At 46.0% G+C, this 72,089-nt stretch overlaps 1 long non-coding RNA gene across 1 annotated transcript; it reads right to left on the bottom strand.

The window, feature by feature from the left end:
* Window positions 1-39,631: 39,631 nt before the first annotated feature.
* LOC115099528 lies at window positions 39,632-71,019 on the bottom strand. The gene is made up of 4 exons (XR_003858820.1): window positions 70,980-71,019; window positions 69,526-69,681; window positions 46,146-46,236; window positions 39,632-39,734 (listed from the first exon to the last, which is right to left on the bottom strand). It is a non-coding gene; the product is annotated as an uncharacterized LOC115099528 (long non-coding RNA).
* Between the last annotated feature and the right edge of the window lie 1,070 nt (window positions 71,020-72,089).

The following is a 72,089-nucleotide window of genomic DNA, read 5'->3' as shown; positions in this document are numbered from 1 at the left end:
AGTACACTACATCTACTGGTTCACCTTTATCCACATGTTTATTAACTCCTTCAAAAAAGTGAAGCAGATTTGTGAGGCAAGACTTGCCCTGGGTAAAGCCATGCTGACTTTGTTCCATTAAACCATGTCTTTCTATATGTTCTGTGGCACTATATTTTTACTGGCACTGAAGTCAGGCTAACCGGTCTGTAGTTTCCCGGATCACCCCTGGAGCCCTTTTTAAATATTGGGGTTACATTAGCTATCCTCCAGTCTTCAGGTACAATGGATGATTTTAATTATAGGTTACAAATTATTACTAATAGGTCTGAAATTTCATTTTTTAGTTCTTTCAGAATTCTGGAGTGTATACCATGTGGTCCAGGTGATTTACTACTCTTCAGTTTGTCAATCAGGTCTACCACATCTTTTAGGTTCACTGTGATTTGGTTCAGTCCATCTGAATCATTACCCATGAAAACCTTCTCCAGTATGGGTACCTCCCCAACATCCTCTTCAGTAAACACCGAAGCAAAGAAATCATTTAATCTTTCTGCGATGGCCTTATCTTCTCTAAGTGCCCCTTTAACTCCTCGATCATCTAACGGTCCAACTGACTCCCTCACAGGCTTTCTGCTTCGGATATATTTTAAAACGTTTTTACTTTGAGTTTTTGCCTCTATGGCCAATTTCTTTTCAAATTCTCTCTTAGCCTGTCTTATCAATGTCTTACATTTAACTTGCCAACGTTTATACTTTATCCTATTTTCTTCCTTTGGATACTTCTTCCAATTGTTGAATGAAGATCTTTTGGCTAAAATAGCTTCTTTCACCTCCCCTTTTAACCATGCTGGTAATTGTTTTGCCTTCTTTCCACCTTTCTTAATGTGTGGAATACATCTAGACTGTGCTTCTAGGATGGTATTTTTTAACAATAACCACGCTTCTTGCACACTTTTAGTTTTGTAGCTGCTCCTTTCGTTTTCTTCTATTTTTCTCATTTTATCAAAGTTTCCCTTTTGAAAGTTTAGCATGAGAGCCGTGGATTTGCTTACTGTCCCCCTTCCAGTCATTAATTCAAATTTGATCATATTATAATCAATATTGCCAAGTGGCCTCACCACCATTACCTCTCTCACCAAATCCTGTTCTCCACTGAGAAATAGAGCTAAAATTGCTCCCTCTCTCGTCGGTTCCTGAACCAATTGCTCCATAAAGCTATTATTTATTCCATCCAGGAATTGTATCTCTCTAGCATGTCCTGATGATACATTTACCCAGTCAATATAGGGGTAATTGAAGTCTCCCATTATTACTGTGCTACCAATTTGGTTAGCTTCCCTAATTTTTCTTACCATTTCACTGTCAGTCTCACCATCTTGACCAGGTGGACGGTAGTATACTCCTATCACTATAGCCTTCTCCGACACACAAGGGATTTTTACCCATAAAGATTCAATTGTGCATTTAGTCTCATGCAGGATCTTTATCCTTTTGGACTCTATGCCATCCCGGACATAAAGCACCACACCGACTCCCGGGTGCTCCTCTCTGCCATTGCGATATTATTTGTATCCCGGTATAGCACTGTCCCATTGGTTGTCCTCCTTCCACCATGTCTCTGAGATGCCAATTAAGTCTATGTCATCATTCACTGCTATACATTCTAATTCTCTCATCTTACATCTTAGACTTCTGGCATTAGCATACAAACATTTCAAAGTTTGTTTTTTGTTTGTATTTTCATTCTGCTTTTTAATTGATTGGGATAAGTTGGAATTTTTTAGCTCAGGTGAGTTTTTAGTTACAGGCACTTGGACTACTTTTCTTATTATTGGAACCTCACTGTTGGGATGCCCTAATTCTAATGCATCATTAGTATCCTTTGAAAATACCTCTCTCCGAATCATGCGCTGCTGAGCAACTGTCAGCTTTCCCCTATGTTCTAGTTTAAAAGCTGCTCTATCTCCTTTTTGAAGGTTAGCGCCAGCAGTCTGGTTCCACCCTGGTTAAGGTGGAGCCCATCCGTTTGGAAGAGACTCCCCCTTCCCCAAAAGGTTCCCCAGTTCCTAACAAAACTGAATCCCTCTTCCTTGCGCCATTGTCTCATCCACGGATTGAGACTCCGGAGCTCTGCCTGCCTCTGGTGACCTGCGTGTGGAACAGGGAGCATTTCAGAGAATGCTACCCTGGAGGTTCTGGATTTAATGTTTCTACCTAAGAGCCTAAATTTGGCTTCCAGAACCTCCCTCCCTCATTTTCCTATGTCGTTGGTGCCCACATGTACCACGACAGCCGGCTCCTCCCCAGAACTGTCTAAAATCCTCTCTCCCATTGCTCTCCTATCCTCCTCCTCCTCACTCTCCTACTAATGTTTCATTTCACCCTCCCTCTGGCCCTCCTCTCTCCTTTCACTCTCCACCCCTAGTCCCCCTCCCACTTTGGGTTCTGAGGTCATCTTTTGCGGCTGGTGGGCCTGGCAACCTTTAGCAACCCTTCTGTTGCCCAGTGCAACGCCTTCTCTCCTATGCTAGTGGAGCCTGGGAACCCCTACCAGCAATTCTGTTATTATTGTCATTTGTTGTTGGGGTTTTTTTTTAAATTATTTTTGCACTAGTGAGGCCTGGAAAACCACCACCAGCTCTTCTGCTGTGTGCACCACTGCTCTTCTTTTTTCTGGTGTGCTGGTAGGGCCCGGGAAAATGCACCAACTTTTCTGTTATGCCAGTGCCACCGCTGCACTGGCTGGCCCCGTAATGCTATCATTAGTGATCGTTCCTCGTGCCTATAGCCCCTCCTACTTCTCTGGGTAAGGTCAATAGGTCACATGTGTAGACACGACACAATGATCGCCCAGAGCCCCTAATATTTTTATAATGTAGAGAGATAAAATAGAAACTATGTATGTACTGCTTGATCCCTCCCCGAAACATCCCTAGACCGCCTCTTTTAATGTGCTGGTAAAATGTGCACACACGAAAATGAAAATGCATGTATATTGTTGATGGTTATAAAATAGCATATACGTGCTACTTATGTTGTTTGCATGGAGTCCCTTTGAAAATTTACACTTAAGTTTGTACCTGAGTTAATGAAGGATAAATGACTTACTTAAGGTCACAATGAACATCAGTAGGAGAAATGGGATTTGAAGTCTAGCTTCCCTTATTCACAGCTCACAGCTGTAACCACTAGGCTCCTACTAAATGTGCCCTGATGCAAAGACCAGACATATGTATCAGACAGTAGAAGAGCAAAAAAAATTACATAAAGCAGTTGTTTTGCCCAGGTTTGAAATGACAAATCTTTGTTTTCTTTTTTGCCTGAGCAATTAATTTCTGAAAACACCTGAAAGGAGAAATGTTTTCACACAGAAAAAGGGAATATGTGAAACTGTGGAAAAAGCACTGTTGGTTTAACTTTTACCGAAAAGTGCTAAATTTAAGAATTAGACAAAAAAGTTACCTGGGGGGGGGGGTTTGTTGTTGTTGTTTGTTATGTTTTGGGGCAAAGCCCTTTACTCAAGGTTGAAATATTTTTATGGAGGAAAACTCTTTCTGCTCTCACCAAGGATTGAGAATCTTTTGTCAATGGTTTATGAAGTTCTGACGTACAGCAATAAGGTATAAGTGACGTATCTAGGAGCAGAGGGCAAGAAATCAAATCAGAGAAAGGTTTTCAACTGGACACAGCTTCCCACAGCAGGAAATGGGAAGGCTTCTTGTGCGAACTGTCTAGAAACTAACAGCTCTTCACTTTATCTCTGGATTCTAAAATTAAGATGTGAAAAGCAAGATTGCCTAATTGGCGCTTTGTGTGTTTGTTCTATTTTGGGGTTGGTTTTTTTTCAAACCTAAATCCAGGGAGAACAGGATTTGAAACCAGCCCTCATCCAGGACTTGAGCGGTTAACCAGGGGAGTTATTATATGCCCAGAGGAGGAAATAAGCAGGTGATGAGTTGAATATATTCTGACAGCTTGAAAGTTTACCTCCAATCCATGACCTGTGGCGACATCATCCCAAAATCCACTCATTAACCTCCGCTGCAAGCTAAAAAGGTAATGCTCGGCAGGGTTTCTGTTTGCTTCAAAATGCATCGTGAAATATGGTTTTCATCCTGTGCCGGTGGCTAAGCCGTGTAGGAAACCGGTCTGGGAATGGATTTACATACTTTTAAACAGCTCTTTCAATTGCCACTGTCTCCCGGGGGGTAAATAAAGCACTCTGTGGCTTATAGTTTTAATATGTTTTGGTTAAATACTCTAGGTCTGCAAAAAACCTTATATAAATAAATGTGTATAAAGTATAGCAGACAAGTATAAAACAGCTATAGATAATTGAGGGTGTTTTCGTTTCATCAGTGGACTGGATGAACAGAAAGGAAAGGACACCCTGACGATGCCTTATGATTTCTCTGCGTCCATCAAACTGCGTGCTTTGTTGCCCAGTCCGCCGTAGCGCTTACTCTGCACCCTGCTTCAAAACGCCAGTCCCCATGGCCTTCTGCCGTCGCCTTTCTTTGTTGTCTGCAGGTAGAAAACATCACGTGCAGATTTGAAACGTTGCTCTGCACGTGCTGCCTTCTCATTCCCCCACACGTGGCAGGCGTGCTCTGCAGCACCCCCACGTGTACCATTTGCTGGATTGAGGGAGTGCATTGATTCAGATAATTTACCTGGGCAAATCATTGATTACACACGGAAACGGCTTTGAAAAATGCCCTCAGAAGTTAAAAAATAACAAAAAACCGCAATCCCCTCATGATGAAACGCTAACAAATGATAAACAGACCAGACCTTTTATAATTAGGTAATTAATGCTGCCAGGAATCGCCTACTATGGAAAGAGGTGACACAGTTGGAAGTCTGCTTTTGCTTCCCAGTTTTCTCATTCCCACTTCGAGAAATGTTATCCCTTTGTCCTTCACAGATATGAAGCTTTATCTAAGGCTTTTATTAGAATCTGCCCCTGGACTGTTAGACCATAAAAAAAAAAAGATATCCTCACCACCACAAACTGGAACTTAAAAAGAGACATGATATACAAGAAGGCAGAATTGATTTCTGGCTGTACCTCAGTAATGGCAGATGACAAGCACATGCAAAGCACCCTAACCCGGTTCAGTAGAATTTGGAATAGCAAAATCCATAAAATCATCTTTTATAATGAGACACAGCGAGGGCAGCTCAGAGAATTCATGGGATATATAGCAGATGTCTTTGGCTCCTGTACTTCACTATGTGTGAATACCTCCTCTGGTCATGTTAGGAATGTATCAAGGCTCTGCCCTCCTCACTCATCGGTCTCTGAAATATTAACTAGCAGGAGGGCAGAGATGTGATCGAGTGCTACACTTTCTGCCTCATTTTGCCCATTTGAAATTGGTTCTAATAAAAATACTATGCAGGGCCCGTGCTAAGTTTTTTGCTGCCCTGTGCAAACAATTACTGTGCTTCCCCCCCCCCCCCCCCATTCATTCATTCTCTGTCCCGGGCCCACCCAAAACGCCCAGCTCCCTTCAGTGATACAAACTAAAAACTGACACACACACACACACCCCATACCAATGGCTGGTGCAAGGGTATTAGGTGCCCAGGGAAAATCTTATAGCCTTGCACAACATGTCCCCCCCCACCCACACACACACACACACTCCATTCCACACATAGTTAAGAGTTATGCATTTATATTTTACATGAAAAATATCAAAGTACAGTATTCTGAGGTAAAAATATCATATTATATTTAGATGCACTGCTGTGATGCCAACCAGAAATCCCTGCAAAAAAGACCCTTGGTCTATTGTGATGTGTGTTGGGTGTGGGCTTGACCCTCTGAAAGCCCGAATACATTAATACACTTCCTGTAACACCTCAGTCACGCATGCAGAACATAAACAGACCCTCACCAAATACAGAATAGAGCAACCATAAAGTAGAAATATAAAAGTGCAGACAAAAACTGAACTGGAAAACACAAGAAGCCAGACACTGTATGTAGTGCAACATTGAAAAAAGAGAACCATCACCATTCTTCAAACATTAAACAATAAAATCAAGAAATAAAATAAATACATAATCACAATATTAAAACATACTAATAATATTTTTTCAAAAAAAAGCTATGAATAAAAGAGGAAAAAATTAAAAACTCATATACAAGTTTTTTTTAATTGTCCCAAGCACCAATAAAATATTTCAGAACAGCAGACACAGCAAATAACACCTGAAAAATAAAACTAAAAAGAATTTTAAAAATTCACGCTGTCCATACCTGGGAACTTAGATTTCCAGTTATCCCGAGATTGTCATGAATTAGTAGAAGAGGGATGCACAAACTTTCTCCTCTCTTTTTTATATACACACACACATACAAGCTCATAAACACATATGCTCCCTCTCAGACAAACCCACATGCATCTCCCGCTTTTCTTTGGTTGAGATCTACCAGCAGCACCAGGCCCTCATCTTCATTTCAGCTGCTGGCAGGTTGGAATCCACCCGCAGCAACCATTCTTAAACACACACAAATGCGCACAGCTCCCATTCATACACATGCACACACTGAAGGCAGACCCTCCTCTTTTTCTTTTGCCAGCAACCTTGGATCATCTCTCATTCCTCTGCTGACGCTGTTACTGCTGCCGCTTGGCTATTGGGGAGGTGCCGATCACTGCATCTGACACCGAAGCCCGTTCTGCTGCCTCCTCTGTGCAGGCTCTATGGTATTAAAAATTTGCTGGGCTTCCAGTTCCTCCATGCTGATCTCGTACATCATGAAATCGACATAGAGAAAGTGCTACTGTTAGGACTGTTGGCCGCGGCCATCCGCAGCCAACCCAACTCACCTCATGTCATGCCTGGCTTTCCATTCCTGGTGAACTTTCAACTGTGGCCAGCCGCTGCCACCGCGTTCCTCCTGGCTCTCCAGGTCCCACGTGGCGGCTGGGACACCGCCGACCAACACTCCGACTCTGGGCCTCCTTAGGTGCGCGTGCACACCACCTGTCCTCCCTTTGAAGGGCAAATGGCGGAAACTCCAGGGTTGTCCCCAGCTGATGACATCACAAGCCTGAGATATTTAAGCTCCTCCTTTGGCCTATGCTAACCGACTTGGCAACGAGTTCCCTGAGCTCCTCTGGTGCTTGTTCCTGTTCTCTGGACCTGCAGTTCCTTCCTTGGATCTCTGCTCTCTGATCGTGGACTCTGGCTCTGGGTACCGACTCCTCGGGGGCCTGCTCTGTGCTTCCATTCCTGGACTCTGTCTTCACGCTTCCCCGCTCCTCGGGGTAGCCTCAGTGCTACTACGCCAGAGATCCTGTCTCTCTGCTTCCCCGCTCCTCGGGGTAGCTTCAACATCATTATACCAGAGACCCTGTCTCCACGCCTCCCTGCTCCTCGGGGTAGCCTCAGCACTACTACTCCCAGAGACCCTGTCTACACACTTCCCTGCTCCTTGGGGCAGTCTCAGTTTTACCACTTCAGGGTCCTGTCTACACGCTCCCTGTTCCTCGGGGCCTGTCCTGCGCGCTTCTGCATTGGAGATCCTTCCTCTGGTATATCCTCTCTCCAGACCTGCCCAGCACTGCAATATCACTGAACGGACTCTCTCTGTTCCCGCTCCTCGGACACCCCGCAGTACTGCTCAGTGCAGGTGCCTGCGATCACGTGGCTGTGACTCAGGCAGTTCTTCTACACCTCTTCTCTCCTGGGCCACAGCAGTGGTCCTGTTGCCTTTGTTTCCAGTCAACCTCGCCTCCTGACGGTGGGGATCTGTGGGGCCCAACCCCTCAGGTAGCATCAACCCTCACCTCGGGCCAAGGGTCCCCGAAACCTACAAAACCTAACAGATTGCCAAGTCCATGGATCCGGCAGAGGTCTCAGATATACAGGCCATTCCTGGCCTGGCACAAAAGATCATCGAGCAACAAAAGTTCCTGGAAACACTAGCAGCTGCCATAGACAAATTGAGTATCCGTTTGGACGCCGCCATAACAGTAACCATGATGTCCCTCCTCGGCCAGCACCGCCATGCTTCTCTGGAAACCCGCTGATGTGCAGTGGTTTCCTGAACCAATGTAACATGCACTTCTGCCTGCAACCGGCTTATTTTCCAGACCTGATTACCAAGACTACTCACATCCTTTCTCTCTTGGATGGCAAGGCCTTGGCCTGAACTTCACCCCTCTGGGAGCATGCTGACCCAATCCTTCAAGACCTGCCTGGATTTTTGGCATTATTTCACTCTGTCTTTGACAACCCTGGCAGAAAATCCACTTCCAGATCCACGCTTCTCCATCTCCAACAGGGCACCAGGTCCGTGACAGATTACGTCATAGAATTCCGGACTCTGGTGTCAGAACTCCATTGGGACCCTGACTATCTTCAATCCATTTTTCTCGAGGGACTGAACTCTCAAATCAAAGATCAGTTGGCAGCCCGCGAATTGCCTGCATCTTTGGACTCCTTAATAGGTCTTGCCGGGTGGATTGACTGCCGACTCCAGGAGCATTCACAGGAGACCCGAGCTTCCAGAAGATCTATGCCAAGCTCGTCCCGCATTCAACGCTCTTCTTCCCCCAGGCTGGACTCAGTCCAAAACACGGCTGAGGAAGAATCTATGCAAATGGGTCAGAGCAAGCTTTCACCCAAGGAATGACGCCACCACCAACAATCTGGCTTCTGCTTATATTGCGGAAAATCCAGACACTCCTTAGCCACATGCCCCGTCTGGACAGGAAAGTCCCAGGTCTAGGTTCGGCAGGAGGACTGCTCCTAGGCCTAACTTCACCTTCTCCTCCACTGCCTCTGCCTGTCTCTATCAAGCTGGACAATCAAGAGTTCCATACCTTGGCTCTCGTGGATTCTGGTGCTGGTGGAAATTTTATTTTAAAACAATTGACGGAACACCTCCGGATTCCCATCATCTGCTCCCCAGTACCTCTTCTCCTTTCTTCATCCACGGTGAACCACTGCCTGGTCAGTTTACCCATACCACAGCTCCCATTCTTCTCCGCACTGGGTCCCTGCACGTGGAGTCCATCTCCTTCCATGTTCTGGACAAGGCCATATATCCTGTGGTCTTAGGGTTGCCATGGCTACAACAGCAAAAAAGGCCGCAGACGCTCTGCCTCCGCATTGTACCTACAATTGCGCAATCAACTTGTTACCCAACACTGAGCCTCCTCAGGTCAGAATTTACCCATTGTAACTCACAGAGAATCAAGCCATGTGAGAGTACATCCGTGAGAACCTGGCTAAGGGGTTCATTCGACCCTCCAAGTCTCCCGCTGGAGCAGTTTTTTATTTGTGGGGAAAAAAGATGGATCACTCCGCCCCTGCATCAACTATTGGGGTTTGAACAAGATCACCCTGAAACACTGCTATCCTCTACCTTTAATTTCTGAACTTTTTGACAGGCTCCAGGGAGCTAAAATCTTCTCCAAATTGGATCTCAGGGGAGCCTATAATTTAGTTCGAATCCGCAAAGGAGATGAATGGAAGACAGCGTTTAATACTCAAGATGGCCACTTTGAATACCTTGTGATGCCATTTTCCCTTTGCAATGCCCCAGCTGTCTTCCAGAATTTGATGAACGAGGTCTTCAAGAATATGTTATATCAATGTATTGTGGTGTATCTCGACGACATTTTAGTGTTCTCCAAAGACCTACAGAGCCACCGCCACAATGTCTCTCGCATCCTCCAGCGCCTCCGAGACAACCAGCTCTATGCCAAACTCGAAAGTGTTCTTTCAAGCAGGAGACCGTACCCTTTCTTGGCAACATAGTCTCCAGTCAAGGTTTCAGAATAGACCCTCAGAAGTTGAAAAGCATTCGAGATTGGCCTCAACTTACGGGCCTTCAGTCTTTACAAGATTCCTTGGCTTCACCAATTACTACCGGTCCTTCATCCATCATTACTCCACTCTGACCGCACCCATCATGGCCATGACTTGCAAGGAAGCTAATCCATCTCATTGGTCACCCGAGGCCATGACCGCCTTCCAGGACCTCAAGACCGCCTTTCTCCGTGAGCCCTGTCTCCGTCATCTGGATCCCAGATGCCCATTCATTATCGAGGTCGATGCCTCTGACGTGAGAGTAGGGGCAATCCTATGCCAGTACTCAACTACTCATACCCTACATCCATGCTCCTTTTTTTTCCAGATGTTTCTCCCCTACAGAGCGGAATTTCGCTATAGGGGATAAGGAACTGCTAGCTATTAAGCTAGCCTTTGAAGAATGGAGTCCCTGGATCGAGAGAGGCCAGCATCAGATCACAGTATATACCGACCACAAAAAACCTTGAGTACTTACACCAGGCTCAACATTTGAATCACTGCCAGGCCCGCTGGGCCCTCTTTTTCACTCGGTTTAACTTTCTGCTGTGCTACCGATCGGCCAACAAGAATTGCCGGACCAATGCCCTCTCCAGTTCCTTCGTTCCAGAGGATGTTCCAGATGCTCCACGGCATATAATTGACCCTGCTAAGGTCATCCTGATTGGCACCTTCCCGATCCCACCTGGGAAGACGGTGGTTCCTCGTCAGCTACGCCGGAGGGTCCTCCATTGGGCTCAAAACTCCCTTACCGCAGGACAACCTGGACAGTCCAGGACTTTGGCCACTCTTCAGCGGTTTTATTGGTGGCCTACCATGAAGAAGGATGCACAGGACTATGTGGAGTTTTGTCCCACTTGTGCACGCCACAAGCCTCCTGTGGGGACTCTTGCAACCTCTGCCGATCCCTAGTGAGCCTTGGACCCATATCACGACTGATTTTATTGTGGACCTTCCCCCCCTCCGGGGGCAACAACACCATTTGGGTCACAGTCAACCGCTTTTCCAAAAGGGCCCACTTTGTGGCTCTGCCTGGTCTTCCATCGGCATCTCAACTCACGCAATTGTTTATCCGCCATGTGTTCCAGCTCCACAGTCTTCCAAAACATATCCTTTCGGACCGCGGAGTCCAGTTTACTGCCTGATTCTGGAGGTCCCTCTGCAAAAAGTTCGTCTCTCTAGATTTTACCTCTGCTTATCACTCCCAAGCCAATGGGCAAGCAGAGAGAACTAACAGGACCCTTAAACAATTTCTTTGGGCCTTTGTTAACCTCCGGCAAAATGATTGGTCTGACCTCCTTCCCTGGGCTGAGTTCACCTTGAATTCACATCTGTCAACATCTACCGGTTCATCACATTTTCAGGTAGTCTATGGACGTCAGCCTCTTCCTCCACCAGCGGCCCAGTCGACCGCCCAGGAGTTACATCAGCTCTGGAACAGCATGAAACAATTGCTACAACAAGCAGCCCACAGGGCTAAAAGGTTCTTTGATGCTTATCACCGTGAAGCTCCCCAGTTTAAACCGGGCGATAAGGTTTGGCTCAGCACCCGGTTTATCCATCTCAAACTTCCTTCGTCGCGCATTGCATTTAAATAAAAATAAAAATAAATAGATTGCTCCCAAGTACATCGGTCCCTTTCTGGTGCTCTGCCATTTGGGTCCAGTCACCAACAAACTCCGGCTTCCCTCCTCTCTCAAGATCCACAACGCCTTCCATGTATCCTTACTAAAACTATTAGTACTGTCTGGATTCTCCAGGAAGCCACCAGATCCATAACCATTGTCATCTGAAGCGGACGTGATATACCAAGTCCAAGATGTCCTTGATGTACGGAAACGTGGAAAGAAATTGGAGTATCTCCTGTCTTGGTAAGCTTCAGACCAGAAGAAAACAGCTGGGAGCCTGCCACCAATATTCTTGATAAGGATCTCATCAAGCAATTTCATGCCACACATCCTCTGAAACCCAAACCCCCCAGGGGGGGAGGGGCGTTAGGAAGGGAAGTACTGTTATGACTGTCGGCCACGGCCATCCATGGCTGACCCAACTCACTTTATGTTATGCTTGGCTCTCAACTCCTGGTGAACTCCTGGCTGTGGCCAGCCACTACCACCGTGTTCCTCCTGGCTCTCCAGATCCCACGTGGCAGCTGGGATGCCGCCGACCAACGCTCCGACTCCGGGCCTCCTTAGGCACTTCCTCCCTTTGATAGACCAATGGTGGGAACTCCAGGGTTGGCTCCGGCTGATAACATCACAAGCCTGAGATATTTAAGCACCTCCTTTGGCCTATGCTAACCGACTTGGCAACGAGTTCCCTGAGCTCCTCTGGTGCTTGTTCCTGTTCTCTGGACCTGCAGTTCCTGCCTTGGATCTCTGCTCTCTGATAATGGACTCTGGCTCTGTGTACCTGCTCCTCAGAGGCCTGCTCTGCGCTTCCATTCCTGGACCCCGCTCCTCGGGGTAACCTTGGGGTAGCCTCGGGGTAGCCTCAGCACTACTACGCCAGAGATCCTGTCTCTACACTTCCCCGCTCCTCAGGGTAGCCTCAGCGTTACGACACCAGAGATCCGTTTCAATGCTTCCCCACTCCTTGGGGTAGCTTCAACGTCATTATACCAGAGACCCTGTCTCCACGCCTACCTGCTCCTCGGGGTAGCCTCAGCACTACTACTACTCCACCCTGTCTCCATGCTTCCCTGCTCCTCACAGCAGTCTCAGCGTTACCACTTCAGGGGTCTTGTCTACTCGCTCCCTGTTCCTCGGGGCCTGTCCTGCGCACTTCTGCATTGGAGATCCTTCCTCTGGCATATCCTCTCTCCAGACCTGCCCAGACTGTGATATCAATGAACTGACTCTCTCTGTTCCCGCTCCTCGGGACACCCCGCAGTACTGCTCAGTGCAGATGCCTGCGATCATGTGGCTGTGATGCAGGCATTTCTTCTACACCTCTTCTCTCCTGGGCCACAGCCATGGTCCTGCTGCCTTTGTTTCCAGTCAACCTCGCCTCCTGACGGTGGGGATCTGTGGGGCCCAACCCCTCAGGTAGCGTCAACCCTCACCCTGGGCCAAGGGTCCACAAAACCTACAAAACCTAACAGCTTCTCTTGCACATTCCCAAAAATAACATATGCCAATCTGTTGCATCCGTCGGTCTCAGCTTTTTCTCTGCTCTCCCCGCTAGCCTTGAGAAGATGGCTGCTGTCATGTCTGCAAGCCGCATCCTCCGGCATCCCCGGAACAGCTATGGCAAAGCCTCACGCCATATTTCTCCTAAGGGCTTCCTAGGGTGCGCGCGTGCGCACGCCACCCATGTCTTTATCCACGTCATGGCAGGAACCTCTGGGGCGTCCCCCTTGAGTGACGTCACGCCATCCGAGTATTTAGCCTATGCTTGTTTGCTAGCTCATTGAGTTAGCAAGGATTGGACTTGTCCGGTCTAAGCTACTCTGTCGCTTCCATGCTGCCTCTGGAAGCTCTCTCTGCCCTTCGGGGTATACTCTAACCTGGGTACCCGCTCTTCGGGGGCCCTCTGCTTTCTTTCAGGTGCCTTACTGGGACCAGGTATTTGCTCCTTGAGGGCTTGCTCTCCCTGCCTTGGTGCCTGTTACCTTGGACTTCTGCCTGATGAAATCATCAACCATACAGCTACCATCTAGTGAGTAATCTTAGTCTGTCTCATCTACAGCTCTGCCATGCTGGGAAACCAATTTATTTATTTATTTATTTATCTATCAAGTTTTGTATACCGTTGTTCGGTTTTGCCATCACAACGGTTTACAAAGGATTGATTTCTACAGTCGTACATTTCTACAGTAGTACTTTTTTTAACATGGCTTTTTAGACATTCTAGTATATATTCTTTCAACGAGTCATTCAGGTATAGGCTGGGCTTTTCTGGTAAAGTCTTTAGTATAGTGACATTAGGAGATTTGGTAGGCTTTTGTAAACATCCAGGTTTTTAGCTCTTTTTTGAATGTTTTTAAATTCTGTTGTGTTCTCAGTTCCATTGGGAGGGAGTTCCAAAGCTCAGGGCTTCCTAGGGATATAGTTCTCTTCCAAGTTGTGGTAAGTTTGAGATGGATTGGTGGGAATTTTAGTAGGCCTTTGTTCGCTGATCGTAGATTTCAATTTGGTGAGTGTAGTTTTATGAATGCACTGAACCAGTTTGTTTGTTTTTCATATATTATTTTGTGAATTATGGATAGTATTTTGAGGTCAATCCTGTATTTTATTGGCAGCCAGTGTAATGAAATGAGGGTTGGAGTACTATGATTGAATTTTCTTGTTCCTGTGAGAATTCTGGCGGCTGTATTTTGTAGGATTTGTAGAGGTTGGATGGTGGTGAGAGGTACGTTGAATAACAGAGAGTTGCAGTAATCCAGGTTGGAGAAAATGAGTAGTTGGAGTACTGATCTGAAGTCATTGTGTGACAGGAATGGTTTTAAGTGTCGTAGTGTTAGGAGTTTGTGATATCCGTCTTTGATTTTTGCGGATATGTGGTTCTTATCAATTATGACTCCAAGTTTGCGTGCGTGGGTGACACGCGAGATTGCTGTGCTATGATTCAATATGTTGAGCGGTGGCATGTGCGTAGGATTGTTTTTTCTGTCCATTATGATTATTTCGGTCTTATCAATGTTTAGGATGAGTCTCATGTTATTTAGCAATTGTTTTATTTTTGTGAGGTAGTTGGCTGTTTCCTTGTAGGTGTCTTCTAGAGAGTTGTGTATTGGGATAAGTATTTGGATGTCATCAGCATATATGAAGTGATTCAGTTTAAGGTTTGCGAGGAAGTGGCATATCGGGAGAAGATAAATGTTGAATAGCATCACAGATAGTACGGATCCTTGTGGAACTCCTGTGTCAAGGTTTATTTTCTTTGATAGGGTGTTGTTGATCTAAACCTGGTATGTCCTTTGAGATAGATATGATGAGAACCATTACAGTGTTTTTTCCTTTAATCCGATTTCGGCGAGGCGGTCAATCAGTATTGAATGGTTTACTGTGTCGAAGGCTGCTGACAAGTCTAGTAGGATTAGAATGTATCTGTGGCCATTATCGAAACCTTTGATGACGTGTCATTTAATGATAGGAGTAAGGATTCGGTGTTTAGTTCTTTCCTGAAGCCGAATTGCGTGGGATGTAGGATGTTGTTCCTTTCTAGGTGGTCACTGAGTTGTGATTGGATGATTTTTTCAATGATTTTGGCAATGAATGGTAAATTTGATATTGGACAGTAGTTTAGCGGATTTTTAGGATCAATGTTGGACTTTTTTAGGATGGGTTTGATAATTGCTGATTTTAGGCAGTCGGGGTAGATTTCTTCATGATAGGTTTATGATTTCTGTTAATGTTTCGGTTATTGATGGTTCAATTGCTTTGATCATTTGTATGGGTATGCTGTCGATGGCGTGCTTGGCTGGGTTCATTTTTTTTATGATGTTTTGGACTTCCAGTGATGATGCTGGGTCAAAGTTGGGCCAGCTTGATGTTTGATTGATTAGTAATTTTGGGTCTTGTGTGCTGTTGTTGAGGTTGTTGTTTATAAGGTTTTTGATTTTTTCATTAAAGAATTCTGCAAGGTCATTGCTTGATAGTTTGGAGTTTGGTGTTTTCTGTTCATTGGCGGATTTGGTTAGGCCATGTTCGATATTGAATAATATTTTTGGGTTATGTTGACATTCGTTTATTTTTTTTTGTGTAGAATTCTTTTTTTGCATTATGTATAATTTTTTTTGTAGTATGCTAAGTGTGCTCGGTATGCGTTCAGTTGTATCAATGCTTTGTTATTCCTCCAGGTTTTTTCTTTTTTTCTGAGTTTGCGTTTGGCTGATCTGATGTTTTCATTGTAGCATTGGTTTTGGTGCTTAGGGTTTCTTATTGTTTTCTTTATTGTGGGGTTTATGTTATCAGCTATTGTTTTAGTAATGTTGAGCCATAATGAGGTGGCGTTTTCTGCATTAGATAGGTCTAGGTTTGTTAGTTCTGTTTGTAGATTTTCTTGAAGTGTCTCTATGTTAAAGGGTGGTCTGTGAGAGATCACATGAGGCAGCGAAGAAGGTAGATGTAGAACTTTTTCGCTCTCTGCCCTGCCTTGACATCCAGCCTCATCCTCCGTGTTACACTCTTCAAGGAGCCACCATTTCACTATCAGGATCTTCTCCTATGTCCCTAGTATTCAATTTATTTATTTATTTATTTATTTATTTATTTGTTGAGTTTTATATACCGTCATTAGGTAGAGCCATCATAACGGTTTACAAAAATATACATTTTTCTTAGCAGTTGTGTAACAGAAAAAACAATCTGAACGTTATACATTTTCTTAGCAGTTGTGCAACAATAAAAAACAATTTGAACAATATCAGGAATAAGCATATCAAGTCCAGAGAGCATTATTAGGTTGGAAGAGGAGAGTATGCAGTTCAGGGTGAAGAGAATGTATTAAGAGGTTTATAACTGAGAGTTCAGTTGAGAGTTGGAATGATCAGACGTCTGAGAGTCAGTGTAGAATTTGCGGAATATTAGTGTTTTTAGGTCCTTTTTGAATATTTTTAGATCGTGTTGGGTTCTCAGGAATTTAGGTAGGGTGTTCCAAAGTTTAGGTGAAGCAATTGAAAAGGTTCTTTCTCTTATGGTTGCCAGATGTGCATCTTTGATAGGGGGAATGTTTAGGTAGCCTGAGTTATTAGAGCGTAGGTTTCTTGGAGGATTTTGAGGAATTATGTTTAGGGTGTTAAGACCTTGATGATCATTGTTTAGAATGTTGTGGATTATGGTCATTGATTTGTAAGCAATACGTGCAGTAATAGGGAGTCAATGAAGTGAGGTCAATATTGGTGTTATGTGTTCATTTCTTTTTGTTCCAGTTAGGACTCTGGCGGCTGAGTTCTGCAGTATTTGGAGTGGTTTGAGGGATGAAAAAGGTATTCCAATTAGTAAGGAGTTGCAATAGTCGAAGGTGGAGAAGATAAGAAGTTGAAGTACAGTTCTGAAATCATAGGGGTTGAGAAATGGTTTCAAGTGTCTTAGGGTTAGGAGTCTGTGGTATCCTTCTTTAGTTTTATTTGCTATGTGGTTCTTGAAAGAAAGTTCTTTATCAATGATAACTCCGAGGTTCCTGGTGTGGGTGGTAGGGAGTATAGTTATCATTTGTTTGACAAGTATTGTCAGGGGTGGCGGAGTTGGGTTGGGTTTTTTATCCATGAGTATTATTTCAGTTTTGTCAAAGTTGATTATGAGTTTCAGGGAATTTAGGAGATGTTTGATTGAGATAAGTAGTTCTGAGGTTTTCTTGTAGGTGTCTTCAATCGAATTTTGTATGGGAATGAGGAGCTGAATGTCATCAGCGTAGAGGAAGTGTGTGATTTCATATTCTTTTAGTAGTTTGCAAATGGGGAGAAGGTATATGTTGAAAAGGGTGGCTGATAAAGCTGATCCTTGAGGGACTCCGGTGTTGAGGTTGATTATTTTTGATAGGTTGTTGTTGATTAATACTTGGTATGTTTGATCAGATAAATAGGAAGAAAACCAACGTAAGGTATTACCAGTTAGACCAATTTGGGATAGTCGCTCCAATAGTATATTGTGGTTCACTGTGTCGAAGGTGGCTGAAAGGTCAAGAAGAATGAGCAAGTATTTTTCACCTTTGTCAAAGCCTCTTATAATAATGTCATTTAGAGAGATATTATCGGATGACTAGAGTGATTCGCAAAGAAAAGGAGAAGGAAAAAAGTAAGGGCATATAAAGACGGCAGTGGCAGCTGCAATCGGCCCAGAGCTAAAAGCAATTGCTGATAAATTATCTGAACTTACCAGTACCCTTAATGGGTATGAAAATCGATTTGTGGAAGTAGAAAACCGGATCTCGGGGGTCCAAGATGGCCTCAGCATTGCCCAGCGTGATATCACGGTTCTTCAGGCCTCGTTAGCGCAACAAGTGCAGTGGGTCTAGGACCTGGAAAACTGCTCCAGAAGATCTAGTATCCGCCTCATAGGGTTGCCGGAGACCAACTATTCGTGATTCGGATCTTGTGGCATTTCTTGAGAAATGGCTGCAGGAACAACTAGCCCTCCCAACTAACAACGGCCCTTTGCGGGTAGAGCGCGCCCACAGGCGTCTGGAAATTAAAGCTGAGAAAACCTGCGTCGGCACGGCAGATGCAGCTGGCGATTTACCTCAGTGGGTTCACTGCAGGAGGGAGCTGCCTGGAAAATTTTTTTTTTCTCTTTGCAATTGCAATTGTTGGCGTTCCGTCAGACTACTGCCACGTCTCGGCGAAAGTGTGGAGTCTCTTCTCATGCTCTGACTCTCATTAGTTTGTATTAATGGACATGATGGCTACCCATTGCTATAGTGATCACCGCCTGGGCATGGCTACTTGTTTTGTTCCCTCTCCACGGTGGAGTGGCAGACGGCTTCTTTCTGCCATTGGAAATCCCGGACTGATGGTTTTGGACGTTGCTCGTTCATTGCGGAGAGGGGGATCAACGATCATTTATGGCTCCGCACTATTTTATGGTTACATAGTGGGTGCCATTTTTTTCACAGGAGACCTGCCCACGCCTTCTGGTTAGTGGCACGATGGGGACTTTGTTTTCTTTTTTATACATCTTATATTTTTTGCTTAACCTGGTCCTTCTATACACAGCCTAATCTTCCGCCTTACGGAGCAGCTATCATCTGGAGGGTATTATATGTCCTCTGCTCTGGTTCGGGAATTGACTGGACTTTCTCGGTTCTCCTGGTTTGTTGGGCTGGGGGTTTTTTTAAAAGTTTTTTTTCCTGGCGGTGCAGCGGTTCTCTGGCTGATGTCCACTGTAATAACCATGATGGGGATCTATCTACAGATGGCCGCCGCCAGGGTTTACTGACTCTTGCCACTCTGAATTGTTTTCACTCTCCGGATTCACAGGTTAGGAGAGCCACTAACTTGGACCTGGTTTGTTTATGGTATGCAGACCTATAGCTTCTTATATAGGTTAATTTAACAGGTGGCATTGTATTGTTTTCATCCCCACCCCGCAGTTTCGGGGGGAGGGCTAAGTTTTATATGTTATATGTTAAACTTTTATAATACAATTGCTGGCTTCTCTCATTCACTTTTTTTGTTCTACATTGGCATATGGAGGTATGGGGCTGGATGGGGGGGAGGGGGGTGGGGTAGGGAAAAATTGATCTGCTCTTCCCCCGTTAAAAAAAAAAAAAAAAAGGGGGGTCAGTGATTTCGCCCCATGGCATTTTGGATGGGGTCGGGTTAATACGGGGAAAAGGATTTGGGGGGGAAGAGGGAAGGTGGGAGGGGATGATGTGGGGGTGGGGGGGAGAAAAAACTGTCCCTGAATTGTGTGTTCGATCTTTTTGGTGCACAAATGTCATTTCAGCATGTTGGCTTTTTGCCAGGTATTCTCTGTTTCAAGGGTGGGCCCCTGCTGGGAGAGCTCATGCTCGACTCTTGGTGGAACTTCTGCTTTTGTCATGGCAGGTGTTCTTTAACTTCTCAGAAGCAGACGCGTATAGTTTCCTGGAATGTGTGTGGACTCCATTCTCCCATTAAACGTTCTAAAATCTTAACCCATTTAAAAAAGATATCTACAGACGTTGGTTTCTTCCAAGAAGCTCACCTCTCTGATTCGGAACATGCTAAATTACGTAAATATTGGGTGGGTACTCATTATTATGCTTCGGCTACCTCCCGGACTGCAGGGGTGGTGATTCTATTCCACAAGAACCTACCTATACAGGTCAGAAGGGAAATCAAAGACCCAGATGGCCGGTATCTTATTCTGGTCACTGAGTTATATCACAAGACAGTGGTTTTCTGTAATCTTTATGCCCCCCAATACGTATTGCTCAGCATTTTTTCAGGCTATTTATCAGCATCTACTGCCTTATATAGCTGAAACAATTATTTTGGGGGGGGATTTTAACACAATTCAAGATCCACAGCTGGACACCTCTCAAAATCAACACAGGGAATCGGGGTTGGGAAAGGGCCCTTCTATTTTGGTAAAAACATTACACCTGGTGGATACTTGGCGCACCTTACACCCAGGGGAAAAGGAATTTACTCACATGTCGCGTGTGCATGCCACCTGTTCCCGCATTGATTATTTTCTCACCTGCAGCCGTGCTTTTACAACTGTGTATGAGGCGGGTATTGAAAATATCATGATCTCTGATCATGCCCTTGTTGGGTTGACTTGTGTTTCCAACCCTCTTCGTCGGTGGTCAGGCCTTGGCAGTTTCCTTTTTACATTGCAGAGGATCGGGACTTCCAACAATATCTAGGTGAGCGCTGGTCCGAATATGAGAAACTGAATCAAGAACATAAGACTCAGCCCACACTATTTTGGTATATGGCCAAAGCCGTTATAAGGGGTGATATAATATCATACTTGGCGCACCACCGCTGTATATTAAATAACAGAGTATTACAACTGAATTCTCAATTGCGAAAAGCCAAGACTCAACTTCTTCAGACCAATACAGGACCTGCGCATGACAATTATTTTTCAATTCAATGTGCTTTAAACACTCTGTTGCATCAGTGAGCTAAAAAGAGCCTGCTTTATTATCAGTTCCGATTATATCAATACAGTAATAAAGCTGGCAAGCTGATGTCTCAGCTGATACGATCTTCGCGCGCCCCACGTTTCATAGCTGGTCTAAAGAATACCTCGGGGCACATTGAGACAAATAGTCTATTTTGTGCCTTTTCCGTGATTATTATCTTAAACTGTATAGTCCTGAGGGCTGGTCTGAAGACGCCTGTTCCAGTTTCTGCGCTTCACTGCCACTTCCGCATCTTATAGAGGAACAAAAGCAAGCCCTGAACTCCCCAATATCGTGTGCAGAGGTTAAAGTGGCGATTCATCAATCTAAATGCTTGAAAGTCCCAGGCCCTGATGGGTACAGCGGAATTTTATAAATGCCTCCTGGACAAGGTAGCTGCTCCCTTAGCGTCCTTGTTTTCAGACCTTATTACGCGGGGCAGTTTCCCAACCCAGATGAACCATGCTCATATCTCTCTCATTCCGAAACCAGGGAAGGATCCCTTGTCTATCGATTCCTATAGGCCGATCTCCCTGCTTAATTTTGATCACAAGTTGTTGGCAAAGATTTTGGCAGATCGCTTGGCTGTTTTCCTTCCTTCCCTGGTAGGACATCATCAAGTTGGATTTGTAAGGAGGTGTTATGCCCTTTCAAATATACGGCATGTACTTGCAGCCATGGAAATGAGTCGACAAATCGCTACCCCATATCTAGCTATCAGTTTTAATGCTGAAAAAGCCTTCGATGGGGTGGAGTGGAAATTTCTGTTTTATGTGTTATGGCTGATGGGATTTGAAGGTCTCTTTTATGATGCAGTCCAATTGTTATATAAGGATCCTCTAGCGACATTAATCGCGAATGGTGAACGGTCTGAATCTTTCCCCATCCGACGTGGCACACGCCAGGGTTGTCCTTTGTCCCCTTTACTTTTTTTTTTTTTTTTTTAATTTTTAATTCATTTTTATTAATTACAAAGCATTTCAATCTTTGTTCAGTATTAAAGAAAATTTTAACTGCTAAAACCTTAAACATAGGAAATTTCAATCTTAATAATTAGCCCACAAGTTATATAAGAGGCGGAGTACAAATAATAGGAAGCATTTACATCGTCATAAAGAAAAAAGAAAAGAAACTAGCCTTAGCCAGGTATTTACTTTCCCATCTTAATTTTGGTTAAGTAATCGGACTAATCATGGGTGATAAAGTATCTATCACCCTTCTTTGGGAGCTAAGCCATGCTTTAAGATGTTCCGGCAGGAAATAAACATTTGTGGAATTATTAAACTTTACAACACATCTACATGGGTATCTAAGCTGGAAAGTCGCTCCCAGAGCTCTAATTTCCTGCCTTAATACCAAGAAACCTTTCCTGCGTTCCTGTGTGGCTTTAGCCAGATCTGGGAAGATCTGGACAAATTGCCCCATAAAGTGGGTCTCCATATTTAAGAAGTAATTTCTCATTATTGTCCCAATATCCTTCTCATAAATGAATGAAACTAATAAAGTGGCTCGTTCCACGATCTCTGTTGCCGATGATTCCAGGAAATTTGTCAGGTTGGCCATATCAAGCTGGATATTCATCCTATTTTCTCTTATTTGCCGGTATGGTAGAAAATAAACTTTATTCAATGCCGGTATTTCTTCCGATGGTATTTGTAGAACTTCTACAAAATACCTCCGTAGCGTGGTTCTTGGCAGTTCTCCTACAATCTTAAGGAAAATTTAAGAGTCTTAAGTTGAATCTTCTAAAACGATTCTCCAACATTTCTATTTTCCTATTAAGAGTGTTACAGTCAATGATTGTAGTGGATTGCACAGCTTGACACTTTTTTATCTGGTTTTCCAATACCTGAATTTTCTCCCCATGTTCTTTAATTTTCTTATCGTGGTCTAGAGCCACTAAGTCCATCCTAGAGGAAATTTGGGAAATCTGCGTCATGCAAGTCTGGAGCGCCACATTTTGTTGGGCAACTAGCTCCCAAATTGTGTCCAAGGTTATCACAGGCGGCTTCAATGGGGGCACTATCTTAGATTGCGGTTCTTGAGCACCAACAGGTTTAGAAGTGTCTATTGTTGAAACAGGAATGAAAGTTATCTTACCGCTTTCAAATCCTTCCATCCCCTGTGCTCCCGCCTCTCTCCAAGCAGTGCTACCACTTAGCCCCGATGTCTCACTCTCCGCCTCCACCGTCGCAGCTGCGCCCTCCATGGTGTTCTCCGGGCGCAGTCCGCTCAAGTCCTCCAACACAGCCGCAGACGGCATCGAGGACGAAATTGCCTGTGGAACCCTTAACTCCGGAGGGCTGAGCGTTATTTCCCCAGACGAAGTAGTGGCTTCCTTCGCGTCCCCGTCAGCAGGGATCAGCGTCTCTCCTTTTGGGTAAAGTTGCGCCGTTTCTAAGATGGTACGTTGTCCGGCTGGAAGTGAGGGTGTTGAGGGAAAGGCCCTCACCTTCCCTTTACGTTTCGGGGGCATTCCAATAAAAACGAAGTAACAATATTGAGGAACGAGCAGGAACAGCAGAAGCGCGCTGCTACCTGGCGGCCATCTTAACTCCGGTCTGATGATTTCCTTTCTGCGGTCTGATGATTTCCTTTCTGCCCCCTTTACTTTTTATTTTGCAACTGCAACCATTACTGTTAGCCCTACAGATGACCCCTCAGATTCGGGGCGTTCGCTTTGGCGAGGAAATTTTTAAAGGTGCTGCTTTTGCAGATGACCTCTTGGTTTTTCTGACAGATCCGTATTCTTCATTATCCCATCTATTAGCTCTGTTCGACACACTTGGGGTTTTCTCAGGCTTCCGACTTAAAAGTAAATCTTCAGCATTAGCCTTCCCCGACACGCTTCGGGAGTGCTGGCGGGCTCCTTTCCCATTACAGTGGGCGGGAACTGCTTTTTGCTATTTGGGGGTCTATTTATCGGCGAATACCACCCAACTTTATCAGCTGAATGTTCCTCGTCTTCTTACTTATACACAAGAGATGCTTCAGCGGTGGCAGCCTTTACCGTTGTCTTTAACTGGCCGGATACATCTGTATAAAATGGTCATTCTTCCAAAATGGCTTTATTTACTCCAAAACGCACCCCTACAAATATTACATTGTGATCTCATGTTGGTAGAACGTTCTATGCGGCATTTTTTTTTGGAGGGGAGGGAGGGCATGCTTACCCCTTATTTGGTTACAAGAACAGTGGGGAGAGGGGTTGGGTGTGCCCAATTTGGTCCTATACGGTTTAGCTAGCAACATGCGAGTGCTACGGGATTGGATTGTGGGTACCTCCTCGTATACAAATCTCACCACAGACAGAGCCCTAGCTTATCCTATTGATTTGACATACGCCCTTCAAGTGGAACCTGGTAAACTTCCCGCCTTTTTGACTACTATATCATTCCACTCGATTCGACGAACCTGGGTACTTCTGACTAAGCGATTGAGGGTACCTCGGGTTTGTGCATCTTTACTACCAGTGGTTGGTAATGCTGATTTCTCTCCAGGATCACAGACTGCAGCTTTTCGACACTGGCAGACCTTGGGTATTACCCATGTGGGTCACGTACTTAAACGGGAGGGTAGACCACTTCCTTATCCTGAGTTTCGGGAATATTATAGGTTGGGAGATTCCTCGGTGTTCCCATATCTACAACTGGCCCATTATCTGCAAGCTTTGCCCTTAGCGTTCATACAATAGACTACTTTCCAGAAATTGGATAAAATCCTACAATTGGAAAGATCTCAGGCTCCCTTCTTATCTTTTTATTATAAGCGGCTGCACGCAGCGGGGCAAGTGGGAATCTGTAATGCACTTGCTGATCCCTGGAATGCCGATGGGGACTTTTTGGTGACATCACACACATTGCAGGCTTGTTTCAGGAGGGTAGCCAGGCTCTTGTACAATAGTTATTCCCGAGAACTACAGTATACATTTTTGGGGAGGGCATAGATCTCTCCGCAGATGGCCCACCGTCAGTGGCTCACTGCTTCTGCTTCCTGTGGTCGTTGTCCGCAAGCCCTGGGTACTTTAGCCCATGTGTTTTGGGCATGCCCTGTTATTAAGATTTTTTGGACTAAGGTTGCTCAATTTTTAGCCACAATTTTGGCAGTTTCTACCCCGGTAGCACCTCTGTGGCTGCATTCTACCACTGCGGATATGAGAGCCTGGCACCCAATTGTTGATACAAAAAGCATGTTTGGTTGAGAAAAGGGTCATATTAATGGGGTGGAGGACTGTGGACCCGCCATCTTTTTGGGCATGGCGTAACCTTTTTTACTCTTTGATGCATATGGACTGTCTTTCCTCTCGAAATTCACCTGCTCCACACCGTGCTCGGAGTCGACTGCTAAATGACTATCGTCCTTCCTGGCATCCAGCTACCACTCTGACTACTGTTCTAGTACAACGACAGCTGCACTTTGTGCGATACTTGAGGATGGACATCAGGGACTTTGGGACAAGGGACAAGGGACGGGGGAGGCTTACTGGGAGGGGGGTGATACAAACTATATCTGCAAAATAAACATTTTCTTGGAATGTTTAGGCGGTGCTAAAGCGCATGCACTTCCTGACTGTACTTTATTTTGTTTGGAAAATGTTAATAAAAATGTTTATACATGAAGGGTGGTCTGTAGGAGAAAGATTTAGGTGGATTTTTATCTGATGTTGGTATACAGTTGGAGGATAGGGTAGTGTATATTAGCGAGTGGTCTGACCATGGTATATTAGTGGTATTTGTGTGGTAATTAGTCCATATGTCAGTATTGATGAAGACGAGGTCTAGTGTGTGCCCTGGGTCTTTGATGATTTGATTAAGACCAAGTGTTGATAGTGCGTCTATTATCATTTTGCATGTATGGGAGTGGGGAATTGCGTCAGCGTGTATGTTAAAGTCTCCTAAGATGATGATGGGTTTGTTGATTGTAAGCTTGGATAAGAAGAATTCTATTATTGGTGAGCAGTTCTGATCCAGTGAATTGGGGGGACAGTATACTAGGCATATCTGTAGTTGTGGTGAGTCGAATAGTGCAATTTCCAATGGTAGGTTGATGTTGGTTTGGAGTAGTTTCATCTACACCTAGATATCCCTATACCATCTTGGTGAGACGGGTTCCCTCAACCGAGGGTCCCTGGACTGCTACCCCTGGATCAACTCACTACTGCCACCTCTGGTGGTATACTTCAGCTGTACAATAAAAGACAAAACTCAGTGTTTGTGCATCCTGGGGTAGATTTTCAAACCGCGCGATTTGGCGTACTTTTGCTGGCGCATCAGGCGCAAGCAAAAGTATGCGGGATTTTAGTAGATACGCGGGTAGCCGCTAAAATCCTGGATCGGCGCGCGCAAGGCTATCAATTCCGTATAGCTGGCGTGCGCCGAGCCGCGCAGCCTACCCCCGTTCCCTCCGAGGCCGCTCCGAAATCGGAGCGGCCTCGGAGGGAACTTTCTTTTGCCCTCCCCTCACCTTCCCCTCCCTTCCGCTACCTAACCCACCCGCCCGGCCCTGTCTAAACCCCCCCTTACCTTTGTCGGGGGATTTATGCCTCCCGGAGGGAGACGTAAATCCCCGCGCGCCAGCGGGCCGCTAGCGCGCCGGGACGCGACCTGGGGGCGGGTCCGGAGGGCACGGCCACGCCCCCAGACCGACCCGGGCCGTAGCCACTCCCCCGGGCCCGCCCCAGGAACGCTCCCGACACGCCCCGAAAACGCCGCGCGGTTCGGGCCCGCCCCCGACACGCCCCCCTCAGAAAACCCCGGGACTTACGCGAGTCCCGGGACTCTGCGCGCGCCGGTAGGCCTATGTAAAATAGGCTCACCGGCGCGCAGGGCCCTGCTCGCCTAAATCCGCCCGGATTTGGGCGGATTTAGGCGAGCAGGGCTCTTAAAATCCGCCCCCCTGAGTCTAGCCCAGTACTGTGGCTCCCCATGGGGCTCCTCCCCGTGGGCGTGGTCATCTTCCACAGTACCCAAGAATCCACTCAAACACAATCACTAAAAATAAAAAAATGATTTTTTATTTTACCTTTGCTGTCTGATCTTAGTTTTCTAATTGGTTGGTCACAGGCCTTTTTTTCCATCTTCCCTTTCTTGTTTTTCTGCCAATTCTTTTTGCACGGTTTGCACACCCAGTGGCACCTGGCCTGATACTATGGGCTTTATTCAATGAAGGTTTTTTTCCATAGGCATAGAATTGGGGAAAGTCCTTTTTGAATATGGCCCTATGTATTTCTGAAATGCATGGAGCAGAGATCCTTCTTGGATATGGGGCTATATAGCCCCAACATATAATTATTAGTACCCACTGTACCATGTAAAAAAATGTATTGTATAGTATTGAAATAAGTATGTCAGAGGAGAATTCTTGCTCTGATTTTGTCTGAATTTTAAGGAAATAAGTTGAGCCGTGCTGTATAGAGCTCACATGTACCCCCTTAAGAAGTCAGTTTTCAAAGGGATAGAGCCCAGCAGCTACTGAATTATCCAGCTAGTTCCCACGAGTTGAACATTGCACTCCTGAGAGCAGTTCAAAACACATGAATTCTTTCACAACACCTATTCAGTTAGCCATACTAAAAATAAGTGTTCGCAGGAGTGCAGGGGTGTTCAGGTTCAGAGGAGTGAACTGCTTGCCTCAAACTGTACTTTCAAATGTGCACTCGTAGGTTTGCCTCTGTTTCCTCACTAGTGCAAATAGGAACTAAAAACCATACTGACACCTTTCTATTCATAAGTGTTAAAATGGATTTTCAAAGAGAGCCTACCTGTACAGTTTCTTTTTGAAAAATTCACTGCATTACACTGGTACAAAAGCAACTGTGTGCCTCTCCCCCAGCTTGCTTACTGAAAATGCCCCCCTACATGCAGTGTAATTTCTGGCCCCTGAAATATGCTGCTTGTTCACTAGACCATGCAACAAATGGTGAAAGGGGAATATGTCCAGTGGAGCAAACCGTCTAATGGTTGGTCATTCACTCTTCCACCAGTCATTTAGCGGAACATTGAGGGTGTTTTCTCTTGATCTCTGCTGAAAAAAACGTGGATCCCATAAGACATTCACTATTTCAGCAGTTTAATTGGATGCATTTAAACAAGGGCCAAGCATTAAATAAAAAGCACCAGTCTCCTTATTGACATCTATCTATCTTTCTATTTATATTGCAATGATTCCAAATATCCTGTATGTATCACGAAAATTGCTGTGAAGGAATGTGTTTATAAGTAGAGTGAGATATGAGGGGACAGGTATCCAGCCTTTAAGACCCAAACTGCCCATCAAAGCTACTGAAACCGATGAACCAAAGGAAACGCCAGTGTGAGGCAATTCTGGAGCTCTGTGGGCTATTCCTGAGACATGAAAGCTTGCCGCTTTTGCTTCTGTTCCCCGAAGGCAAATGGAGTGCCCACGACTCCTGTGTACGGCTGCAGCTGTGGGCTTTTCCCCACTGTGAGAATTATCACCAGGACACAGCTGGCCAGGAAGGGGACTGGCTCCATGCCTGGGGAACTCAATAAGGCCCTTATCTAAATCAGACGCTTCTAATTAAATTCTGCAACTTTAGAGCCCTGCCTTCCTCCTGCTGACACAAACCTGGTCTATCATTCTTTGGTGTTGGGAAGGATGACAGAGCTCAGAGAATTTAAGTAATGATGATAGGTGGAAGACCTCAAGGCTTAAACAGTCTCCAAATAACCATGAAAAGAAAAGGTCATAAGAGGAGGAGGGCTCTCAATGTTCATTGTTACTTTGCTGCAATGGAGATGCACTTCAGACTTCAGTAGGCAAAATAAAAGAACAAAATATAATCAGAATCTTGTTTCTGTGGGGAAAAAAACCCTGATCATTTAAAGAATGCTGCAGATTTCTTCAAAATAGGATTGCTGCTACTCAGCTGTCCAAAAAGGTTTTCAGCTCTGAGAAGGAAAGATAAATGGACAGTGGATGAGTGAGGGGAGGGGAAATCACATGAAAATAAGAAAGGGAAAAACTGACAAATGAAAAACAAAGTCAAGAAAAGACAAATGTTGTGAGATTGAAGCAAACATGATGGGGAAGGGGGTGGTGGTGGGGGTGGGGAGCTGAACAGGAGACCAGGGAAAATTCTGGATGGAGAGAAAGAAAGTAGAAGACAACCGAGTGCCGAGGAGCTTGCAAGACATGGCAGTGTCACGGAGAAGAGACTCATTAGGGGGAAAGCGGAGAGAGTGCAAAGACTGAACCTGAAACACACAGGTGGAGAAGGAAGGCAGTAACACAACAAAGGTTGGATGGAAAGGTTGATTTTTGTGTTCTAGTACGTAAACATTGAATCCTGTTACCAATGTCCTATCCCGGCACTTACCGCACTGTGAGGGGCCGTTTTCAGTGTTTAATATTATTTTCTCTGGCAGTTTATCCGTGTTTATTATAACCAACCAAATGGAAGAAAATCAGTGAAAAAAAACTTTCCCTCCCCCTTCCCCCACCCCATGATTTTTCTCTCATTTCTGTTGGTTATAATAAACACTGATGCATTCCTAGGAAAAATAAAAGCAGAACTGAAAACAAAGTCCCTGACCATTTGTCAAAAGTACCTAGATTTTGAAAAGTTGAAAATATGAATTCAGATCTTTTAATACAAAAGAAAACCAAACCAAACCCCAGTTTAGGATTCATTGGTATGTGATGGCGAAATATCCTGGTCTTATAATAACTGGTGCCACTATCTGCTTTATGAAGGTTTGGAGTCCATTTATGTGTTTTGTCATCACCTGGACTACAGAGTAAGATCTGATCAAGCATGGCGAGGTGACATTTCAGAGTTGTCTTGCGATCCTTTGGCCTGCGCTATGATGAGTGACTTGTGCTTTGCTTTCTGTGTCATGGTATTCATTTCAGTGAAAATCCTAATAAGAATAATTAAAAAAATTTAAAAGAAAAAAAACATACAATTTCATTCTGTTTGACTGAAAATTTTGGGGGACCCATTCCCCTCCCCTCCTAAAAATTAAAAAAAGTGAATTTTGAGGAATTTCCTGTTCATATTAACATTTCAACTATTAGAGGGTAATTATCAAAGGGATTTCTGGGGGTAAAGTAGTGCTTTACCAGCAGAAATAGCCATTTAGAAAATTGCATGATTGCTACACACATAAAATTACATGCATACACACTGTGGGGTGAATTTTCAAAAGAGTTATATGCAAGAAAATGACATATACATATGTGAAGCATTTGTACTTAAGTCATATTTTCCATGTGGGTCACATGTACACATATATCTCCTTTTGTGATCAAATGTGCGAATGAAGAAAGCGAGCATGTTAGGTGCGTATTGGGGGTGTGATTTGCACGTACATGCGTAAGTTAGTTCTTTAAGCCACACGCAAACATCTTCATCAATATGCAAATAGATTTACTACAGTTATTTAATGCGCTAAGTTGAAACTTGCATGGTCTTTTTCAAGTAGGTGTTTGGCCGGTTGGTTTCTCTGGATGAGTGGACATGGCAGCAGGCTAGCAGGAGAGGCAGAGTGGTGGTGGTGGGGGGGGGGGCTAACTGGCAAACCTTTGCTCTTGCCAACAACAGTGTATATTATAAAGACAATTTTGATCAGGAGACTCATGCAGAGATTTAGAGGACACGTTCATTGAAAGGCATGACATTACTGATAGGGTGTGTGTGAGTGTGAGTGTGACTGGGACTGGGACAGACTGAGCCATACTGTGGGGGACTGGCTGGTGCAACATCAAACTTAAAAATGAATCTATTAGGCTTATGGATACTCATGGCACAACATGGAGGGAAAAAAACAGAGGAGGAGAAGGTGCCTCTTTCAGAGAGTATACAGGACAGTTTTTGCATTTGTCAGAGGAACAAGTCTTATTATGCAGATTAAGGTTCAACAAGGAAACCATACTGTACCTATGCCAACAGTTGTAGTAAGACCTGCACCCTTCCACCCATAGAGGCCACGCCTTGCCGGTACATCTCAAAGTAGTATTTTTGACTACCAGCACTTTCCAAATATATTTAAGTGTCACGACTGGAATAAGCCTATCTAGCAGTTCCTGGCTGCACTTCCCAGGAAAACACATCACAATATATCTTTTCCTCAGAACATATAGCAACAACAACAAATAATGACTGATTTCTACCAAACTGCATGCATCCCCTCTATCTTGGGACTATCAATTGCACTCACTTGCCTATAAAGGCACCAGGAGCTGATGATGTCACCTACTACCACCACAAGGCCTTCCACTCCCGTAGTGTGTAGGTGGTCTATGATGACAAGGGGATCATCATGGACATCATACCCCAGATTTCCAGGATCCTGTCATGATGCCTACATCTTCTCGCAGTCAGGAATTCATGACTGCTTCCAGAAAGGGCACATCACTGGGGGCTGGCTTCTAGATAGGAATGCAGTTATTACCATCATACAACAACTGGCCTCTTCTCTTTTTTGTCTCTCATACCTAGCTCAGGAGGACCACTCCAGCCTTGATCAGAGAACTGCCACGCTGCTTAATACCAAGGGATATCTAACTCTATTCTTCTCTGCCTTTTCCCCTACATGTGATAGAATATATCACTCAAAACCTGGCTTATGATCCTGCTACCTAATTCAAAGACCATAGCAGATGCTCACTATAACAGGGCCTACCAGCAGACCAGGATAGTCGACATTTTTATTTTTATTATTTATTCATTTATTTATTTCTACTTATCTTCTTTCCTTATCCCTAACTAAGCTTAACATAAGGACAACAAATGTTTACCATTTGTTTACAAATGAACTATGTAATTCAAATTGTATACTTGGTTTTTTTTCTTCTCTTGACAATGTTATTTAAAGTTGCATAAATGTTCATTGTTTCATGTAATGCCATCAGGCAAGTTTCTTTTTGTTCTATGTAAACCGGTTTGATTTGCATCTAATGTAGGAAGATCGGTATATAAAAACTAAAAATAAATAAATAAATAAGAGCTTTTGGCCTACTCTAAACACGTTTCCTCTGCCTGGACAGATCTGGGGGATGCCTTCTCTGCAAACCTACTAAGGTCTGTGAGATCTTTCTAGCCTGCTGCATGCTTTATAATCTGGCTAAAACCTGAGGCCTACCTCCTCCAGAGGGACTAGATGATTATCTGGATGAAGAGTAGGAGGGGGCATACAACCTGAGTCAGGAGGAACTGCAGGAGATACATTGCCTGTCTATACAGGTAAGGAACATTCTGATGCAAAGACACTTTTGACAGTGAAGGTGCATTTATTTATAATAGTGATATAAGTGCAACTCCCTTCCCCCAAAAACATTATTGCTTCCTTGGGCGCTCTCTCTTTTTTGGGGGGGAAGCTCTAGTGCCTTCATGTATCCCAATCTTGTGCTTCTCCACAGCGGTGTCTGCTCACTGCTGACAGTGACCTCAGAGATCATGGAAACAGGGAGCAGTGGTGGGGGGGGGGGGGGGGGGAGGATAAGTACAGGAAGGGCATGGAGGGCTGTGTTGCTCCAGCAAAGAGATGGAAGGCTGCTGAGAAGATGGCTTGGCAGCAGTAGTGGGACTCTCTTCAGCTTCTGCATTAGATGAGGCCATACACATTACTAAGGATGCACAGGGATAAAAAATGTTTTGTTTTTTAATTTCATTATTGGGATGTGTTTTTCACAAATTTCATTTTATTTAATGTTTATTTTAAAACATTTTTTTAAAAACCTACCTCAAAAACACATTAAAAAAAAGAAACAGGGCCACCCAAGGCCTCCTATCCCCACCACTCATCCCTCCCACTCAGAAAAATGCTAGGACCAGGATTTTCCCCGGTCCCCACTTACCTTGTCTGATGAGGCCTAGGTCCAGGCTAAAGCCTTGGCCTTGCATATACCTAGGCTGCAGTAGGTCATTGTGATTTTGGCCTAGGCTTACACAAAGCCCAGGCTTCAAGGACTGGTCCCAACGCCTCGGCCTAGGCCTGACACTTGGGCCCAATCTAGAGGCCAGATCCCTATGCCTGGTCTCGGCCTAGGTCAAGGCTCGAGCCTGGGACCAATGCTGGGGCTTCGGTCAGGGTGCAGACTCAATGCCGGGGCCCAACCTGGAAGCCAAGTCCACTCACCTGGCCATCAGCCTAGGCCAAGATCCGAGCCCAGGACCCATGCCAGAGCCTGGTTTGGAAGTTAGATCCTGATGCCGGGACCTTGGCCCAGGCTCAGGCCAAAACCCAGGCACAGGCCCGACACCAGGACTCAGTCTGGAGGCCCGGGCCTGATGCCAGGGCCTCGGCCTTGACCTGGAGCTCAGGTCTCATATGCATTGTCCTCTTCTTTCTTCTTTATAATGATGGCGTCCACTGGGGTCACGCTAGAGTTAATTAACTCCAGCATCTCCCCCTCCTCAGCGGAAGACACCATTTTGTTGTACGGACGTTTAAATGTACCGGGGGAAAGTGGTACCCGTCACAAAGAGCTGATCTGTTTTAGGGAAAAGATTATGCTAATTTTTCATTGCTTTTTGGATTGAGAAACTGTTGGAACACTATTTAGAAGTGTTTTGACTTTTTCCCCCTACTGTTAGTCAATCTATGATTTTATTTTGAACAACAGCACTGGTGTGGAGAGTGTCATTTTAGAAAGCTTGACTGAAGAGCTACTAAATCCTATGTTCCAGTGTTTATCCCGCTAGCTGTCAGTGAGGCTAACACCTGGACTGGCTGTTCCTGTTCCTGATGACATGGAGTCTGCAGCTAACCCACTTCCATAAGCTATATCTTGGGTGTAAGGAAAACAAAGCATGTGTGGACCATCATCTGAAGGCTGGAATTTTTTGTTTGGCCTTTTCTTTAATCCTTATAACTGCTATTTTACCTATAAGGAAGAGAACCTTCAATCAGCAATGAACCATCTTTTTGGAAAGTATATGTGACCTGTGTATTAGAACTCATCAGGCAAAGAATTTCTGTTTGGTCTCTGTAGCTATACCTTTCCTACAAACTCCATGAAGTGTAATTAATATCTGAATGGGAAGCAACTAAGGATAATTACAGTTCTTACCCAGCTTCAGCTGATAGCCCAGTTCTAAAGCCTTCTTGTGTGTGAGGGTCCTTCCCGATTATAGGTGGTATAGATGGGTGAGGGGTAACAAATTGGAAACAACAAGGAGTCCCTGATGACTCTCAGCTGGGAGCTTTTGTTCAAGAGCCCTATATGTCTTGTAGAACATAGGGCTAATCAGTTTTCTGGAGGGCTGATTTCCAGTGAATGGTAGTTCAGAGATATAAGGTAGGTACGTCGATAAAGAGATTTTCTGATGGAAGCTGGGAGGCTTGTGGAGGTGAGCTGGGACGTACCAGGAGAAACAACACCTGTATTATTCCTAGTAGGAAGATGATATTTCATTTCATTTACATCTGCAGCTTTGTAGACATAAAAGTAAAATAACTATCTGTATTTTATTTATTTATTTATTTTTTGTTTTTATAAACCGACGTTCCTGTATAATATACATATCACACCGGTGTACAAGGAAGTAAAACTGTCGCCTCGGGGGCGGCTTACATTGTAACAGTTAACAGAGAAACAAAAAGGAGCATAAAGGAGCTTAAAGGAGCATAAATGAACTTAGGGGAGTTTAGAGGAGTTTACAGTAAAACAATAACAATAACAAACTTATGCACAGGGGGGGGTGTCAAAAACTGTCAGAGGCTAAACTGATAAAGTAGATCTTCCTGCTCTTAGTTCTCTGGGAATGCTTGTGTGAAGAACCAAGTCTTTAGTTTCTTTTTGAATGTATTATGGCAGGGTTCAAGGCGAAGGTCTGGAGGTAGCGAATTCCAGAGTGTCGGGCCTGCTGTGGATAGTGCGCGTTTCCTCAGGGAGGTTTTTGCTGGCTGGGTGATTAGCATGTTCTTATACGCACTTCTGGTTGGTTTCTTGGAGGTGTGTAGCTGGAGTTGATAAGTTAAGTTGAGAGGAGCGATGTTATGTAGGACTTTGTGTATCATCATGATGGTTTTAAAGTGAATCCTGTATTTAATCGGTAGCCAATGAAGCTGCTGGAGGATGGGGGAGATATGTTCCCTTTTTTTGGTGTTTGTGAGAATTCTGGCTGTGGCGTTCAGTACCATCTGAAGTGGTTTAGTGGTGCAGGCGGGAAGGCCCAGAAGGAGAGAATTGCAGTAGTCCAGTTTTGGGAGTATGATGGACTGTAGAACCAGGCAGAAGTCTCTGTAGTGTAGTAGTGGTTTTAGTTTCTTTAGTATTTGCAATTTAAAGAAGCATTCTTTCGTGGTGTTATTTACGAACTTGTTGAGGCTGAGTCTGTTGTCCAGAAGTACACCCAGGTCTCTTACTTGTGGCGAGGTAGAGGTGACAGGACATTGGCTAGCCGTTGGAGAGATGGGTGGGAGGTAATTTTCAGGAGCTATAAGGAGGATTTCAGTTTTGCTTGTGTTTAGGACCAGGTTGAGGCTGGCGAGTAGGTTGTTGATTGCTGCGAGGCAATTATTCCAATATGGCATAGTTTTGTATAGGGATTCCGCTATCGGGATGAGGATTTGTATGTCATCCGCGTATAGGAAGTGTGTTAGCTTGAGGTTGGTAAGAAGGTGACAGAGTGGGAGAAGATAGATATTGAAAAGAGTGGGTGAAAGGGAAGATCCTTGTGGTACCCCCATCTTGGATTCTCTGGGGTGAGACTCTTTGTTGTTTACTTTGACTTTGTAGAACCTGTTTTCTAGAAATGATTTGAACCATTTGAATGCTGATCCTGTAATGCCTATATCAGTAAGACGCTGAAGTAGGCACGCATGGCTCACGGTATCAAACGCTGAGGATAGATCCAGAAGTGCGAGGAGGCAAGGTTGACCTTTTTCCAGATTAAAGATAATTGTGTCTGATAGTGAGGCTAATAGGGATTCGGTGTTCCGGGTCTTACGGAAACCGAATTGGTTTGTGGTGAGGATGTTGTTATCGTCGAGGAATTCTGAAAGTTGTCTATTTACAATTTTCTCCATAATTTTGGCAATCATTGGCAGGTTTGCTATAGGTCTGAAGTTGGCTGGGTCGGTAGTGGGAAGGTTAGGTTTTTTGAGGAGAGGCTTAAGCATTGCCAGCTTGAGTTGATTAGGGACTTGGCCTTCAGTGAGGGAGCAGTTAATGATGTCTGCCATGGGTTTGGCAATGATATAAGTGATGGAGCTCAGCAGATTGGAAGGAATGTGATCCAAAGGATGGGATGAAGGCTTTTATATCTGTATATTTTTTTTATATCTGTATATTTTATATCTGTATATTTGTATATCTGTAAGACACCTCTTCTCTGATGAAATCTGTGCTGAAGCTGAAAGGGTCACTTAATTTATGCTCCTTGTCTCCCCATGCCTTGCTTTTAGTAGTAGGGAAGCATACAAGATGTTTCCCTCTATAAATTGCGTTTGTGGCTTGGCTGCACTTACATCTCATGCACTTTGAGGAGGTAAGAGATAAATATAGACTTTAAATTCTGAAGTGTGTCCCTTACAGAAAGGTCATTCAGGGGAGATAAGTATAGATTGCACACCCAAATAACCAGCATAGGCAGCTGTAATGGTAGATGAGTGGAGGATAGAGATTACAGGACATAGCTGCTTGGCAAGCTACATGCAGGGCAGTATATGGGTGAGAGAACGATTGTGGTAGGCTGTCCTGAAAGGGGCTTAACCATGGATGGACAAGGATCTTAGCATGCATTAAATAAAAAAGACATACACAGATTTGAAAATATTATTTAACTTTTATATAAAACGTAAAATATTAAAAGCTATATATAAAGCCATAAAAAAATTGGGAAAGGAGAAAAACTAGGGAGCAAACTATTTACATAAAAAAGTATATGGCTCAAGAACCTCAGGAGGCTAGGTCCTGAATGGCCTAGGTGCTGGGGAATGATGGCTGTGGCTGTGGCCTCATGCCCATCAGCTCAAGAGCCTAGGCCAAGCACTTCACCACTTCCAGCAGCCTCCTGAAGTCTCCTTGCACCCTGATCATTCACTTTCCCATCCTCCGCACCGCCTGGCTAATAAGTGCAAGAGACCAGACACCCCAGCCTGAAGCAGGTGCTCCAGTCACTGAGTCAGCCTCTGCAGCCAAGAGGTGCAGTGCTGACTTGGGTGGTAGCTAAGTAACCAATGAGCTGGTCGCCTCCCTCACCCAGCAATGACTGGGCAACCTCAGGATCAGAATGAGGAGGACCTACTGGGAAGGGGAGGGATCACTGGGTTGGTAGTGGAGTGGCTGCTGTGCTGCTGCAGGGTCCACCTGACTGGTGATGGTGCCCTGGGCACAGTTGCTGCAGTAGCAGGAGGGTTTGAAAGCTCTTCCTCATCCTCATTCTCATTTTTCTCTGAGTTGGTAATCTGTGTAATAGCAAAACCTATGTGTCAAGGCATAATCTCCAGGCTGTGATGTGCAGCGTCATACAAACAATTAGAGGGCATAGCATAGATTGCAAGCCATAAAGGGCCATGATGCAGCCACAGGTCTATGGGTCTTTGTTGGATGGGAGGCATAGACTGTCCCTTGTAAGAGTTTTAGGAGTAGGTTCTAAAACCATCTTATGTTCAATAATAGGCCTGTGAGTACAAGACAAGTTTGTTTTATTTATTTATTTATTTATTTATTTATTTATTTATTTAGAGTTTTTCTATACCGGTATTCGTGATTAGAAACCACATCATGCCGGTTTACATATAACAAGGGGTGTGAACAAAAAAATGGAACATAAACAAGTGCAGAGAGATCAGAAAGTTACATTACAACAAGGATCTTATAACTGGGGAGAGAATTAGAGTAAAATAACTGAGTAGTTGGGATTATTTACATTATATTGTGAGGTCTCTTATAAAAGTAGCTATCATTCAATTGGGATCTGGGAAGGCTTGTTTCATGACAAGTTGTGCTTCATGACAATGCTGCCTGTGACCTAGGGAATAGACAAGGATGAAGTTTATATGCAAGAGGGTTTCTTGAAGCTCTAGGCAGAGTCAGGGTCTTGTAGAGTGGTTGGGCAATAATGGGACCTGTGAAAGACACAGGAAATTGCAGATCTTGTTGAGATCCTCTTGATGGGCAAATAACAAATGTACCTCCAGCCTCATTCTTCAAGGCACGCAACTGGTTGAACCACTCCCCTTCCTTTCATCACAGCTCCCGGGCCGCCTTCTTGAAGTCCTCATTCTATACAGAGAAATATGAACACAAAGCTCTTAGTTCAATGTTGCCTGTTCAGTGACCTCCATTATGACATGCTTCCACTTTTTTTTAACTGAAGCCTTGAAGCTTTCATGGTTATTTTACTCTCCCTTCAAGGACATAATTGATGTCCTTGCCTCCTGGCCAGAAATGCAGCAGAAATCCCAGAAAAGCCAAGATACCCGATTGCAAGAGGGAGATAGCAGGCTAGTACCAGGGTTTTGGATAGGCCCATTCTGAGGCATTATGGGCCCGCTGATTTCAAAGGGGTGAATCAGAGACTGCAGATCCCACACAGCTTCGTGGTATAAGTTTACAAGTGAGACTGGTCCAGGATTCTCCCTTCTGGAACAGGACAATGGTCAACTCAGCAGCAGGGGCCAGCAAGAAAACTAGAAAAATGTCCCTGAGGATGTTCTTTCCCTTACCTGGACCATGACAATATTTATGACCTTTGTCTAGTGTCCATTTGTTTTCCTATCCTTTGACTTAACACATGAACATTAGTCATGCCATCTCAAATGCCCCCTACTTGCTCCCAAACCCATCCCTAACATTCCCTACCCCATCTCACATGCCCCCCCTACATACCTGCCTAAACACATTCCTAACCTCTCCTACCCCTACTCCCACCTACCTTCTTAGTTCCCACAAATAAAATAAAAAAAAAAAAAAAGAAAAGAACAAATTGCCAGGCAGGACTCAACCCAGGGCCTGACCATGGCGCTCTAGAGAAGATTTGATTTTATGATGTAGACAACACATAAAACAATGGCAACATATTCAAGGTAGACAACTTTTCATTGATGGGAGGACTAGGAAGCTCCAGAACCCGGGAAAATGACTTCAGTAGCTGACACCAGGGAAAAATAATAACCAGGATAAAATCAACTTAGCAATCAGTTTTCTCAAAGCAAAGTTTACTATACTTTTTTAGTGACAAAATATTGTATTATGTTGGTACAGAATCAGTACAGTATAGTAACACAAATTATTTTCATATTATATTGTGAGACTTGCATCATAATTTTATTTAAAGGTTCAATATATTACAATAGTCCTATTAAATCTTTAAATTGGATTACATGGACAAGCAAAGACCAGAGGATGGAAGAATGTATAAATAACACACAGGAGTGTGGACTTGTTGTCAGGCCGAATTTATGTCCTGTCTAAATAAAGTCCCTTTCAACTTTTGAAACCTGAATTTAGATCTAGTCTAGATAGGAATTCAATGGCGCTGCTTCTCATTTTACAGCATTCAAGGCCGCTTAACATCCAATACTCTCTAACACTGGTGTAAACTTGAAACTTTTCCAAATTACCAGTTGGATTCAAGAAGCCAAAGGTATTGTTTATGCATGGAGCAGTTAACCTACAATATACTTACATACCGGTGTAGGCTTGACTCGCTGTCCTGGTAGAGTTCACGCTCACATCTTCTAACCAAGAGGCAAGTTGAGTCATGTCAACTACTAGAGAAATGTTTCCTTTTTTTTTTTTTTTTTTTTATAGTACATTTGTGAAGAGCTTTAAGAACATAAGAAAATGCCATACTGGGTCAGACCAAGGGTCCATCAAGCCCAGCATCCTGTTTCCAACAGTGGCCAATCCAGGCCATAAGAACCTGGCAAGTACCCAAAAACTAAGTCTATTCCATGTAACCATTGCTAATGGCAGTGGCTATTCTCTAAGTGAACTTAATAGCAGGTAATGGACTTCTCCTCCAAGAACTTATCCAATCCTTTTTTAAACACAGCTATACTAACTGCACGAACCACATTCTCTGGCAACAAATTCCAGAGTTTAATTGTGCGTTGACTAAAAAAGAACTTTCTTCGATTAGTTTTAAATGTGCCCCATGCTAACTTCATGGAGTGCCCCCTAGTCTTTCTACTATCCGAAAGAGTAAATAACCGATTCACATCTACCCGTTCTAGACCTCTCATGATTTTAAACACCTTTATCATATCCCCCCTCAGTCGTCTCTTCTCCAAGCTGAAAAGTCCTAACCTCTTTAGTCTTTCCTCAGAGGGGAGTTGTTCCATTCCCCTTATCATTTTGGTAGCCCTTCTCTGTACCTTCTCCATCGCAATTATATCTTTTTTGAGATGCTTCCAATAAAGCTCAATTTTCTGTCAAAACTGAAGAATAAGTGAATTGAAGTTAGAAAGTAGACAGATTGAAATAATCAGACATTAAATTAGATCCTGGGTAGGGCTAGAGTCTTGGTGGCAGGGTTTGTGGGCTATGATGTGGGTGACTTGGATGTAGAAATCATACCTTTCACTCTTTAGGCTGTTGAGGTTCACACACATTAGTGAGATGATATATTTAGAGGTTGACAAGTCATAAACTGTAGGTTACATAGCCAAGTTAGGGGATGTTGCTTACTTCTATGGTCTGAAACCAAACCAAAAGAGAGCTAAATTTTAGTGATTATGGGCCCTATCCGGTGGACAAAAGAGAACCTGCAATTTTGCAACACATATTACAGATTTCTTGTGTTTTTTGGTAAGTTGACAGCTATGTTGAGAGCTGTGGAATTATGTTTTATGTTCTGTGGTCTGAGCTATTGTGAGTGAATTTCTTTTTCCAGTTAATGTTTTCTAGGCTGAAGCACAGTGCGGTTTCCTACTTTCATACCCGACTGTGTTTTGGGTGCTGGGGAATCATACAAGGTCCATATTCAGCCACTGGCTGGCCAGGAAAGTTAGCTGGATAAATTTAACCAGCTGGGATATTGTCATGGATGCACAGCTGAATATACCCGGGTATCTTAAAGTTAGCCAAATAAGTATATCCAGATAACTTTAGGACTGCTCTTTGCAGGGAGCAATCAGACCAGCAAGATTTTAAAATCCTGGCATTTGCCTGGCTACGCACCTAATTTAGGCCTAGACCCACTAAACTGTGATGTTTTTTCACAGGAGGGCTCTCACTATCACGAGGGAATTTCACTGCAATAGTGGGCCCCTCCCCCGCAAAAACATCACAGTTGTACAGTGCATTTTGTCTCACTGCCAAACACCAAGGGACAAAACAATGCAGCTAACGGCCCAAACCTCAAGGTACCACCATCGCCTTAAAGGGCCGACCACAGAAAAAAGCCCTGGAGAAAGAGTTGAGTGGGAGTTAAAGCTGATCCCGGTTCAACCCAGGGCTGCCACTTGAAGAGGTCCTGACACCCAAATCTTTGGGTCAATTTTGGCGATTAACCCCCCCCCCAAACCCTGTAATCAATAAAGAATGCCCCTCCAACTCTGTCCTTAATAAAGAGTACCCCCACTCCCCTTTCTAAAGACCTGAAGGGTGAGACTGCCCCCCACCGCCACCCCAATAGTACTCCCAAATCATTGGGGGTATAGTGCCTCTTCCCCCAATGTATTAAAAATAACAATGATAGTTCAAGGGAGGGCCCCCCTCGAATCCCCCTTCCAATCTCCCAAACCTTCAAAGACCAATTGCAGATCCCGCAACGAGGCCTGGGACGACCCCTAGCCCCTGGCCCAGTCAGCACCAGTTTTCAAAATGGTACCAACCTGACCTTGCTCCGCAACTAGTTTTTGAAGGTTTGGGGGGGATGGGGCGAGGGGGCCTCCCATGATCAATCAATATTTTCTTATGATGCTGCTTGCGGGCCTAGCTGCAAGCAGCCTCTCACCTCTACGCTGCCAGTCTGCCCCAACGCCGTCTCGTGGGGGCTAGAGCCGCCGCCATTCCACCTATGCAGCCTGGAGGCCACTGCCATACTTCCACGCGGCCTGGAGGCCGCCGACGTCATCCTGCAGCAGGCAGGGCCGCTGTCACTGTTCCTCCTATGTGGCATGGAGCCGCTGTTCTGCCCCTCTCCTGCAGCAGAAGCCCGCTGCCACCAACGCTGGGACCTGCTTTGCGGCCTAGTACTGCCTCCAGCCCTTCTCTTTGTGGCATGGACGCTGCTGTCCATTGTCCTGCCTCCTAGGCAAGCGACCGCGCCTCTTCTGCCTTCTTAAAGGGCCCGTGGTGGGAGTAGCCCCGTGGCACCACTTGATGATGTCATTCAGGGTGTCTCCTCTTCAGCCCTATAAAAGGGCCCTTCGCCAGTCCTTCAGCGCCTTAACAAGGAGCCAGTCCGCTTCTGGACTTCTCATCGTCTCCAGCTTCTTCAAGGCACTCCGTTCTTCATGGGAATTCCCTCGTCGTCTTCTTCTGTAGTTTCTGGTCCTTCATCCTGTCTTTGTCCATAGTTCCTGGTCTCTTGTCGGATCCCATGTCTTCGTCTTCAGATGTCCTTGATGTTCTCGTCTTTAGATGTCCCTGATGTCTTCATTTTCAGATGCCCCGATGTCCTCATCTTCAAATGATCTTTATGTCTTCGTGTTCAGATGCTCCGCCTCCAGGTGTCCACTCCTTCCGGCTCCTCTTTTGGAAGCCTTATCCTCCGATGTCCTTTGTTCCCGGTTCACCCTAGCCTCCCTCCAGCGGATCCTGATTCCAGTGGATCTGCCAGTGCCGGTCGCACCAGGTCACTGAAGCCTCCACTCCGGCCAGAACCTGCTATGAGTGTTGCCCGGATTCCACTTCATCCTGAGTTTTAATCTTGCTGTCATCTTTCTACTCACCAAGCGTCCTCGTCCACCTAGTTCTGGGGGCCTGCCTTAGCCCATCCAGTGGACCCTGCTGTCAGTGGACCTGCCAGGGTGCCGGTCGCGCTGAACCTGGCCTTGAGAGCCACTCGAAGCCTCAGCCTTGCCTTAGCCTTATCCACTCACCTAGTGTTCTTGTCCCGACCATGTCTCCAAGTAAGAACATAAGAACATAAGAAAATGCCATACTGGGTCAGACCAAGGGTCCATCAAGCCCAGCATCCTGTTTCCAACAGTGGCCAATCCAGGCCATAAGAACCTGGCAAGTACCCAAAAACTAAGTCCATTCCATGTAACCATTACTAATGGCAGTGGCTATTCTCTAAGTACCTTCGTTCGACCATGTCTTCTAGTGTCTCCGTCTTGTTCCAGTACCATCGCCTGTCCTAGACTTCTGTCCATCCTGTCGCATCTGCTGTTTCCTAGTGGCAGGTCCAAAAAGGCTATCAAGTGGCTGGAGGGCTACCCCAGAGACCAGCATTGCTTTGTTGGGTCTCTCCCGATGCATTCAGGTTCAGCAAAGGTCAGAGTTCCCAGTCTTCAGCCTATTCGCCTGTACTTGGACACGACTTGCCTGCCTCAGCGCTTTCTCGGAGCTCCTCTGCAGTCGCGCCGTGGTCCAAGGGCACACTAAGCCCCCGAAATTGGGAGCGCTCCCTAGTACTCCAACAGTTTTTTTAAAAAGATTGGAGGATGGGGGGCACTATACCCCCAAAGATTTAGATGTACTATTGGGGTGGTGGTGGGGGGGGCAGTCTCACCCTTCATGTCTTTGGAAAGGGGGGAACTCTTTATTGAAGACAGGGTTGGGGAGGCCACTCTTTATTGATTACAGAGTTCAGGGCGGAAGGGTCCATTGCCATACGTTAACTTAAATCTTTTTTTTTTGACACTGAGGTGTGGGGACCTCCTCGAGTGGCAGTCCCAGGTTGTGAGGGATATAAACACAGAGAAGCCGAGGTCCTTAAAAATATTTATTGGTAAACAATATTTCAGTGAATGCCCGACTCAAGGCCTGAGTTTTGCCCAATAGAGGGCTGCTTCAGGGGCTAAAATAAAACAATAATTACAAAATTAACATTAATTACAATAAAATTTATAAGCAACACACAGAAACATAAGTTTAAAATAGACATAGGCTAGTCAACATACAAAAGTAAACACACATGTAAATTAACTTTTAAGAGGAGATTAACATACAGCCCAGTGAGGGTTGAAAAGCACTGCAGTAGACCGGACCTCAGTTGAGAAGAACTCCAGCTCCGGGTAACATTAAACCAACTTACCTGCGCCTCCCGAATAAGATAGAAGAAGTTTTACTGTTCTATTTGTTTTTCCTGCTTCTCTCCCTAGGCCCATTCCCGGAAGTCCCGAGTGCTCCACCCACCTCACGGATGTCGACGCTGCTGTAGGAGCATCGACGGACCCAGTGAGGGTTGTAAAGCACTGCGGTAGACCGGAGGTGCTGTGTGCCAGTGTTGTGCGCCTAAGGAGCGCGACCAAGGGGCATGCCCCTTGGTTTTGCTCCTTAGCTTTCCCCTTTTTTCCACATTAATATATATTAAACTATACTAAATGCCAACATGGAACTAAAATACATTCCTTCTATCATCTCCCTCACTAGACAAAGGCAAACAACATGTATAAAAAAGCATCCAAAGCCACGAAGACATTTAATCTCGATCCCTTTAATTCCTAAAAGCAAATTACTAACAGGTCAATACAGTAAAGTGCGGCCGCAGTTACCCCGCTCCTAACCCGCTTTCTACTCACTTTCTGGCCGCATTAGCCCTTCCTGCGATACACAATCCCCTTTAACCGATTCTTACCGCCTCTTTAAATCACCGGGTAACCCCTTCCGCCCGTGGCATGTATATTAGATGTAAACGATCGAATTAGCTATTCCCTCCCATACAGTAACGCGCGCCCCGACTATCGCTTTTTTACCCTGCCATTTTGTCGCGCGTTTTACCTGCTAACTTACCGCCTAGGCGGCAAACTTACCCCCAGCCCCCGCTCACCTGCCCTGGCCGCGTCAATGGGTGCTGGTCTCTGGGGCAGCCCCAGTCCTCTCCCCCCTCCTCCCGAAGCAACGAAAGCGGAAAAAATCGAAAAAGCCAAAAAAAAAAAGTAGAAACGAAGTGGACGGTTCTCCTATGCTCGGGATTGCCAGTCCTCTCTCCCCTCCTTCCGAAGCAAGGCGCGTAAAGCAGCCTTGCTTCGGGAGGAGGGGAGAGAGGACTGGCAGTGTAAAGCAACAACTTACTTTTTTCGCAGCCCTCCTCCGGAGACGGACATCGGTGGAGACGGATCGCGGTTCCCCTGCCTCCCGGAGGCGAAGATTTATTTATTTGAAATTTTTGTATACCGACATTCGTTAGATGGATGCCTGCACGGGCGAAAGTGGCCCCTGTGCATGCAATTGGGCCGCTCAAGGCATGACGTCACGACGTTTGGCATCACGACATGTGACATCACGTCTTGAGCGGCCCAAACAAAAAAAACTGAAATTCTTATATCTCACCTAAATTAAGCCAGGCAAAAGAACTTGAAATTCAATGTTTTTAGGCCTACTAGCAAATGTTACAAGACCATTACAACTATTACAGAACTCAGAAGCTAGACTTTTGACCGGAACTAGAAGATCTGATCATGTTACTCCAATACTGAAGGACCTTCACTGGTTGCCTGTAAAATACAGAGCTCAGCATAAAATCCTATCCCTAATTCATAAAACACTCTACAATGAAAAGATAGAATGGTTAACCTCATCATTACATTTCCATATCCCTTCAAGAATTGCTAGATCCTCAGGTACAGGGATGTTACCAATTCCTTTCCCCAAGATTGTTCATCTAAATAATGTGAGAGAAAGGGCTATTTCCATTGCTGGGCCCCTACTGTGGAACACTTTACCACATGCTTTCAGCAGGCGTAACTTTGCCAACAAAGGTAGGGGGGGGGTGTTTAGATAGGGCCGGGGGGGGGGGGGGTTAGGTAGGGGAAGGGAAGGTGGGGGGAGGGCGAAGGAAAGTTCCCTCCGAGGCCGCTCCGAAATCGGAGCGGCCTCAGAGGGAACAGGCAGCGCGTGCTGGGCTCGGCGCACGCAGGTTGCACAAATGTGCACCCCCTTGCGCGCGCCGACCCTGGATTTTATAGGCTACGCACGTATCTTATAAAATCCAGCATACTTTTGTTCGCGCCTGGTGCGCGAACAAAAGTACGCGATCGCGCAAATTTTTTAAATCTACCCCTGTCTAAATTTATGATTATTTAATTTACTATTTTATTTTTATTTATATTATGAAACTATGTATTTACTTACTTTTCCTTTTGGAAATGCAAATATTTTTAAATGAATATTTGTTAACTAATATAAAGCGATTTGATATGTACTTATGAAACATCGGTATATAAAAATTATTAAATAAATAAATATAAGAGAATGAACAGTGACAGAAAATCATATTTAAAAGGAAGACCATGGCAGTTTTTACCTGTTACTGTTAATAACAAATTTTGTGATTTGACAAGAAGCATTATAGCTGTCTCATACCTATCAGAAGAAAAATGTTTAGATTTAATTTTCTTAACATTAAATATATATATATTTATAGAGAGAGAGAGGATGTCTATAAGCAGTGTCATATAGTTTACTTCATTTAAAATGTCACCAACAAGAAATGTCACCAACAAGAAATTCCCAAAATATTGTTGGCAGGTCTGTAAATATCATGTGCTCATTCCAATATATTTATGAAGAAGCTTAAAAAATCAAAAAGAAAAATAAGACATGATAGAATAAAGAAGGAATTTAAAAAACAATATTAAAAACTGAAAAAGAGTAGAAAAATTATTAAAAGGTTTCCTTAAAATTAAGTATAAAACGGAAAGAACATAAAAGTAAATTTCAAGTATTTAAAATACCTCTTAAGCTCACAACAGTGTGCATATTTCAGGTGCATTCAAAAGTGGCTAGCTCCAGATCTCGCAGTGTTTTGGTTTAATGACATGGAATCTACGAAAAATTAGAAAAAATATGTCCCAGAAAATAAAAATGTAAGGATAAAATAACTATGTAAAAAAGCATTAAAACAAATATATGAAATGAGAAATAAAATTAAAAATTAAAAATGATAAAATATATTAAAATATGCAAACATGCATGTCACTAAAAAATTGTTAGTGTGGCACGAACTACATATCCTCATAATTTATAATACGGGTAGAGTGATGCTATTATTACAACAAAAAATCGCCCATAAAACAGTGACTGAATTAAATGCGGTTAGGGGCTGGAGGAGACATGTGCACCGCGACCCAATAATGCAACTACAGGAGAAGTAGTTGCATTATTGGGTCGCGGTGCACAACATTTTTCTCCTGATAGGTATGAGACAACTATAATACTTTTTGTCAAATGACAAAATTTGTTATTTAAAGGTAAAAAGTACCATGGTCTTCTTTTTAAATATGGTTTTCTGTCCTCTCACTGTTCATTCTCTTGTATGTTAATCTCCTCTTAAAAGTTAACTTACATGTGTGTTTACTTTTGTATGTTGACTAGCCTATGTCTATTTTAAGCTTATATTTCTGTGTGTTGCTTATACATTTTATTGTAATTAACGTTAATTTTGTAATGATTGTTTTATTTTAGCCCCTGAAGCAGCCCTCTACTGGGTGAAACTCAGACCTTGAGTCGGACATTACTGAAATATTGTTTACCAATAAATATTTTTGAGGACCTCGGCTTCTCTGTGTTTATATTCCTCACGGCTTTGCTAAACCAACTTCCTTCTTGTTTTTTTTGGGCCAGTTCCAGGTTGTGCCAGGGGTCAGCTTTGACACCCACTCAACTATCTTTTTTACTAGGCAACTTTTATTTTTGCATGGCCCTTTAAATGTAACGGAGCCTCGGAACCTGTGTTTGGAAGTATTTCTTCATGGAGAGGGTGGTGGATGCCTGGAATGCCCTTCCGGAGGAAGTGGTGAAGACTAAAACTGTGAAAGATTTCAAAGTGGCGTGGGATAAACACTGTGGATCCATAAAAGCTAGAGGATGGGAATGAAGAGTAGAGCCATGGAGGTGGCTTGCTGGAATGTTAACTACTACCTGGTGATTACTACCTTACTAAAAAAAAATCCCTTGCACGGTTAATGTAACCCCAACATTGCTCTCTGCTTCAATGGCAAAGGGAAATGTGGAAAAGAGGATTTGCATTCAGATAACAACCAAAAAGGACTGAACTTCACACTCTGGGTAAATAAATAAACGTGGGGGTAGCTTGCTTATTACAGCGGTTACTACCCTAAACCAATTAAGCCTGATACATCATTTTGAATGCATACACAGTGTTGCTCTCTGCTTCCAAGACAGGGGGTAATGTGGAAAATAGGATTAGCATTCAGACAACAACCAACAAGGACTAAACTTCATAATCTGGGTAAACAAATAAGGGTGGGGGTAGCTTGCTTATTACGGTGGTTACTACCCTAACCAATTAAGCCTGATTCATCACTTTGAATACATATACAGTGCTGCTTTCTGCTTCTACGGCAAGGGAAAAAGTGGAAAACAGGATTTATATTCAGGCAACAACCAACAAGGACTGAACTTCACAATCTGGGTAAACAATCGTGGGGGTAGCTGCTTATTACGGTGGTTAAAACAGAATTTACATTCAGATATCATCCAGCAAGGCATCGATCTTTGCAATCTGGGTAAACAAGCATCGGGGTAACTTATTTATTTATTTATTTATTTAAGCAAGTTTATATACCGTTTTACCAGTAAAACTAACTGACCAAAGCGGTTTACAATATCAACGTAATATAAACAAATCAGAAAATAATTAAAATTAAATAATTAATTAACTAAATAAAACTTAAAAATAGAGTACAAATAAAAGTACAAATAAAAGGGATACGGCACTGCGTGCAGAAACATCACAACACTCCCGGTATCAGGGATAGGGCACTGCGTGCAGGAAGATCACAACACCCCCAGTATCAGGGATAGGGAACTGCGTGCAGGAAGATCACAACACCCCCGGTAACCGGGATAGGGTACTGCGTGCAGGAAGATCACAACACTCCCGGTATCAGGGATAGGGCACAAGTTCTAGTCACATTGACTGATCACATTACTTTTTTTGTCAATCTACCAACCGTTTCCATTTCCCATCCCCCATATATTGTCAGTGGGAACCTTGGTAACATGAATAAATAAGAGGGCAGCCAATAGGAATACGTATTCATTCCTAAAGTGACCTTAACTGCCCTGAAAAGTGTCAAATTGTATCATTTTCTGTTAGTTTAGTGCGCGCTAAATTCCTGTTAGCGCGCACTAACTCCCGTTAGTGCGTACTAATCGGAAAAACCAATTTTTTTACTAAAAAATTGTGCCAAACATGATTTTCTTCTCCTGCCAGACGATTTCGATCGTTAAAACGATCGAGCACACGATTCACATCCCTAATGGTAAGCCATCGGGGGAAGAAACCTACCAACTGTGACCTGAATTTGTAACGCTCCTTGAGCTTGAATTTGGATAGGCAAGTAATAATAAATCCAAATCCTCTTTATCTTGTCTGCCGTAGCACTGGCAGGTCATCGTAAGAGACTGAGAGGAGACCGGGCCATTATCAGCGGAGGCAGAATTCTAGGAGTATGAGTGACGGCATCAAGAGCTGATTACTGTGAGGGGAAATAGCTAATTTAATTTCCTTATTTCTTTGAACATGTGCCTCCCTGCCTCTACAAAAAGCTTTTTGGTTAAGGCTACATAAGCTTGTCTAGCGTAGCTGATAATAACGGGTGGCCTGCGAGCTGGATTATGGGAAAAAAAGGAAGGCTAGTTAGGCAAGGGGAGGGGTGAGGGGTGTAAGCAAGAGGCCAATGGAGAATGGGAATTTTAAATAGAGGAGCAGGGATTGGCTGGGGGTTAAGATGCAGGAGAGGGCAGCCATTTTCGTGCCTCAGTTGGTGCGGGGACGGCTGAGGCAGCAGGTAAGAAACTTTGTCGTTAGAAAATTTTGTTTCAGTTTAAAAGAAATATTATTATTAATCAATTCGTTTATATAAATCCTGCATAGATAGAGAATTTACCTGTTTAAATTCAATTCAACCACCAGGAGATTTCCTCTTCCATTATGTTAGGAGAGCTGGCAGTCACCACCCTCCGCCACCCAAGGCTGCGGTGAGTTTGCCCGCCCCTCCTCCTCCTGTGAGAGTTTTGCCTTCGCCTGCCGCCGAGGCCTTCCCTCTCCAGCTCGTGCAGCGAGTAGGGTTGGTTCCCCCAGGACCCCCCTCCCCTTCGTGCGGTGTCGCTGCCTCCCCTCCCTCTGCTTTCCGTTGCGTCGACTGCCCCTTGCGATCAGCTTCGCCCTCTTTTATGGCGACGGACTCGGGCGAGAGTGGCCCTGAGTCCGCTGATGCTGAACTGCCTGCCCCTCTTCCAGTGCATACCAGCTGCGCGATTTCATCTGAGGTCGAGGCTCAGATTTCTCTCAATGCTCGGCCTCTGAATTCAGCGCTGGCTTGTCGCATGGTGGCCTCCCCCTTTCGCGTGCGCACGCCCCTGTCTCAGTGGAATCGAGCTTGGACCCTGTCAGCCGGGTGCCCTGCGAACAGGGGAGGGGTTTAGGGAGGGCTAGTAGGCGTAGTTTGGGAGTGAGGAGTAAGGAAGTACATGCTGTGAGTGGCTCAAGTAAGCTTAAAGCCGACATCACATGGCCAGGTGGGTGGGACGGTTTCTGCAATTGCAGTGCCTAAGAAGTTGATTCCAGTTCCTATAAAAAGTAATGCTAAGAGACAGAAAAGGGGAAATGTCAGTGCTAGTAGGGCTAGCTGTTCTATGCGACAGATGATTGCAGAGTTGCCAAGTGAGAAAGCATTTAACCCCTCTAGTATGAGTATGCCTGCTTGTCCAGTATGAGGCAAAGCCGCTTTCAGTAAATAGAAGAAGAAAGACAATGTTTAAAAGTAAGCACGTACAGGTAGAGGAACCTGTGCTGTTTAATTATCAGGAGTCAGATGGATATCATAGGGGAGAACAGGGTGGTTTTGGAGGTAGGCCTGCGTAGTACAGACAGGAGTCTGGTAGCCATGAATTCGTTCCCAGTGCGGGTCCCATAGGGCTGGGAGTAGGCAGCAGAAGTGCAGCGACTTGTGAGGAAGTTAGATGGTTAGCTCATAAGAAGAAAAGTAATTGCAGAACAACAGATGAGGCATCGGGTAGTAGAAGGCTAGGGAAGACGTCTTTTTTTACAGAGCCTGATGAGGACTTGGTACATGGGACTTCGAGGCAGGAGTCATGGAGGGAGAGAGAGTTTCAGTGACCGGAGCCTGGAAGAGAAGGAAGTGGTGCCTTGGCGGGAGCTTGGAAAGCTGCGGATTGCAGAAAATGGGATGCTCAAGTGGGAACAGGTGAGAAAGAAAAGCAATATAAGCATAAGACTAAGGGAAAGGGCAAAAGGAAACGGGAGGTATCGTCTTCCAGTTCCTCGACCAGTTCTTCAGATATATTAGATACCTCTTCTGATTCTGGACCAATGTACAGAGAGGTATTGGGCGAAGTGCCAAAGTTGCTGGTGCAACTTTATCAGAGTTATGGGAAGAGGTGCCCAGGAGATTACGGAGACGCATTCGTAAGCGGAAATATGTAAACATTTTCCGCTTATTAGCTGGGAGATGGGGAATTAAGAAGGGTAAGAATAAGAAGTCAGGGGATCCTGACTTCTTATTCTTACGTTTAGCTAATGTTGTGTGTCATTATGATCCATCTCAACACGGAGCTTTCCTGTCGTACACTGACAGTATTTTAGGAGCATTCCGGGATTATGAAGGTTGGGCATGGCTCAACTATGATGAAATATTCTGGGAAAAGATGGCAGGAAATAGGGGTATGTCTTGGGCGTCACAGGATGTTCACCTGTGGCTAACTCAAATGACATATAGGAATTTGTACTTTCAAGGGAGCAGTGCAGAGGAGTAGTGGACAAGGGAGTGTATTTGGGTCAGGCAGGGGTAGCACTGCAGTGAGTTCCTTTCGTGGCACAGGAAGTGGTACTAAAGACAGCTTCGGAAGCAAGTCGGGAACAGGTGGAGGTGACATTTGCTGGCAGTTTTACAAAGCCGCATGCCTGTTCCCGGACTGCAAGTTCCGTCATGCATGTTCTACATGCGGAGGAGCACATGCAGCCATTAAATGTACCCAGGGTTAGGGAGGAGCCCCTAGCAGAGGAGGTAAAGCATAATGCGTTGAATTGTAAGACGGACTTGCCCGTGTCCTTGCAAGGCATGGAGAGTGGTTGCAATTTTATCCTGATATTATAGTTGCCAATTTTTTGTTTAATGGGTTTAAGGAAAGTTGTTATTCCGTATGTGGAACCGGGGGAAGGGAACGGGGTGAAGAATGCCAGGTCTGCTCACAAATATGCTAAGATTGCCAGAAATAAAATTCAAGCAGAGATTAGGCTGGGAAGGGTGATAGGGCCTTTTGATGAGCCACCATTTGTTTGCATGCACCTGTCGCAGGTAGCTGTTATTCCTAAAAAGGTGCCGGGTAAGTTTCGGATGATTTTGAATCTGTCTCACCCGAAGGGTGGGTCAGTAAATGATTTTATTCCAAGGGAGTGTTGTTCAGTGTGTTATGCTTCTTTCCATGACGCTGTGCGGTTAGTGCGGCAAGCTGGAAAAGGAGCATTGTTAGCCAAAGCGGATATTGAATCTGCATTTTGATTATTGCCTATACACCCATGCAGTTTTTGTTGTGGTCCAGAAGTGGATCCTTGGGCCGACCAACGAAGGAGGACAGTCGGGAGGCAGTCACACGCTGCTGGAGCCGAGTCTTCACCTGGAAACCCGTGACCCCCCCAGAGGAGCTGTTGGAGCCCGGGTCGCTAGGGCTTAGGTGGCTTCGCCCTGGAAGCCCGCGGTCCCCCCAGGAGGAGCCTGTAGGGACCCGGACCGCTGGGACTTAGGAGATAGGCAGGCGAGGACGAAGACCAGGAGCGGACCAAGATCAGGACGGACCACAAGAGACAGCGGCGAGAGACGGACCGGGGTCAAGGCAGGCAGCAGAATTCGGAAGTGATGAGACAAACCGGAGTCAGGACAGGCAGCAGGAATCAGAAGCGATGAAACAAACCGGAGTCAGGACAGGCAGCAGGAGTCATAAGCGGAGGAGCGGACCGAAGTCAAGACTGGTGGAATCCGTCGAGCAGGGGTCTGGAACACTGGGGTAGGCTGGCAGGAAGGCAGGCAGGCAGGAACTGGTACACAGGACAGGCAGGCAGGAACTGGAACACAGGACAAGCAGGCTGGCAGGCAGGCAGGCAGGAACTAGAACTCAGGACAAGCAGGTAGGCAGGCAGGCAGGAACTGCAACTAGAAACTCCAAGAGCGACCGCATTGCAAGGCAAAGAAGGATATCAGACACCGGGTTTAAATCCCCCTCGGCGTCTGACGTCATTTAGGGGCGTGTCCGGCTCTTCGCGCCAGAGGCCCTTCAAAAGGGCTCCCTCTGCGTGCGCGCCCTAGAGGCGTGGCCTGTAACTCCCGACGGCGTCTCCCTCGTGGGAGCGCCGCAGGCTAGGCCGCAGCGGCGGACTCGCGGGACTTGCTGTCCCCCCGAACTGGAGCCAGGAGGAGGTAAGGGACCGGTCACGAGGAGTGCGACCGGTACCGTAACAGTACCCCCCCCTCTTACGCCCCCTCCTCAGGGGTCCGGGTTTTCCGGGGTTATCGTGATGAAACTCGGTCAGCAAGGACTTGTCCAGTATATTTCGAGCAGGTTCCCAAGTGTCCTCCTCGGATCCGCACCCCTCCCAAGCCAGGAGGTATTCCCAACGACGGTTGTGGAAGCGCATATCCAGTACTTCCCGTACCTGATAAGTGGGTTCTTCATTTGAGGAAGCCGGTACTGCATCAGAACTTGGTCGATGGAAGCGGGAAACTACCACAGGTTTCAACAGGGACACGTGAAATACATTGTGAATGCAGAAGGAGGAGGGAAGACGGAGTCTATAGGACACCAAGCCAATCCGTTCTGCCACCTGGAAAGGACCACAGTATCTGGATGCTAATTTCCGCGAGGGTGCGGGCAGGTTGAGGTTCTTAGTGCTTAACCAGACTTTGGTGCCGGGCAGGAAGACGGGTGCCGGGCACCGGTGGCGATTTGTGACCCTTCGTGCTTTGTTAGCAGCGTGCGAGAGTCGTTGCTGGATAACCCTCCACAGATGGTGAAGTTGAAGAGCCGATGTTTGCGCTGCAGGTGAGGGAACAGCAACAGGAAGTGGTACTGGCGGTCTGAGGTTACGACCGAAGACTGACTGGAAGGGTGATAGTCCGGTAACCGAATGGGTGTGATTATTGTACGCAAATTCGGCCCACGGAAGAAGGGAGACCCAGTTGTCCCTCTTTTCGGAAATGAAGCTGCGGAGGAAAGTCTTGAGGGAGCGATTCATTCGCTCGGTCTGTCCGTTGCTTTGAGGATGAAACGCTGTGGACAAATTTAATTGTACCCCGAACTTCCTGCAGAGGGCCCACCAATACCGAGCCGTGAATTGTGGACCCCGATCGGACACAATACTCTGAGGGAGGCCGTGGGCCCGAAAGATGTGTTGCGTGAAGAGGAGAGCCAGCTCCGGTGCCGAGGGGAGTTTGGGCAAGGGAACCAGATGGACCATCTTAGAGAAACAGTCTCCGGTGACCCAGATTATGGTGTTTCCCTCGGAGGGGGGTAGATCAACCACGAAGTCTGTGGCGATGTGGGTCCACGGCTCGGTGGGAATCGGTAAGGGCTGTAAGAGGCCCCAGGGTCGACTGCTGACTGGCTTTTGTCTGGCACACACCGGGCAGGAATCAACGTACATTCGCACATCTTGTCGTACCTTGGGCCACCAGTAATAACGATTCAGAAGGTCTAGCGTCCTGTCTCTGCCGGCATGGCCTCCTGTGAGGGAGTCATGGGCCCACTCGAGTACTCTCCTGTGGTCCCTTCAAGGAACCACCACTCTTCCCTGGGCGGAGACGTTGGTGTTGGCTAGGTAGATCTTGGCTGGATCGATGATATACTGGGGAGGATCCTCTTTTTCCTCAAGGATAGTGTTGCGGGACAAGGCGTCTGCCCGCACGTTCTTCGAGGCTGGCCGATACTTGAGAACGAAGTTGAATCGACTGAAGAATAAGGACCAGCGAGCCTGCCTGGGGTTGAGACGCTGGGCCTGAGTGAGAAATTCCATATTCTTATGGTCGGTATAAACAGTGACCAGGTGCTGAGCCCCCTCCAGCAACTGCCTCCACTCTTCGAAAGCTAACTTGATGGCTAACAATTCTTTGTCGCCTATTCCATAGTTGCTTTCGGCAGGGGTGAATTTCTTTGAAAAATAAGAGCATGGTAGAAGATGTCCAGTACTGGAGCATTGGGAAAGAACTGCTCCGACGGCCACACTGGAGGCGTCCACTTTGACAACGAAGGGGCGCAATGGATCGGGATGCCGCAAACAGGTGTCCAGTAGGAAGGCCTCTTTCAAGTCGTTGAACGCCTTACAGGCTTCAGGGGGCCAGCGTCGAGCGTCCGCGCCCTTCTTAGTTAGGGCAGTCAGGGGCGCCACCAGTTGCGAATACTGTGGTATGAAGTGCCTGTAGAAATTCGCGAACCCTAAGAAGCGCTGCAGTGCTTTTAGGCCCATGGGTTGGGGCCACTTTTTGATTGCGGATACCTTGTCTGGGTCCATACAAAACCCCGTGGCAGAGATAACATACCCCAGAAAGGGCAATGAGTCCTGTTCAAATAAGCACTTCTCGAGTTTTGCATAGAGGTGGTGATCGCAAAGAATCTGAAGTACTTGCCGAACATGATGCCGATGGGAGTTCAGGTCTCTGGAGAAAATGAGGACGTCATCCAGATATACAATTATGCAGGAGTATAGTAGTTCCCGGAGTATTTCGTTCATTAGACAAGCCGAACGGCATGACCAAATACTCGTAGTGTCCGTCCCGGGTGTTGAAAGCGGTCTTCCATTCATCCCCGGGATGGATCCGGACCAGGTTGTAGGCACCTCTTAAGTCTAACTTGGTAAATACCCGTGCTCCCTGGAGTTTATCCAGTAGTTCAGGAATTAGAGGTAATGGGTAGCGATTCTTCTTGGTAATGGCGTTCAGACCCCGGTAATCGATGCAGGGCCTCAAAGTCCCATCCTTTTTGGCTACAAAGAAAAAGCCCGCCCTTGCAGGTGACTTAGATGGGCGGATGAACCCTTTGGCGAGGTTCTCAGCGATGTAGTCCGACATTGCCCGAGTCTCAGGCTGAGAGAGGGGATACACTCTTCCCCGAGATGGAATCGCGCCGGGAAGCAGGTCGATCGCGCAGTCAAAGGGGCGGTGTTGAGGCAAAAGTTCTGCCTTTTCTTTAGAAAAAACGTCGGCAAAGTCCGCATACTGTGTCGGGAGCAGGGATCCGGTGTGAGCCAATGGAGTCTGTTGGACCACACCCGATTTGATGCAGGATTGAAAACAGTGGGGGCTCCATTGGGTAATCTGCAAATCGTCCCATCGAATCATGGGAGAGAGTTGCTGAAGCCAAGGTAGCCCGAGGACCACCGGGTGTACAGACTTCTCCAGGATCAGGAGCGAAATCTTCTCTGAATGCAGTAACCCAGTCTGGAGTGTGATCGGGGCCGTAATAGTAGAAATGCTTCCGGGCAAGGGAGTACCCTAGATAGAAGTAACCCGTAGGGGCGGTTCCAGAGGTTGAGTGGATAACTGGAGTTGTTGCACGAGCTCGCGGGTAATAAAGTTCCCTCCGGCCCCAGAATCAATGAGGGCCCTCGTGTCGAAGGAACCCCCCGGGAACTTTAAGGTTATAGGTACTGTACATTGAGGAGCAGCGTTAAGGCAGCCTAGGAGACGCTCCTCCCTTACTCCTAGGCGCGGGAGTTTTCTGCCCGTTCCTTGCACTGCGAAAGGAAATGTCCCTTTCCACCGCAATAAAGGCATAGCCCTAGGTTGCGGCGTCGTCGTCTCTCCTCTGGAGACAAGGAGGGTCCTTCCCAGTTGCATGGGCTCTTCTGTGGAAGGTTCAGGAGGAGCGCTGGTACTCCGGGGACTCGGGGTAAGCGGTCTCGAGAAGGCCGGAGCCAGAGGAGCCATTCGCCGTGGAGGGCGTCCCTCCTTCGCTCTCTGCTGAAGACGGCGATCAATGCGTCCTGTGAGCTCAATGAGTGCGTTGAGGTCTTCCGGGAGGTCCCGGGCGGCCAACTCGTCTTTTATCCTGGCTGCTAGGCCTTCCAAAAAAATTCCTCGGAGAGCATCTTCGCGCCATCCAACCTCCAGCGCAAGTGTGCGGAACTCCAGTGCGTAATCCGCCAGGGTCCGAGTTCCCTGTCGGAGTTGGAGCAACTCCGAAGTTGCCGAGGTCTGGCACTCAGGCTCGTCGAAGGCTGACTTGAAGTTCTCTACGAAGCTATTCAGGTTATTAAGGGTGGCATCGTTCTTCTCCCACATGGGAGATGCCCAGTTCAGGGCCCTTCCGTCCAACAGTGAGAAGATGTAAGCCACCTTGACGGCCTCCCAAGGGAACTAGTTGGGCAATAAGGTGAACCGCACGAAGCACTGGTTCAGGAAGCCGCGACAGGCCTTGGGATCCCCAGCAAAGCGTGATGGTGCCGGAAGCTGGGAAGGGGCATGGAACGTTACCACTGGCGGCGGTGTCGGTGCGGGCGCAGGTGCAGGAGGCTCCGCGTCCATGCGGGTAGCCAAACGCTCCACAGTAGCTGCCAAGGAGTCCAAGACCTGCTGTTGGTGCACCAGACATTGAGCGAGTCCTGGAATGGCCTGAAGACCAGTGAGGTCTGCCGGATCCATGGCCTTGCAAACTGTTGTGGTCCGGAAGTGGATCCTTGGGCTGACAGACGAAGGAGGACGGTCGGGAGGCAGACACATGCTGCTGGAGCCGAGTCTTCACCTGGAAACCCGTGACCCCCCCAGAGGAGCTGTTGGAGCCCGGGTCACTAGGGCTTAGGTGGCTTCGCCCTGGAAGCCCGCGGTCCCCCCAGGAGGAGCCTGTAGGGACCCGGACCGCTGGGACTTAGGAGATAGGCAGGTGAGGACGAAGACCAGGAGCGGACCAAGATCAGGACGGACCACAAGAGACAGCGGCGAGAGATGGACCGGGGTCAAGGCAGGCAGCAGAATTGGAAGCGATGAGACAAACCGGAGTCAGGACAGGCAGCAGGAGTCAGAAGTGGAGGAGCGGACCGAGGTCAAGACTGGCGGAATCCGTCGAGCAGGGGTCTGGAACACTGGGGTAGGCTGGCAGGAAGGCAGGCAGGCAGGAACTGGTACACAGGACAGGCAGGCAGGCAGGAACTGGAACACAGGACAAGCAGGCTGGCAGGCAGGCAGGCAGGCAGGAACTGGAACTCAGGAGAAGCAGGTAGGCAGGCAGGCAGGCAGGAACTGCAACTAGAAACTCCAAGAGTGACTGCGTTGCAAGGCAAAGAAGGATATCAGACGCCGGGTTTAAATCCCCCTCGGCGTCTGACGTCATTTAGGGACGTGCCCGGCTATTTGCGCCAGAGGCCTTTCAAAAGGGCTCCCTCTGCGCGCGCGAGCCCTAGAGGCAGGGCCTGTAACTCCCGACGGCGTCTCTCTTGTGGGAGTGCCGCGGGCTAGGCCGCAGCGGCGGACTCGCGGGACTTGCTGTCCCCCCGAACCGGAGCCGGGAGGAGGTAAGGGACCGGTCGCGAGGAGCGCAACCGGTACCGTAACAGTTTTCCTTTGTTAGGTTTCTGTTTTGAAGGTCAATAGGTGTTTGCCGATGGGTTGTGCAGTGTCTTGTGCCTTTTTTGAAGCGTTTAGTACGTTCTTGCAGTGGGTAGTCATGCAGAGTACAGGTTCTGATAAGATGTTGCATTATTTAGATGATTTTTTCTTTGTTGGTCCGTGTGATTCAGGTTTATGTCAGAGGCTGTTAGATGGGTTCCTGCAAGTTGCAAGCGTGTTGGGAGTGCCTATAGCGAGTGATAAGATGGAGGGCCCAGTATCGAAGATTAACTTTTTAGGCATTGAATTGGACTCTGAGACCATGGAGTCCTGTTTGTCTGACGACAAAGTTGAGAGGTTACGCAAGTTAGTGCAGTTAGTGCGCAGGGCTTCGAAGGTTACCTTGTGACAGATGCAATCGTTAATTGGTGCATTGAATTTTGCATGTAGAGTAATTCCGATAAGGAGGGCATTTATTAGAAGATTATCAGGCACTACGGTGGGTGTCAAGGCTAGTCATCACTTTATTCGGGTGACGCAGAAGATAAAGGATGAATTAGGTGCTTGGGAAGTTTTCTTCGCAACCTTAAATGGTGTGTGCATTATGCAAAGTGATGAAGTATCAAATTCTGATCTTGAGCTTTTCTCTGATGCAGCGAGAGCTTTTGGGTTTGGAGTTTACTATCGAGGTAGTTGGTGTGCTGAACAGTGGCAGGTAGATTGGATTGAGGAAGGGCTGATTAAGAATATCAATTTTTTGGAATTATTTCTAATAATAGTAGCTTTGTGTATTTGGGGTAAAGAGCTGGCAAATAAGAAAGTATTGTTTTGGTGTGATAATTTGGAGGTGGTTCAAGTTATCAACAAGCTGTCAGCTCAATGTCCTAGGGTGTCAGCCTTACTTTAAGAGCTCGTTTTCCTCTGCTTAAAATGGAATGTGAGTGTTAGGGCTAAACATGTGCCGGGAGAACAGAATTTAATAGCAGATGCTCTTTCTCATTTTAAGTGGCAGGAATTCCGAGAGCTAGCGCCGGGGGCAAATCTGTTTCAGTTTCCGGATTATCTTTGGCAACTGGGATGGCTGAAGCATGGATGTTGATCAGGAAGTCGCTGGCGGCAACCACATGGGAGTCTTATTTGAGTGGTTGCAGAGTTGTAACACAATACTTAGGTGCAGCGGGATGGCATGGTGGCCCAGTAGAAGATGGAATTATTATTCAATTCATTTTGTGGAAGTAGGGGATATTCATTGTCAGCGGTACGATCACACATTGCCGGGTTTCCCTTTTTTAAAAAATTAAAGGGCTGGGGTAACCCTGCAACGAGTTTTCTAGTCAAACGAGTATTGGGAGACTGGAAGAAAGAAAAAGGGAGCACTTTGGATAAGCAGAATTTGGATAAACTGACTAGCTAACAGACTTTGGATAAGCGGCTTCCCATTAGATATTCAGATCTTAAGGTGATAGTAGGGCACCTGGATTGGATTTGCTGGTCCAGATACGAGGTCTTGCTCTTTCGTACAGCTTTTGTGATGGCATTTTTTGGAGCGATGAGATTGAGAGAACTAGTGGCAACTTCCAGGATGAATTTGGAAAGGACGGGGGTGAGAGCAAGTCAGGTTTGGGTATCCAGTAGAGTGGTGACGGTATGTATTCATCACTCCAAAAACGGATCAACAAGGAAAGGGGCATTTTGTAACCTTGGTGCCAGCAGCAGACTCGTTAGTGTGTCCGGTTTGTACTATTCAGGATTTTGTCTGTGTGAGACCTGAGGTCTCTGGCTCATTTTTGGTACACGCCGATGGATCATCTTTGACAGTTTTTCAGTTTGTGAAAGTTTTGAAAAGAGTGATTGGGAATTTGAGTTGGAATACAGAGAGATACACTTCACACTCTTTTTGGATAGGGGTGGCAACGACTGCTGCGGAGGATGGATTGTCTGTTAGAGCAATTCAGTCCATTGGCAGGTGGAGATCACAAGCCTTTTTGTCGTATGTAAGGCATGGTTTATAAGGTGTGGAGGGTGGTATTAGGTAAAAGAGGTTAACATATGTTTCTTTCTTATAGAGTTGCGGGGGAGTCACGGGGATTGGGAGTGTGCCTGGGTCGTGGGCCATTCCTTTGTGCATTGGGCACAGCGAAGGGCGGAGGCCATATGGAACACATCTGAATTTGGATGATAAGAATTGGAGCGTCAAATGGTTTAGTCGTCGGGGGATGAAGTGGGAGAGATTGCTCTTACTTGCAAAACTACATTATTGAGAGCGGTGTACCACAGCTCATGTTAATACATTTGGGAGGTAATGATATTGGCGAGTGTTTTTGTAAAGATCTGGTTGCAAAGATAAGAAAGGACTTTGCAGCAATTATTAATGGGATGCCCCAGACCAGGTTAGGGTGGTCTGATATAATTGTGAGGTTTCAATTTCGTGACTCGCCAAGGGAGTTAAGAAGATGAACAAACAAATTGGGAGAATGGTTGATGAAGAATGGGGGGTTCTGGGTGAAGCATGAGTGATCTTGGGAGGTCATTCCAGGGCTTTTTAGGTCAGACGGGATACACCTGTCGGATGTTGGTATTGACCTATTTAATAACACGTTGCAAGAAGGATTTGAGAAGGTTATCAATGAAAGAAAGAGGCCGCAGTGGGGGGAATCAGGGCAACTTAAGTTGTCCTGATTCTGTGGTGGTAAACCCGAGCCCAGTATGATTGATTTTGTTATTGTATTGTTAAAAGGCATTTGGGGGGGGGGGGGGGAATCTTGTGTAGCGTTGGGGCTGCTACATGAGATGGGCAATGAGCAAGAGGGGGGCCGATGCTCAGAGGCCGTGGTACTTACGCATGCTGGGATGAGGTGAGGTAAGACTAATGGACTACAGCGGAGTAGCTCTACCACTGGGACGAGGTGGGGGGCAAGTCATTAAGAATGTGATAAAAGGGGGTGGGGTTGATATTTAAGATTGTATTAATTGTTAGGGCTCGGGCTATGTTAAAATAAACTGCGGCCTTTATTTAACCAAATAAATCTGGTTTGTGGTTCTTGAGAAATCAAAAAGGGGGGAAGGGGTGGGGGCAGGGCTGAGAAAGCGAGTCTTGCCTCTCTCAGTTAGTTAAGGCCATGTAAGCTTGTCTAGCATAGCCAATAATAACGGGTGGCCTGCGAGCTGGATTATGGAAAAGAAGGAAGGCTAGTTAGGCAAGGGACGGGGTGAGGGGTGTAAGCAAGAGGCCAATGGAGAACGGGAATTTCAAATAGAGGAGCAGGGATTGGCTGGGGGTTAAGATGTAGGAGAGGGCAGCCATTTTCACGCCTCAGTTGGTGCGGGGACGGCTGAGGCAGCAGGCAATCAACTTTCCCTCCCTCTCTCCTTCATAAGCGTATTATTGTATGGTTAACAGTGTTATGGTTGTATTTGTCATTGTCGCGTGGTGGCGGTAAATCTGAGCCCACTATGGTTGATTTTGTTATTGTATTGTTAAAAGGCATTCGGGGGGGGGGGGGAATCTTGTGTAGCGTGGGGGCTGCTACATGAGATGGCCAATGAGCAAGAGGGGGGGCCGATGCTCAGAGGCTGTGGTACTTACCCACGCTGGGATGAGGAGGGGTAAGACTAATGGACTACAGTGGAGTAGCTCTACCACTGGGACGAGGTGGGGGGCAAGTCATTAAGAATGTGATAAAAGGGGGTGGGGTTGATATTTAAGATTGTATTAATTGTTAGGGCTCGGGCTATGTTAAAATAAACTGCGGCCTTTATTTAACCAAATAAATTTGGTTTGTGGTTCTTGGGAAATCAAAAGGGAGGAGGGGTGGGGGCAGGGCTGGGAAAGCGAGTCTTGCCTCTCCCAGTTATTTGCTGGTTGTTTAAACAGTTTGAACAAAGAAATTGCCAGAGATCAGATTTATTGTGAAGTATCAATGATGTCACTGTGTCTGGCTGTAATTCTCAAGTTTGAAAAACAACGAACGAAAACAAAACGGACATATCATTAACAAACCAATTACCTATACAATCCTTCGACCTCTTCTCAATACCTAGACCAAAAAAGAAAGGAAGAGGAATTCTACTTGCTGCAAAAAAACAACTGGGCATAACCCTACAACTATCATACGCCACTTCAAAACTTGAATGCTCCATATTCAAAGCCCAACATCTACAAATATTCCTCATCTACGCCACACCGGGAACTCTAGAGGCTAACCCCTCCCCTCTAATAGAGATGATATCCAAACACTTAAACTCAGACAAACCAACCATCATATTGGGAGACTTTAACATTCACGTGGACTCCATCCCTCAATCCACTAACTGTGAAATCTTCCTTTCCTCCCTCAGTCACCTTGGATTCTCACAAATAATCAGCGGGCCCACCCACAAAGCAGGTCATACATTAGACCTCATATTTATCAACGATAGCTGGTCTATCCATACCAATCCCACCTGCACGCCAATCCCCTGGTCAGACCACCAGATCATAGACACAACCCTCAAAATGAAAAACACACCACCTCCAAACATCTCCAAAACCACCATTCATTTCAGGAAACCATGCTCACTGGAGTTACTCACCGAACATTGCTCCAAAGATCTCAAACAAATAGATCTCTCAGATGCCAATTCAGCCACCACTTCATGGATCAAACTCACGAACAAAACTCTGCCCAACCTCCTCAAAAGTTATCCAACCGGCACGAGACAACAGAAAACCATGGTTCACCCCGGAACTCAGAGCCCTAAAACAAAAATTACGAAACAAAGAACAAATCTGGAGAAACAACCCTACACCCACAACCAGACTGGACTACAAAGCCACCCTCAACACTTACAGAAACGCCATACACAAAACCAAAAAGGACTTCTATGCAAAAAGAATTCATAACTTCATCTTCGACTCGAAGGCTTTATTCTCTTACGTATCATCTAGGGATGTGCAGAGCAAAATTTTATGTTCATATTTTTTATGTCCGAAAGGGGGTCCCACTTGCGGCCAATATGGACATAAAAAAAATCCAATGAGTTGGGTATATGTACATATGTGCAAAAAAAAAAATTAAACCCCCTCACCCTCCTTAATCCCCCCCCCAGACTTACCACAACTCCCTGGTGATGGAGCGAGGAGTGAGGACGTCATTTCTGCAATCCTTGGCGAGAAGCATGTGACGTTGGCGGCACGTCGAGTGACGCCGGCGTCACGTGATTCCCGGCTCGTTCGCGCCGGACGGCTCGTTCGGCCCAAAAAGAACTTTTGGCCAGCTTGGGGGGGCCTCCTGACCAAGCTGGCCAGGAGGCCCCCCCAAGCTGGCCAAAAGTTCTTTTTGGGCCGAACGAGCCGTCCGGCGCGAACGAGCCGGGAATCACGTGACGCCGCGTCACTCGACGTGCCGCCGACGTCACATGCTTCTCGCCAAGGATTGCAGAAATGGCGTCCTCGCTCCATCACCAGGGAGTTGTGGTAAGTCGGGGGGGGGGGATTAAGGAGGGTGAGGGGGTTTATATTTTTATTTTGGCTCAACAATCGCGATTTCCCACATATCGAACATATCTATGTTCGATATGTGGGAAATCCGATCGTTTATGTCGAATCAATTTTTTAAGTAAAAAAAAAATATGAGTTGCGTTTTACTAATGCGGTCAATCCGAATGCACACCCCTAGTATCATCTCTCACCAAACCAACACCACCATCCATTCCAGACCAACTAGCGCTCAGCAAGGCCAACGAATTAGCCAACTACTTCAAAACAAAAATTTCAAACCTCACTCGCTCCCTTACAATCCATCAAACTCTTCTAACACCTCTTAGCTCATACCAACCCACGCTGACTTCTAGACTAGAGTCATTCGAGCCCACATCCGCCTTGGAGATTGAAAATTTACTTAAAAAAATTAAACCATCTGCACATCCCTCGGACCCACTCCCTACTAATCTGCTCACCGCCATCCCTAACACCGTCGCAAAACCTATTGCAGAAATCATCAATACCTCTTTAGCCATGGGCACAGTCCCTAATCAACTAAAACTTGCAATCATCAAACCCCTACTGAAAAAACCAACTGCATCACTAACGGACCCAGCTAACTTCAGACCCATTGCAAACCTGCCCCTGATCTCCAAACTGATGGAAAAAGCCGTAAATAAACAACTGTCCGAATATCTCGAGGAGCACAACATTCTTTCCCCGGCACAATATGGTTTTCGAAAATCACGAAGTACAGAGTCACTTTTGCTCTCTCTCACTGATAATTTACTTTTGAACCTGGAGAAAAAACAGTCATTCTTACTGGTACTTTTAGACCTATCCTCAGCGTTCGACACGGTAAATCACCCACAACTCCTAGAACAACTATCAAACATAGGAATAAAAGGCACAGCTCTAAGTTGGTTCAAATCGTTCCTAACAGGTTTTACAAGGTCAGAATTAATAACAAGGAATCTGCCCCCATCCTATCAGACCAAGGCGTACCTCAAGGTTCATCCCTCTCTCCCACCCTATTCAACGTCTACCTCCTCCCCCTCTGCCATCTGCTATCACAACTCAAACTTACTCATTACCTCTATGCAGACGACATCCAGATCCTCATCCCCATTACAGAATCTATTCAAAAAACCTTCACCTACTGGGAGAATTGTCTTCAACCAATTAAACAACTACTTTCCAGCCTGAACCTGATTCTAAACTCTAGCAAAACAGAGTTGCTACTGATCTCACACAACCCGAACGCCCACACACCCAGCCTGACACAAACCACATCTTTTAACATGGAGCTCTCTGCCGACGTCAGGAATCTAGGAGCATGGCTTGACAACCAACTTAACCTAAAAAAATTCATAAACACAACCACCAGGGATTGCTTCTTTAAACTACAGGTCCTAAAGAAACTAAAGCCACTCCTTCACTTCAATGACTTTCGTCTCGTTCTTCAATCCATTATTTTTTCGAAACTTGACTACTGCAACTCAATCTTACTGGGCCTTCCCGCCATCAGCATCAAACCCCTACAGATAGTACAAAATGCCGCAGCCAGAATCCTAACTAACACTAATAAAAGAGACCATATTACCCCTATCTTGAGCAACCTCCACTGGCTACCCATCAAACAGAGAATCCTATATAAAACATTAACCATCATTCATAAAGCAATTCATAACGACGCACCTATATCTCTACAAACCCAACTTCGTCCACACTCATCTGCCAGACCCATCAGAAGCGCCTACAAAGGCACATTAGTCGCAGCTCCGGCCAAATCAACACTAAGAAAAAGAGCACTCTCCACTGCGGGACCACACCAATGGAATGCGCTCCCACCAGACCTTCGACTCGAACCCAATCTACTAGAGTTTAAAAAAAGGTTAAAAACCTGGCTTTTCAGGCAAGCGTTCCAATTCCCAGAGTGTAACTAGGCACCTCCTCCTGACTCTCAAATCCTGACTCTTAACTAGGCACCTCCTCCTGACTCTCAAATCCAACCATTGCAGGGTGTCACTAACACATTGACACTTAATTTCATACCCGCACTTACTTATTCTCATGTCTATTTAACAGTCGTTATTCACCTTTATATAGCCGCTTTTTGCAGACCATATTCGTTACTAAAATTCCTTGTAAAAAGATGAACTCACACATACTATTCATTACACGGTTAAGGTTTTGTTAATTGTTAAATTTGTTAAATATAATTATTATTACTTTCAATGTTCATTGTAATAAGGTTAAATAGTTGTAATAAGGTTCAATGGCTGATTGTTATTGTTCAATGTTCCATGTAAAAAAAACCCCGGTCTAACCTCCCAGACCAGGGCAACCTTTTCGTTACTTGTAAACCGGATTGATTTGTATTGTATACAGGAATTCCGGTATATAAAAATTAAAAATAAATAAATAAATAAAACAACATTTTGGGGTAGATTTTAAAAGAAGCGCGATCAGCCTACTTTTGCTTGCGCATCAGACTCAAGCAAAAGTACGCTGGATTTTAGTAGATACGCGCGGAGCCGCGCGTATCCACTAAAATCCTGGATCGGCGCGCGCAAGGCTATCGATTTTGTATAGCCTGCGCGCGCCGAGCCGCACTGCCTCCCCCCGTTCCCTCCAAGGCCGCTCCGAAATCGGAGCGGCCTCGGAGGGAACTTTCCTTTGCCCTCCCCTCACCTTACCCTCCCTTCCCCTACCTAACCCACCCACCCGGCCCTGTCTACACCCCCCCCCTTACCTTTGTCGGGGGATTTACGCCTCCCGGAGGGAGACGTAAATCCCCGCGCGCCAGCGGGCCTGCTGCGCGCCGGGCCGCGACCTGGGGGCGGGTACAGAGGGCGCGGCCACGCCCCCGGGCCGTAGCCACGCCCCCCGTACCCGCCCCCAAAACGCTGCCGACACGCCCCCGGAACGCCGCGACGACCGGGCCCGCCCCCCGACACGCCCCCCTCCGAGAACCCCGGGACTTACGCGAGTCCCGGGGCTCTGCGCGCGCCGGGAGGCCTATGTAAAATAGGCTTCCCGGCGCGCAGGGCCCTGCTCGCGTAAATCCGCCCGGTTTTGGGCGGATTTACGCGAGCAGGGCTCTGAAAATCCGCCCCTTTGTATTTTTTTTGGCTTAGTCAGAAAGCGTCTGTGTGAAAGTGTATGAAAAGCAAAGACAGGGCAGCCCATCAGAAAATCTTAGTGCAACCCATATTCAGCCCTGCCGGGCAGTGGTGGATAGAGGTGTTACAACTGAGGTGAGATGATGATATTTCGTTTGGAAATTTTAAAATATTTTCCTTGGCAGCATCAGGTGGAGTTTTCAGCAGTGGGTAGGTCTCCATTCTATGCCTCTCTGGCTCAGCCAAGTACACCGTAGGCCTGTCAGACCAGTGATGCCCAAACTGGGATCTTTCTCCCCTCTGCCTTCCCTCCCCCAGTCTGTCGGTTTTTCAGGAAATCCCAAATTAATATGCATGAGATCTATTTCCATAGAATGGAGTGAGTGCATGCAAATATGTCTCATGCATATTCATCATGGATCTCCTGAAAAGGTAACAGACTAGCAATGAGGGGAGAGAGCCCCCAAGGACAGGTGTGCGTGCCACTGTGCTAGAATGTTCAGCACTGGTAAGATGCAGCATGAGTAAGTCATTTGCACATCTATTTATTTATCTATTGTCATTTACATTCTGCCAATCTAGTTCCGATGGGATGCACCATTAAAGAGTTATTTGTATTTCTGGTTGAACTTTATTCCACAGCAGCACGGCTGCTTACCCATGATGTAACAAAAGCTGCAAATGCCATTTTGGAAAATAGTTTTGCAAGTAGCTGTGAATGTACTCGCCCAGGGCTTTAAAGGGGAAATTTTCACATTAAAAGCAGAAAATGGAGATCTCCAGTTTTTGCAGTTTTTTGCTATTTCAAATAAAAAGAAAAGACAAAAATAAGATGGGGAAGGGAGGGGAATGCAACTAAAGTGCACATTTTGATGTTTTCAGTTGCTGTGTCATCAATTTTCCCATTAAACTGTAAAGCAAAAGTATTCACAGATGAAGGCATTTTTCAGCTTTTTTCTTTCTCTGACAGTTTCTTCCAACCAATATCTTTGAAGATGACCGATGATAACACCCCAGAGCAGAAGGCATACCAAACACAGCTTTAACCCTGAAATTAAAATACCGGTAAATCACAGCTCCACATGTTGTCCTTCACCCCATAACTTCACTTAGGGCCTCATTTTTCAAAATGCGGTAAGGCGTTTTCGCATGCGTTAAGGGCTTATCGTATGCGAAAAGCCCTGTTTTTGCATGCGATAGGCCTTTAACGCATGCGAAAACGTATTTACCGCATGCGATCGCACCATATCGTATGGTACGATGCAAATTTCAAAAATGGGAGGAGTGTGGGCTGGGCTAGGCTCCCTGCGAAGAGTATCGCACAGCCATAACGCAGAATTTTAGCTACATCTTTTTGAAATGTGTTAGCGGCTGTGACTATGTGTCCCGTACAGCTTATTTCATTGGATTTGGGGGAGAGAGAGAGAGAGAGAGAGAGAGAGAGAGAGAGAGAGAGAGAAAGCGAGCCTGGCCATAATAGCATGTCCCATGCATAGGTATTTGTATCCCTAGGATAGGCCCACCTAGTAACTCGAGGTGGGGAGTAGGTAAGAGTGTAGGGGGTTAGGGGCCGCTTTCACATTGTACATGAGACGTACGAACAGAACAGTGGTCTCTTGTGAGGATTGGCTGGCCTTCGGAGTGAGGAAACTCACTCCGAGATGAGATTTGGGCAAGGGTCTCTCAACCTAGCTTGATGGACGGCCAGCCAATCCTCACAAGAGACCACTGTTCTGTTCGTACGTCTCATGTACAATGTGAAAGCGGCCCCTAACCCCCTACACTCTTACCTACTCCCCACCTCGAGTTACTAGGTGGGCCTATCCTAGGGATACAAATACCTATGCATGGGACATGCTATTATGGCCAGTCTCTCTCTCTCTCTCTCTCTCTCTCTCTCTCTCTCTCTCTCTCTCTCTCTCTCTCTCTCTCTCTCTCTCTCTCTCTCTCTCTCTCTCTCAACAATGGGTCCCCCAGTGGTTGAATGCAGGAAATAGATCAGGCTTGGCTGGTATCGCAATGTGCACTAACTTATCTCTTCACAAAATGCGATAAATACTACATTAGCATAAACCACACCCCTTTTGCTATCGCATGCGGTACTTACCGCATTTTGATAACTCTAGGCCTTAGTTTTATATTCAAAATGAGACTGTGAAAGCAGTGGTGGCGGTAAATCTGAGCCCAATATGGTTGATTTTGTTATTGTATTGTTAAAAGGCATTTGGGGGGGGGGGGGGGAATCTTGTGTAGCATGGGGGCTGCTACATGAGATGGCAAATACGGTTTATTTGAATGGCCAAAACTACTGCTCCCTTGTCCCACCACCTTTGAACCCTTCGACCCTTGTCCCACCACCTTTGAACCCTTCGACCCCTTATAAGTCATTTAGGTTAGCCACAAGTTAATATCCTGTGAACCCCAAGATATGCCTCTACTACCCTCCATTTTGTCCCGGAATTTTTCATCGTAGTTGAGCCATGCCCAACCCTCATAATCCCGGAACGTGCCCATTATGCTGCCCGCGTAAGACAGCAATGCTCCGTATTGCGATGCATCATAATGCCCTACCACGCTAGCCAGGCGTAAAAAACCCCTCACCCAATTCACTATGTTCTTCCCTACTTTCGGACCACCTGCCTTCTTATTCTTCTTCCTATCCTTCTTTTTACCCTTCTTAGCTCCTCTCCTCCCTTCAATAGCCTAAAAATATTCACCGAGAAAACACCTACGGAGTTTTCTCAGTACTCCTTCCCATAATTCCGCTAAAGTTGCACTCGCTGAGTTACCCTCCCCATGCTGCGGCCCTAGCCTAAAACCTCCTTGTATTTGGGACTCGCTTCGGAGGAGTCCTCAGATGAGTCAGATGAACTGGACGACGAACTAGATGATGACACCTCCCTTTTCCTTTTCGACTTCCCCTTCTTAAGCTTCCCCTCCTTTTCTTTCTCACCTGTGCCTGCATGCACGTCCCTCTCATGACTGCTTTCATCAAGCCATCCTCCTATCCTGGCGCTGCTGCAATCACGACCTGGCTCCTCATGCACGAACTCCCTCTCTCTCCAGGCTTCTTGTCTTGAAGTCCCCGGCCTGGCTTCCTCCGCTGCCTCTGGAAGAAATGAAACCTTCCCAGCTCTTCTGTCCCTCTGTGCCCTTTCCAAAGCACATTGAAACCCTCTGATCCTCCGCACACCTAAACTCCTTTCCTGTAACACCCCCCCCCCCTTCACGCCACTCTCTGCGAGCCCGGCCGGGCCTGCGCTGGGCACCATCCCACTGGTCATAAACTCCCTCCTCCTCCCTTCTGGCCATCCACCAAAACTCTCGGAGGCGCCCAAGTTACCAATATCCCTCTTACCCATATTCTGTATCCAGTTCCCACCATCCCTTCACCGAACTCTGCCCTAAACGTCTCCTGTCTCCCCTTAGTAAGCTCTCTTTGGCTTCTCTGACTCATAATTGCTGCCCTACTTGTTGGCACTAACTTGCCCCCTTCCCACCTGTGGTGAACAGGGGGGGGGGGGGGCTGCACTACTAGACCTGAATCCCGTGCACTAAGAATTCCCTGTCCTGTGCCTGTTACGTCCCTCCTACTACCCTTCTTACACAAACCACCTTGTGCAACAACCTGCCCCGGCTTCCTTTTTCCTACCTCACCCATCAACCTAACAGCGCCTCTCCCCGCTGGTGCAGACAACTGCCTTGCCTTTCCTCTGGAACTATTGCCGCGCTGCACCGGTTTTCTGTACCCCTTCCCCTTACAAACCTCTGCTCTCCTGGCAGGGAGGCACACTGCCCCCTCGACTTCCTCCACCCGCGAACCTATCCTAACAGGGGGGGCCCCATCCGACAGGAAACTAAATTCCAGGGCAGATGCATTAAGGGAAATAGCATCCGCTGCTTCGGAGGGGGGTGCCCATTCCGGATCCTCTAAGTCTGTCGAGATAATTTCCACATCGGCAGACTCGGAGCCGCTCTCCCCCGAATCTGCCGCCATAATCATCTGTGACTCTGATAAGGTGGGCGGGGGTAACACGGTGTGCTGGGGCGCCGGCTGAGCAGCATCACTAGCGCAAGCCAAATTAACCGCCCTCGGTCCCGCCCCTCCCCGGCACGCGAGCTGGCCGGGAGCAGCCGAAGCCGCAAGCAGGACATGCGATGCGGAGGGGGAAACTGCCTCCTCCCTGCTAAACTCCTGCCCACGCAGCGGGAAGCCGCCACGCTCCCTCTCTCTCCTAGACATAATAGAGGAACACGGGGGAGGGAAACCCACCTCACTCTGATACAATTCCCACCAGGAGTAAGGATATCCTGCCTGATCTAATCTATTAGGTGACTTAACTATTATTTATTCAGAAATAACTTAAAAGTCGGCTGATTTTTTTTTTTTTTTTTTTTTAAACCTACTGAATCTCCACAGAAAAGCTTCTTGCCTGCTGCCTCGGCCGTTTCCCTGCCAACTGAGGCTCAGTAACGGCTGCTCCCACTGACTCACTTTCCTTGTCCAATCCCTGGTCCGCCTTCAAAATTCCTATACCTTATTGGCTCCCTACCTAGCCCCCTCCCCCCCCCTTCCTTTCTAATTCCTCCCCTTTGTTTTTCTTCCTCACTAGGGCCTCGCTCTCTTGCCGCCCGTTATTTTCGCAGTGTGAGACAAGCTCACCCTGCTTTAACAAGTGACAAGGTGGGTGCAAATGTTTTTTCGTGTGAGCAACAATTTTTTTAAACCAACAATGTTTGAGCGCCAGTATTAGCGTTGCATTTCTGTATATAGCACAAAGAAAAATATTTGTGAGCAACCATGTAAAAGTTGTGAGCGATGCGCCGAAATGTATGAGTGATCACTCATGTGCTCAGCGTAGAGGGAACTATGCTACCTACCTAATTTAATGGGCCTGGATTCAAATTGCATGGGGCTCTTGATCCAAAATCAAAATGTAAAATCAGGGTACAAATAGTACCTCATTTGTTTATCTTTTTGGATTGATTTCTAATTTTATGATTTTGTCAAATCATTATAAGCCAAATGTAGATCATGAGTCATCAAACTCCACCCTCCTAAAACCTGGATAAGGGACATGGATATGAACTGGTAGCCATGAAAATTACTTTTTTTTTGTTCTTCTCCAGGAGGTAGTTTCTGGAGGGGGTTGGGAGAGCTGACTTGCTGTATGCAGTATGCAGATTTCTATTAGCCATATTGTTCCTGGAGAAAATGGGATTCCTTACAGGTTGAGACATTTTATATTGGACCAACATAAAATTATTAAAAAATGATGCTGTACCTGAGCTTCAGAGCCTACATGGATCTGACATCTGAAGAAAGCAGCGATGTAGTCTACAAGCTCATGTGCAAATCAATCTTTGGATAATTCTTGTATTGGTCAAGAAAGAGGTAACGCAGTCTAACAAGAATTTGCTTTACAGAGAGCAGAGTTTCTTTCTGAATCCTTATCCATTGCAGGGCTAGATTTCTTACGGCAGTGGTTTTCAAACCAGTCCCGGGGGCACCGTTAA

Source organism: Rhinatrema bivittatum, chromosome 9 (assembly GCF_901001135.1).
Source record: "Rhinatrema bivittatum chromosome 9, aRhiBiv1.1, whole genome shotgun sequence".
NCBI classification, from domain to species: domain Eukaryota; kingdom Metazoa; phylum Chordata; class Amphibia; order Gymnophiona; family Rhinatrematidae; genus Rhinatrema; species Rhinatrema bivittatum.
Note: the sequence above shows the minus strand (reverse complement) of the source record. Positions and strands in the feature narration are given on the sequence as shown.